The following is a 68,856-nucleotide window of genomic DNA, read 5'->3' as shown; positions in this document are numbered from 1 at the left end:
GATCCAAGTTCATAAGATTGTCCCATGTGGGGCTCACAGTCCTAATCCCCATTTTCCAGATGAGGTCACTGAGGCACAGGGAAGTCCAGTGACTTTCGTTTATTCATCCATCCATCCATTCGTTCATTCAATCATCATCATCATCATCATAATGATGATGGTATTTGCTAAGCCCTTACTATGTGCCAAGCCCTGTTCTAAGCACTGGGGTAGATACAGGGTCAGCAGGTTGTCCCACGTGGGGCTCACAGTCTTAATCCTCATTTTACAGATGAGGTAACTGAGACAAAGGGAAGTCAAGTGGCTTGCCCAATATCACCCAGCTGCCAAGTGGCAGAGCTGGGATTAGAACCCACGCCCTCTGACTCCCATGCTCTTGCCACTAAGCGACACTGCTGCTTATTAAGCGCTTACTGTGTGCAGAACACTGTGCTAAGCACTCGGGAAAGAACAATACAACAATAAACAGTGACAATCTCTGCCCACAACACGCTCACGGTCTAGAGGTGGGGAGATAGATGTCAAGACAAATAGATAAAATTACAAATATGGATATAAGTGCTGCGGGGCTGGGCGTGGGAGCAAGTCAGGGCAGTGCGGAAGGGAGTGCGTTGGGAAGGCCCCTTGGAGGCGTTGGGCTTTCAATAAAACTCTGAGTGGGGAGAGAAATCGTCCGGGATTTGAGGAGGGACGGCATTCCAGGCCAGAGGCAGAACGTGGGCCAGGGTTCGGCAGGAAGACAAGGCGAGCCGGAGGCACAGTGAGAAGGTCAGCACCACAGACACACGGCAGACAAGCGGTGGAGGAGAGATTAGCCGCTTGTCAGCTGTGTGACCTTGGGCAAGTCCCTTAACCTCTCTGGGCCTCAGTTACCTCATCTAGAAAATGGGGATTAAGACTGTGAGCCCCATGTGGGACAACCCGAGACCTTGTATCTATCTCAGTGCTTAGAATGGTGCTTGGCACACAGCATGTGCTTAACAAATACCGTCATTGTTATTATTATTATTATTACCCAGTCCCTTCCGACTCCCCTGCCCACGCTCTATCCCCTAGGCCGTGCTGCCTCTTCCACCTCCCTCCCAGGGACCCCCTCCATCCTGGGCCTCCAACTCGGCCCCTTGTGAGTAATAATAATAATAATGATAGCATTTATTAAGCACTTACTATGTGCAAAGCACTGTTCTAAGCGCTGGGGAGGTTACAAGGTGATCAGGTTGGCCCACGGGGGGCTCCCAGTCATCATCCCCATTTTACAGATGAGGTAACTGAGGCCCAGAGAAGTGAAGTGACTTGCCCAAAGTCACACAGCTGACAATTGGCGGAGCTGGGATTTGAACCCATGACCTCTGACTCCAAAGCCCATGCTCTTTCCACTGAGCCACGCTGCTTCTCTTACCCTTAACCCCCCCCCACATTAGGTTTTTCCCCATACTGTTTGCTCTCCCCCTGCGTAGCCTAGGCATTTGGGTTTGTACTCCCTTTTAAGCACTGTGATAGTCACTCCTGCCCCAGGGCCTGCAGCACTTATGTCCATCTCTTTATACTCCATTGCTTCCCCTATCTCTAATTTATTTTAATGTCTGTCTCTCCCACGAGGTGGTCAGACTACCGGGTTTATTGTATTCTACCAAGTGCTTAGTACAGCGCTCTGCCCACAGTAAACACTCGTAACCTTGGTCTTATCCTTGACTCCTCTCTCTCTCATTTAACCCACATATTCAACCCATCACTGAATCCTGTTGGTCCCACCGTCACAACATCGCTAAAATCCGCCCTGTCCTCTTCATCCAAACTGCTCCCACGTTAATACAATCACTCATCCTAACCTGCCTGGATTACTGCATCAGCCTCCTTTGCTGACCTCCCTGCCTCCTGTCTCTCCCCATTCCAGTCCATACTTTACTTGCTGCCCAGATCATTTTTCTACAAAAACACTCAGGACATGTCACCCCACTCCTCAAAAAATTCCAGTGGTTGCGCATCAAAGAAGTCCATCATCTTGCTCCCTCCTACCTCACCTCACTGTTCTCCTACTACAACTCAGCCCAAACACTTCACTCCTCTAATGTTAACCGTCTCACTGGACCTCAATCTCGCCTATTCCACCACCGACCCCTGGCCCACGTTTTGCTTCTGGCCTGGACCACCCTCCCTCATCATCATCATCATCAATCATATTTATTGAGCGCTTACTATGTGCAGAGCACTGTACTAAGCGCTTGGGAAGTACAAATCTGACAGATGACTACTCTTCCCCCACTTCATAGCCTAACTGAAGGCCCAACTCCTCCTGGAAGCCTTCCCTGACTAAGCCCTCCCCACCCCTCCTATTCTCCCACTCCCTTCTGCGTCACCCTGACTTTCTCCCTTTGTTCTTCCCCCCTCCCAGCCCCACATCACGTATGTATATATCTGTAATTTATTTATTCATAGTATCTGTCTCCCCCCATCTAGACTGTGAGCTCGTTGTGGGCAGGGAATGTGTCTGTTTTTGTTGTACTGTACTCTCCCAAGTGCTTAGTATAGTGCTCTGCACACAGTAAGTGCTCAATAAATACGACTGCACGAATAAATAAATGCCATGGATTGATTGATTGGGTGGGTGGGACTTGGAAGGGTTTGGATTCAGGACTTACTGGCTTGACCCCAGTGCCTCCCTTCTGTATGTTCTTCAAGCACCAGGTTCTAATCCCGGCTCCGCCACTAATTGGCTGTGTGACTTTGGGCAAGTTACTTAACTTCTCTGTACCTCAGTCACCTCACCTGTAAAATGGGGACTAAGACTGTGAGCCGCATGTGGGACAACCTCATTACCTTGTGTCTACCTCCTGCTTAGAACAGTCTTCTAGACGGTGAGCCCACTGTTGGGTAGGGAATGTCTCTATATGTTGCCAAATTGTACTTCCCAAGCGCTTAGTACAGTGCTCTGCACATAGTAAGTACTCAATAAATACGGTTGAATGAATGAATGAATGAATGAGCAGTGCTTGGCATATAGTAAGCACATATCAAATGCCATCATTATTAAGCACCCAGTACAATGCTCTGTACAAATCTAATGCAGCATTCTGCATATAGGAGGTGGCCAGTACAGCATTCTGCACATGGTAAGTCCCAGTATATAGCTGCACATGCAATAGACACTGAGTACAATGGTCTGCACATGGTAAGTGTCCAGTACAGCACTCTTCATAGAGTTATCCTCCAGTATATGGCTCTACATGCTAGTAAGCGGTCAGTACAGTGCTCTCGGCATGCAGTATTCATTCATTCATTCAATCGTATTTATTGAGCGCTTACTGTGTGCAGAGCACTGTTCTAAGCGCTTGGGAAGTACGAGTTGGCAACATATAAAGACGGTCCCTACACAACAGCGGGCTCACAGTCTAGAAGGGGGAGACAGAGAACAAAACCAAACATACTAACAAAATAAAATAAATAGAATAGATATGTACAAATAAAATACATAAATAAATAAATAGAGTAATAAATATGTACAAATAAAATAAAGTAGCATCCAGGACAGTGCTCTACAGGCAGTAGGTTCCCAATCCAGCCTTCTGCACTCAGTACAGTCTCAATAAATGCTTCATCTACTGATCCTAGGGTTCTGCCAACGGTCCTCATATCGTTGTCGGAGACGATCCGGCCCGAGATGGTGGGACTCACGGTCTTACGTGGGAATCCCTGTGTGTTCCTGGTGCCCCAGGGCTGCGATGGCTCTGGACTGGGAAGAGTTTGGAGGGTGGAGAACCCTCCCGCTTGCCCTTCTGCCCATCTGTTCCTTGGGAACAAATGTTCGGACCCCTGAGGGGAAAGCGGGAGGGACGACCCACAAACAGCTGTTCAGGGGCCCCCTGCTACCACCCCTTCCTGCCCCCTGCCTTCCTCGCGGGCATCTCCACCGGGAGGAGGAGGGAGGGCCCGGAGATCCGGGAAGGGGCATATGGAGAGGATGCCGGAAAGGACCACACAATTGCTGCTTTGGCTGGGAATTATTCATCATCATCATTGTGACTGTTTCTGGCATTGGTTAAGCGCTTGCTTTGTGCCAATCTCCGTGCCCAGGGCTGAGATTGGTGCAAAGACATCGGATCTGACCGCAGGGGACTCAGAGTCTAAAAGAGTGGGTGGCGGGTAGACACTCAGGGAGAGAAAGAACCGGGTAAATTCAGGCACATGCGACAATAACAACAACTAATCCAGCATCCCATCTCTGCCGGAGGGAATGGTCCTGGTCAGAACAGTTCATTCATTCATTCAATCGTATTTACTGAGCGCTTACTGTGTGCAGAGCACCGTAGTAAGTCCTTGGGAGAGTACGATACAACAATGAAAAGACACATTCCCTGCTCCCGATGAGCTTAGTCTGGGGCGGTGGGGGCAGGACACTTTGTGGTGCATGTGACTCAATCTAACCTAGGTCTTCAGCATTCCCCGGCGATGTTTATTCCAAAAGCCCCATCCCTTGACAACCAGAACAATGGCTTGGTTTCTGTTTCCCTGAGAGGGAACCTCCGTCTGTTTGTCGCTGTCTCTTGGTAGCCCAAGAATGAACGGCAAAACCGAACTGGGAGGCTTCTCTGGCCCTGCCCTCCCCTTCCTCCTCCCCCAGCTTTGTTTCTGTATTTCCTTGCGCTTTGTTGCTCTCCCATGTTGCAATCTTCACAACCTGAAAACAGGGCTTTTTCCCTGGGGGAGTGGCAGGGTGGGTGATTCTGACCTTGTGGTTCAAGGGACCCAGTGGGAAGCAGCATGGCCTAGTGGATAGACCACAGGCCTGGTTGTCAGAAAGTCACGGGTTCCCATCCTCACTCCGCCACTTGTCTGCTGTGTGACCTTGGGCAAGTCACTTCACTTCTCTGTACCTCAGTTCCCTCATAATAATAATAATGATAATGATGGCATCTATTAAGCGCTTACTATGTGCAAAGCACTGTTCTAAGAACTGGGGAGGTTACAAGGTGATCAGGTGGTCCCACAGGGGGCTCACAGTCTTCATCCCCATTTTACAGATGAGGGAACTGAGGCACAGAGAAGTGAAGTGACTTGCCCAAAGTCACACAGCTGACAATTGGTGGAGCCGGGATTTGAACCCATGACCTCTAACTCCAAAGCCCATGCTCTTTTCCACTGAGCCACGCTGCTCATCAGTAAAAGGGCGATTAGGACTGTGAGCCCTGTGTAGTACAGGGACTTTGCCCAACCCAGTTATCTTGTATCTACCCCAGTGCTTAGAAAAGTGCTTGGCATGTAATAATGTTGGTATTTGTTAAGCGCTTACTATCAATCAATCAATCGTATTTATTGAGCGCTTACTATGTGCAGAGCACTGTACTAAGCGCTTGGGAAGTACAAATTGGCATCACATAGAGACAGTCCCTACCCAACAGTGGGCTCACAGTCTAAAAGGGGGAGACAGAGAACAGAACCAAACATACCAACAAAATAAAATAAGTAGGATAGAAATGTACAAGTAAAATAAATAAATAAATAAATAAATAGAGTAATAAATATGTACAACCATATATACATATATACAGGTGCTGTGGGGAAGGGAAGGAGGTAAAACGGGGGGATGGAGAGGGGGACGAGGGGAGAGGAAAGAAGGGGCTCAGTCTGGGAAGGCCTCCTGGAGGAGGTGAGCTCTCAGCAGGGCCTTGAAGGGAGGAAGAGAGCTAGCTTGGCGGATGGGCAGAGGGAGGGCATTCCAGGCCCGGGGAATGTGCCAAGCACTGTTCTAAGCGCTGGGGTAGATACAAGGTAATCAGATTGTCCCACGTGGGGCTCGCAGTCTTCATCCCCATTTTACAAATGAGGGAACTGAGGCCCAGAGAAGTTAAGTGACTTGCCCAAGGTCACACAGCTGCCAAGTGGCGGAGCCAAAATTTGAACCCATGACCTCTGACTCCAAAGCCCTTGCTCTTTCCACTGAGCCACGCTGCTTCCCTGTAGTAAATGCTTAACAAATGCTATTATTATTATCAAAACAGATGAACCTTGGTGCGTAGTCTTCCCAACCGTCACCCCACATAGAGGAGAAAATGATGATGATAATAATAATAATGGTATTTGCTAAGCACTTACTATGTGCCAAGTACTGTTCTGAGCGCTGGGGTAGATACAAAGTTGTCAGGTTGTGCCACGTGGGGCTCACAGTCTCAATACCCATTTTACGGATGAGGTAACCGAGGCACAGGGAAGTTAAGTGACTTGCCCAAAGTCACACAGCTGTAAGTGCTCAATAAATACGACTGAATGAATGAGAAGTGGCGGAGCTGGGATTAGAACCCACGACCTCGGACTCCCAAGCCCGTGCTCTTTCCACTAAGCGCTGGTGCTTTATGTGGAGGAGTTGATACTAGCTCCAGTAGCTGGCACAGTGCCCTGTCTCATCTCTGCCCACTAAATTCCCGCTGGGGCACCACGACTGAGGATGTGGACGGGGGCACGGCACATGTGCAGTCTTCATCACCATCAGCCGGCTCTAGGAAGATCTGGGATTAGAACCCAGGCCTCCTGTTTCCCAGAGACGTGTTCTTACCCTTAGGCCCACTGAAGGGCTAATCAACAGAATAAACTGAGAGCTTAAAGTGTGCAGAGCACTGTAGTACTCTGGAGAGTCCAATACAGGTAAAAGACATTCATTCATTCATTAATTTGTATTTATTGAGCGCTTACTGTGTGCAGAGCACTGGACTAAGCGCTTAGGAAGTACAAGTTGGCAACATATAGAGATGCTCCTTACCCAACAGTGGGCTCACAGTCTAGAAGGGGGAGACAGACAACAAAACATGTGGACAGGTGTCAAGTCACCAGAATAAATAAAAATAAAGCTAGATGCACATCATTAACAAAATAAATAGAATAGTAAATAAGTACAAGTAAAATAGAGTAATACATTTGTACAAACATATATACAAGTGCTGTGGGGAGGGGAAGGAGGTAGGGCAGGGGGGATGGGGAGGGGGAGAGGAAAAAGGGGGCTCAGTCTGGGACAGTCATTTGTTCAATCATATTTATTGAGTGCTTACTGTGTGTAGAGCACTGCACTAAGCGCTTGGGAAGTACAAGTTGGCAACACATAGAGATGGTCCTTGTCCTCAAGGAGCTCCTCCTGCATATTATCTTGGGGCTTAGTCTCCTCCCTGGGACTAGGAAGCTGTGGACTGCCCATTTTCCTAACTGCCGGGGCCAACAAAGGCCAAAGAAGATATCAGCAAATCGCAAGTGTCCTCCTGAGGAGGAAGTGTGGCCTAGTGGGTAGCTCTTGGGGCTGGGAGCCAGAAGACTGCGACCGTATCCCCGGCTCTGCCCCGGACCTGTTGCTTGGCCTTAGGGAAGGCACGCACCCTCAGCCCCACAGCATTCACAAGCTGAATCTAATTTTAATGTCTGTCTCTCCCTCTAGACGGTAATCTCCTTGTGGGCAGGGAGTGTCTTCTAACTCTGTGAATTGAACTCTCCCAAGCACTTTAGAGAAGCAGCATGGCCTAGGGGAGAGAGACCGGAGGCCTGGGAGTCAGAGGACCTGAGTTCAATTCTTGACACCTGCTGTGTGACCTGGACAAGTAACTTCTCCATGCCTCAGTTCCTTCATCTGCAAAATGAGGATTCAATACCTGTTCTTCCCCCTGCTTAGACTGGGAGTCCCGTGTGGGACCTGATTATCTTCTAACTACCCAGTGTGGCTCAGTGGAAAAGAGCCCAGGCTTTGGAGTCAGTGGTCATGGGTTCAAATCCCGGCTCCGCCAATCGTCAGCTGTGTGACTTTGAATAAGTCACTTAACTTCTCTGTGCCTAAATTACCTCATCTGTAAAATGGGGATTGAGACTGTGAGCTCCCCGTCGGACAACCTGATCACTTTGTAACCTCCCCAGTGCTTAGAACAGTGCTTTGCACATAGTAAGTGCTTAATAAATGCCATCATAATTTATTATTATTACCCCAGCACTTAGTACATTACTTGACACCTAACCACAATTATTATTATTAGTATATATATATACAGTAGTATAATGCTCTGCATATGTTAAATGATCAACAAATACTGATTGATTTGGGCTTCAGGGTCCTCTTTGGTAGACATTATTCTATTTATTTCATTTATAATGTGTATATCTATAATTCTATTTATTTATATTGATGTTATTGATGCCTGTTTACTTGTTTTGAAGTCTGTCTCCTCCCCTGCAATCAGTCAATCAATCGTATTTATTGCGCTACTGTGTGCAGAGCACTGTACTAAGACTGTGAGCTCATTGTTGGTCAGGGATTGTCTCTATTTGTTGCTGAATTGTACTTCCCAAGCTCTTTGTGAAGTGCTCTGCACACAGTAAGCGCTCAATAAATATGATTGATTGAATGAATGAATGAATGAAAAGCAGGCACAGCTCTTTCACTGAGGTGAAAGTGCCTTTTTCCTTCTTTTTAAACAGTATTTTAAGGGCTTACTATATGCCAGGCACTCTACTAAGCGCTGGGGTAGATACAAGCTAATCAGTTTGGATGCAGTCCATATCCCCCATGGAGCTCACGGTTTTAATCCCCATTCTACAGATGAGGTAACTGAGGCCCAGAGAAGTAAAGTAACTTGCCCAAGGTCACACAGCAGACAAGTGGTGGAGCAGGGTTTAGAACCCAAGTCCTTCTTACTCCCAGGCCCGTTCTCTATCTAGCAGGCCATGCAGCTTCTCTCTACACTGTAAGCTAGTTGTGGGCAGGGAACGGGTCTGCTTAGTACAGTGCTCTGCACACAGTAAGCACTCGATAACTACGATTGATTTGACTGATTGATTCCTCGCCCAAATCTACCTCAATCAGAAGCAGCGTGGCTCAGTGGAAAGAGCACGGGCTTGGGAGTCAGAGGTCATGGGTTCAAATCCCGGCTCCGCCAATTGTCAGCTGTGTGACTTTGGGCAAGTCACTTCGCTTCTCTGGGCCTCGGTTACCTCATCTGGAAAAGGGGGATGAAGACTGTAAGCCCCACGTGGGACGATCTGATCACCTTGTATCCTCCCCGGCGCTTAGAACAGTGCTTTGCATATAGTAAGCGCTTGACAAACGCCATCATTATTATTACTATTATTATTATTTTTCTGCCCCTAGATTAGTTGAGGGGAGTGCCCCCCAAGGCCCAGGTCACCCCTAAACCACCCCAGAGAGCACCAGCAATCTCACCTCCACCCAAATGGCTGGTTTCTGTTGCCCCGTGGCCGAAAGTTTGGCAGGTGGGGCGGGTTGCCCCCGTTTTATCGGCTCAGTAGGTGGGGACTGGAGGGGTATCACCCCCTGCTCCTTTGCTCCTCTGACCTTGGTCTGGCAGAAGACTCCCAGGTTAAATGCCAAGAATTAAGGCACAACCAGACTGAGCCTGATTGACTGAAACTGAGTCCCCTTTTTCCTCTCCTCCTCCTCATCCCCCCGGCCCTAGTGTTTGTACAGATTTATTACTCTATTTATTATACTCGTACATATTTACTATTCTATTTATTTTGTTAATGAGGTGCACCTAGCTTTATTTCTATTTGTTCTGATGACTTGACACCTGTCCACATGTTTTGTTTTGTTGTCTGTCTCCCTCTTCTAGACTGTGAGCCCGTTGTTGGGTAGGGACCGTCTCTATATGTTTGCCAACTTGTACTTCCCAAGCGCTTAGTACAGTGCTCTGCACACAGTAATCGCTCAATAAATACGATTGAATGAATGAATGAACCAGCATCTCCACTAATTCCAGGCCTGTTTTCGCCACAAGTCATCTGAGCAGGCCCAAAGCCCCAAGGAGATGGGACAAAATGCAAGAGGCTGGCATGTTTCCCTCACCCGGCACCACATTCTTGCAAGAATCACTTCCCCAGAAAGTTTCCTTTTTTGGCCAGAGCGTGGCAACTGCTCTGGGCGAAAGGGGAAACAGAGCTAGAAATAAACAGCCTCAATTCTTGGGGGGTTGTGTATTCGTGGGTGTTCCATTCAAACCCGTTTAGCCCCCCTGAAAAGTTTAGCAGGCCCGAGGACTAGGGGAAATGTACCTGCTTTGTGTCAGAACAGTCTCAGGGTTAGGACTCCTAGAAAGACTGTGGACTGTAAACTCGTGGTGGGCAGGGAGCGTATCTACAGCGAGGCCACTCTCCTGCTAAAACCCAGCTTGCCCACTTCACTCCTGTAATGCCACCCTTCTCACTGGCCTCCTCCTCATCTATCTCGCTGCCAACCTCTTGCCCACGTCCTGCCTCTGGCCTGGAATGCCCTCCCCCTTCATATCTGACTGGAGATTACTCTCCCTTCCTTCAATTTTATTTTACTTGTACATATCTATTCTATTTATTTTATTTTGTTAGTATGTTTGGTTTTGTTCTCGGTCTCCCCCTTTTAGACTGTGAGCCCACTGTTGGGTAGGGACTGTCTCTATATGTTGCCAACTTGTACTTCCCAAGCGCTTAGTACAGTGCTTTGCACACAGTAAGCGCTCAATAAATACAATTGATTGATTGATTGAAGACACATCTCCTCCGAGAGGGCTTCCCTGACTAAGCCCTCCTTTCCTCTTCCCCTACTCCCTTCTGTGATGCTCTGACTTGCTGTCTTTATTCATCCCCCTCCCAGCTCCACAGCACTTTTGTCCACATCTGTCATTTATTTATTGATATTAATGTCTGTCTCCCCTTCTAGACTGTAAGCCTATTGTGGGCAGGGAATGTGTTAGTTATATTGTTATATTATGCTCTCACAAGCGCTTAGTACAGTGCTCTGCACACAGTAAGCCCTCAATAAATACCACTGACTGACTAGTCTGCAAACAGTAAGTGCTTAATAAAAATGATTGATAGATTGATAAACTCCTCTAGGACTGGACTCACCTTCAAGGAGAGGGAGGTAGGTGGAAGAGAAAGGGGAGATGGGAAAGGCTGGAGCAATGGAGAACCGGGAGAGAAATCCAGGGAGTGAGAGGAAAGAGTAGAAGGGAAGAGGATTGCTTGAAGACAGAGGAAAACGAGGCATTGGCAGAGAGGCCCAGCAGGAACACAAGAATCCTCAGGCCTTGCAAATCCCGGCCATGAAAATTCCCACCGGAGTGTCCAGCCACAAGAATTCCATCCTCTACCATTGACCTTTCATCTTTAAGCAGCATTCAAACCTGGCGTTGAGCCTCTGCATTTTGCCCAAGATGTTTTTGGAAATCCTCTGATTTGCTGAATGGAAAATCAGGGAAGCAGCATGGTGTAGTGGATGGAGCCCGGGCCTCGGAGTCAGAAGGTCTTGAGTTCTAATCCTGGCTCTGCCACTTGTCTGCTGTGTGGCTTTGACAAAGTCACTTCACTTCTCTGTGCCTCAGTTATCTCATCTGTAAAATGGGGATTGAGACTGTGAGCCCCACGTGGGACAGAGACTGTGTCCAACCAAATTTGCTTGTATCCACTCCAGTGCTTAGTAGAGTGCCTGGCACATAGTAAGCGATTAGCAAATACCATTATTATTATTATTATTAAATCGCATGGCCTGGAGCTCCAATTTAATGCACCTTTTGAAATGAATCCCCGCAAAGAACTAAGCATTATAGCGAGGCAGGCTGGCGGGGAGCTTGGAGGGACAGAACTGATGGGGTGAAGACTCAATGAAGCCTGTTCTCAGACGTCATGCCAGAGCAGCGGATAAGGGGAGACCCTGTGATGGACAGACCGGCTTGGTGGACAGAGGACTGGGGGGAGACCCAAGGGTGGGCTGACCAGCCTGGCGGACGGCACACCCCGGGGGGGAGGGAAACTCTCTGGTGGACAGTGGGGAGACCCCATGGTGGATAGACTGTCCTGGTGGACATGGACTAGGGGAAAACCCTGCAGTGGACAGATGGCCTGGTGGATGGTGGACCAGGGGATGAATCTGTGAGGGACAGACCAGCCTGGTGGACGGCAGACTGGGGGGATACTTTGTGGCCCTGTGGATGGAAGACCAGGGGGAGACCCTGTGGCAGACAGACCAGCCTGCCAGACAGTGGGGAGACCCCATGGTGGACAGAATGGTCTGGTGGACCTGGGGGAGACTCTGCAGTAGACAGCCCAGCCTGGAGGGTGGAGGATCGGCGGCGAGATCTCATGGACAGATTATGTTGGTGGAGGGTGGAGCAGGGGGAGACCCTGTGGTGGACAGACTGGCCTGGAGGACAGTAGGGAGATCTCAGAGCAGACAGACCTGCCTGGCAGACAGTGGCCTGGAAAGAGACCCCCGTGGCGGACAGATCAGGCTGGCAGACGGCCAGCGCGAGAGGGGCCGAATACCTCCAGCAGAGGCTTCATGAAGACTGGGGTGCCCCCAGCCAGCTGGAACTCAGGGAGAAGGACAAACCCATCCAGGGAGCAGAATCAAGCTTTCATCGCTCCTCACGCTTCAACCCCGGCAAGACGCTCACCCACTGCCCGCAGTAAGGATGACGGGGGGCGGGGGTGGCATCAGGTGGCAGAGTGACCCCCTGCTTCACTCGGGGCAAGTACCTCTTAGTGGAAAGAGCACGGGCTTGGGAGTCTGAGGACGTAGGTTCTAATCCCAGATCCACCCCTTTTCTGCTGTGTGACCTTGGGCAAGCCACGTAACTTCTCTGGGCCTCAGTTCCCTCATCTGTAAAATGGGGATGAAGACGGTGAGCCCCACGTGGGACAACCTGATTACCTTGGATCTACCCCAGCTCGTAGAGCAGTGCTTGGCACATAGTAAGCGCTTGAGTCCGTTGTTGGGAAGGGACCGTCTCTATATGTTGCCCATGTGTACTTACCAAGCGCTTAGTACAGTGCTCTGCACACAGTAAGCGCTCAATAAATACGATTGAATGAACAAATACCATTATTATTATTATTATTATTATTATTATTACCTCTCCCACCGCCCGCGGCAAGGAAGATGGATGGCCACCAGGGGGCAGAGCGGCTCCTCCCGCTTCACCCGGGAAAGCGCCTCGCCCACCGCAAGCACAACAGGTGGCCACCAGGGGGCAGAGGAGAGTCGCTTGATAATAACCAATACAGGGGAACCCCAGGATTCGGATAATAATAATAATAACGACGGCATTTGTTAAGCGCTTACAACGTGCCAAGCACTGTTCTAAGCGCTGGGGGGGGGATACAAGGCGATCAGGTTGTCCCCCATGGGGCTCACGGTCTTAATCCCCATTTTCCAGATGAGAGAACTGAGGCCCAGAGAAGTTGTGACTTGCCCAGGGTCACACAGCAGAAACGTGGCAGAGCCGGGATTAGAACCCATGACCTCTGACTCCAAAGACCGGGCTCTTTCCACTGAGCCACGCTACTTCCCGGATGTAACATGCTCCTGAAAAATAGGAGACTGTGAGCCCACTGTTGGGTAGGGACTGTCTCTATATGTTGCCAACTTGTACTTCCCAAGCGCTTAGTACAGTGCTCTGCACAAAGTAAGCGCTCAATAAATACGATTGACTGATTGATTGAGTGTATTGTGAACTCCCTAACTGTGGACCCCAGCCACCCCGGTACACTTTTGTTGTCTTCCTGGAAACCACCTGCCAACTGAACCCTACAGCTCATTAAAAATGGCACAATGGAACCCTCCCCCCCGACCTTCTTCCCTTAGCCCTTGATGATGATGATGGTATTTGTAGTACGTAGCACATAGTAAGTGCTTAACAAATACCATGGGCCAAGCACTACTCTAAGCACTGGGGTAGATACAAGGTAATCACGTGGGGCTCAAAAAATCCCCATTTTACAGATGAGGTCACTGAGGCACAGAGAAGTTAAGTGACTTGCCCAAAGCCACACAGCTGACGTGGCAGAGCCGGAATTAGAACCCACAACCTCTGACTCCCAAGCCCGGGCTCTTTCCACTAAGCCAAGCTGCTTCTTTATAGGAAGCCCTTTCCCTTCCATGGTTCCTAGGGACATTTCTGTCTCTGAGCAGCACAGTTTAATCTCTCTCCACCCGAGTCCTTCACCCTGCCGGGACTCCCCTCCGGGTGGTCGGACCCCTGGGTCCCAGCTCTGAGCTCCATTTGGGTTCACTGCTCTGTCCCTGGCTCTGCTATCCCCCAGCAACATCCCTGCCCCCCTCCCTCTCCTCCTTCCCACCAGAGGATGTGGGGATCAACTCCATCCCGTCTCCATGGTGACCGTGCTGGCTGTACCACAGGTTACAAATGGCAGGCATGTGAGATCTTAACGGCGCGGCTTGAGTAAAGCAACGTGTCCCTGGGTTTGAAAACGAAATGAGGGAGGTTTTGGGGAGGCAGGGCAGGGAGTCTGGCGTGGGTGGAAAGTGTTCAGAACAGGGCTGAGCGGGAACCGAACTGGGTGAAGGGAGGGGATGGAATTCTCTGCAATCCGGGGCCGGGCCCAGGGCCACACCAGAAATTAGTGCATGACGTAGTCCTGGATTTTTTCATACTAGGGTGGATGGGATCCTGTGTGTAGGGGAATTCGCCTGTCCAAGGATGGGAAAGGATGATTGGTTCCTAAAAATAACTCGCTTCGATTCTCCCAGAGGAGAAGGCAGCGGGTAGCCTCGTGGAATGTCAGACAGCCGACACCGGCTCCTGGCCCCAGCTCCACTCTTCGCGCCTGGGTCACCTTGGGCAAGCCACTTAACTGTTCTCTGCCTCAGTTTCCTCAACTGCAAAATGGGGATAAGATACCGGTTCCCAGATTCTGAACCCTACGAGGGTCAGGGCTGCCTGAGTCAGATCCGATGGTCTTGTATCTGCCCTGGTGCCCAGCATACTGCTTGGCACCTACTTGGCACCTACTCTCCCATCAGGATCCCCGGGAGATCCTCCGGCCTGAGATTTTGGGACCGAGACCCCTCGTGAAGGAGATGACGATGGCGCCGGTGGTTTGCCCTGTCGGGTTCCTGTCAGGGCACCAAGAGCGTGAGATGGTGGGTGGGCAGGGAGGGCAGGGCATCATGAAGGGCACATGGAGGGGGCTCAGGGATCTGTTCTGAGACAGAAAGGAGAAAAGAAACGTTAATGCTAAGTCAAGGTTTAAGGACTTTCTTTCTTTGTCCCAATTGCATCAATATTTAAAACAACATTCTTAAAAAAAAAAACCTACTGGGCGCCTACTGTGTGCAGAATGCCATATTGGACACCCACTATCTTCAGAGTGCTGTACTGGGCACCTCCTTAGTGCAGAGTTGCAGAGTACTAGACTGGGTACCTACTGCATGTGGGGCACTGTACTGAGTGCTTACTGTGTGCAGAGCTCCGTATTTGGCATCTACCTCTGTGCAGAGTGCCGTGCCGGGCAGCTGCTTTGTGCAGAGCACTGTGCTGGGCAGCTGGGTGCTTGCTGTGTGCAGAGCGTTGTGCTGGCTGCCTGTTGTGTGCAGAGCGCTGTACTGGGCACCTACTGCCTGCAGAACACTGTACTGAACTCCTGCTGTGAGTAGAGTGCTCTACTGGGTACCTACTGCCTGCAAAGCACTGTCCTGAGCAGCTACTGTGTGCAGAGCGCCGTGCTGGGCAGCGGGGTGCTTGTTGTGTGCAGAGCACTGTATTGGGTGCTTACTGTGTGCTGAGCGCTGGACTGGGCACCTACTAGCTGCCGAAGCAGCTGTTCTGAGCCCCTGCTGGGTGTAGAGTGCTGTTCTGGGTACCTACTGCCTGCAAAGCATTGTACTGAGCACCCTAATGTAGGCAGAGCACTGTATTGGGTACCTGTGTGTTCAGAGCACTGTACTGAGTGCTTAGGGATGTACGATAAAAGTTGAAGCCTCGACCCCTGCCCTCGAGGGGCTTCCAGTCTCACGTGGGGTGCAGACAGAAACAGCCCAAATCCAGACAAGGGGAACAAGAGAGAAAACATCACAACTGGTCACAGCAAAAGTCAACTGGACTTGAATAAACATCCGGACACATCTGTCCAGAGAGGCCTGGGGGTCAGGACAGTGGACGACCAGGCAGTTAAGTGCTCCCCCCTGAGCGGGTGGGTGTCTGTCCATCCATTCCCCGCAGGCGGGCTCCTGGGAGACCCCGGGACAGAACGGTTCACAAGCATGGGGGTGCAAAACCAAGATTAGAAATGGCTAAGGAGAGTCACGCTGGCCCAGTCATCTCCTGTGGGTGCTGGGCGGGGATGAGTCATGGTCGGCTTGCTCGGTGAGGAAAAGGCAGGTGGATCCCTGACCCTGGACGTGGGTCAGGAGGAGGGGGTGCAGGGGACTCCTGCATGCTCTGAGTTGGCTCAATTGTTCCCCATTAGAGCCGTGACCCCACCAGGGACTGGTTGCCCGCCCCGTCCCCTCTTCCTGCCTCAGAGTTGGACGGCAGGCCGGCCACTGTCCGCAGACAGAGGTGGACTCTGCCTCCCCCCCAGCTTCCCTAGGCCAGCCTCGTTTCTGACCGCAGCTCTGTGGGCAGGTGGGAAAATGTTGTGCCCTGCGTCCTACGCGACGTGGCTGAGGACACTACTCTGGGCCACTTTTGGGTCAAGAGCCGGTTGGCGGACAATGTTACCCCCTCTCGACTGCAAACTCATTGTGGGCAGGGAACGGGTCTGTTTATTATTCTATTGTACCTTGCCAAGTGCTTAGTGCAGTGCTCTGCACACAGTAAGCACTCCGCAAATATTACCGACTGACAAAACTTGGTTGGGGCAACTCAGCCAGGCCTTGTGGGAAGTGGAACTGGTGACTCAGGGCCAGGAGGAGCAGAAAGCCAATTGCTCTGATCTTTTCCTCACTAGTCTGTAAGCTCCTTGAGGGCAGGGATTGTGACTAATAACTCTACTGTTCTCTCCCAAGGCGTTCAGCACAGAGCTCTGCAAACGGTAGGTGCTCAGGATATACCGATTATCCATTGACCAAACTCCCAGGGTCCCAGGGTCCCAAAGGACTGTTTCTCCCAGAATCCTCTGGCAGATTATTATTTTGTTAGGAGAGAAGTTTGACCAGTACAAGTCTGGCCAACTGATCAATTGATCAATCAGTGGTAAGTACTCAACACCGACTGTGTGCAGAACACTACTGAGCGCTTAAGAGAGTACAGAAGTTAATAGACCCGATCCCTGTAGTCAAAGGTTTTACAATCCACTGGAGGAGACAAGCTCTACAATAAAATATGGGGAGGAGGAAGCAACTTAATGTAAATATGAGTATGTAAGTGCCACGGGGATGGGATCATCAGTACTCAAGTGATTAAGTGACAAGGAAAAGGTATTTGGTATGTATGTGTGTGGCAGGGGGGAGAGAATAGGCTGGGAAAATGAGAGAAAAATCAGGGAAGCCTTCCTGGAAGGAGGTGTGATTTCAGAAAGCCTTTGAAGAGGGGAAGAGCAGTGGTCTGTCAGATTGGAAGGGGGAGAGTAGCCGAGGCGGGAAGAAGAGTGTGAGCAAGATCATACATGTGAAAGAGGAGAACGAGCCAGCATGAGCAGGTTAGTTTGAGAGGAACGAAGCGTGGGAGCTGGGGTGTGGTGGGAAAGGAGTGAGGATGAATAGGTTGGAGAGCGCTTACTTAAAACCCACGTTCAGAAATTTCTGCTTGATGCAGAGAGGACTGGACGGCCGTTGGAAGCTTCTGAGGAGTGGGGAGGCGCTCATTGGGGATGTTGAAGAAAAATGATTTGGGCAGCAGAGTGAATTATGGGCCGGAGAGGGGAGAGGCTGGAGGCTGGGAGAGAGGAGGCTGAGGCGGCATTAGGATTAATTTCCCCTTCTTCCCAACACCTCTCTATTCCCTCCCTCTCCCACCCTCTGCGGCCCCTTCCCCACCCCGACTGCCTGCAGGAATTGTGATCTCCAGGGCCTGGGACCCAGGAACAGGGGGGTAGTTTAGCTATGGCAGTGCCCCCCTGCCCACCCTCTCTATTCCCAGGGATTGCAGCTATCTACTCCCCACCTGCCAGTCACCAAGGAGCCGGACCACCTCCCATCTGCTGGACACCAGGGAGCCGCCGCCCCACCCCCCCGGGCCTGCTGGACACTTGGGAGGCAGGCCACCCCCAACCGGCTAGACCCCAAGGAGCTGGGCTACCTCCCTTCTATGGGACACCAAGGAATCAGGCCACCCCCAACCTACTGGACACCAAGGAGCTGGTCCACCCCGCTGTGCTGCTGTTTATTACCATGACCGAAGGGTGTCTTAACACCGACCGGGGTCACAGGGGGTTCACGGGGTTCACAGGGCACGGGAGGCCCCGGAGCCTCTCCGCTGGCAGCCGGCTGGGGGGACAGAGACGCTGGTCCGGGCACGGCTGGGTACATGTGACGCCGGTCTGCTCGCCCGTCGACCCAGCCAGCAGCCGGGAACCAAGGACACCGGCTATCGGGAGAAGTTTACAAATGGTAAAAAGTGCGGGGCCGCTGGGAAGGGGGCAGGGCCCGAGGGAGGGAGAGTGGGGAGTGGGCGCCCAGCACTGGCTAGGAGCAGTTAAAAATGTGGAACGCAAATCCTGGGGCCTGGCACGGTGCCTACAGGCCTCACCGTTCTCCCCTACAGCCTGGCTGGTGTGAAGGGCTGGCACCGGGAGACCCCCTCCCGTTGCTTCCCTCCAGGTCCCCAGGAATTGACCCCGAGCTCCCGGGGCAGGAGGGCCTGCGGGGGCTGGGTGCCCTCTGGGGTAGGATCAGCAATCGGGCTGGCCAGAAGTGGGTACCTCAGGGCAGGCACCATGCCCGGAGCCTTGGCCACAGGCCAGCCCCACCGGCCGGTCCCCCGTGGGCTAATGTGGGTCGGCCTCACCTGGCTGCTGACCCTAGGCCGCGGGCACAGAGCAGTGGCCCTGGAGCAGGAGAGAAGCCCTTGGGCACAGAGCCTGGGGGATCCACGGGCCGATGCACTGGGGAGGCATAGAAAGCCCAGGCCAGGGTGCCAGGAGGCCTGGGCCACGGTGCCAGCGACTTGGTGGTGCTGCCGGGTGGGTCTTCGTTCTGGGGTCGTCGCAGAGGGGAGTAAGGTGGAGAAGGTGGCTGGAGGGCGGGGTCCCTATGCGGCTTCTGGGGGGAGGCACCCCTGCGGGCTCAGCCACGGCCAAGAAGTGAGGTGGACAGGGTGTGTGGGCAGCCCCCGCCCAGGCCCATGTTTCCAGCAGGGTCGGGGGGGTGCCCGCCAGGCACTGGGCAAGGCCATGTCCTGTGGCCCCACCCTCGCCGCAGGTTGACCCAGGCTCACGGCCAAGGGCGGACCCCGGCCCGGCCCCGCCACCCGGCCGCCGCTCCTGCCTGCCAGAGAGGGGTGCTAGCCGTCTTGCTTTCCTGCTTTCCCCTGGGTCTCGCCAGCGGGCTCCGTCGGGTTCCTCTGCGCATCGCCGTCCCCTTCTGCCAGAGAAAGCGACAAGGAGATGGTCAAAGCCGTGGGCACTGCCCCTCTATGTTTCATTATGGGCGGGGAATGTGTCTGTTAGATTGCCATATTGTTTTCTCCCAAGCACTCAGTACAGTGCTCTGCACACAGTAAGCGCTCAATAAATATAACTGATTGACAGTGCACTGCCGGCCCGGTCGGTCAGCCTGCTGGCCAGTGGTACCTCCTCAGCTCCTACTATGTAGAGACCTTCACGCTTGGGAGAGAACAGCACAAGCAAGAATGCATTCCCTGCCCTCGAGTAGAATCTCAGCTCGGCCTGGAGGAAAGAGCCCGGGCCTAGGAGTCAGAAGAGCTCGGTTCTAATCCCGGCTCTGCTGCTTCCTTTCTGTTTGACAATGGGCAGGTTACTTTACTTGGCCTCAGTTTCCTCCTCTAGAAAATGGAGATTAACTACCTGTCCTCCCTCCCCACTAGATTGAGCCCTATTGGGGACCACCTCACCTCGTTACTCTCCTCCTAGGGCCCAGACCGCACATTTTGCTCCTCTAACGCCAACCTTCTCTCTGTGCCACGATCTTGTCTAACTCATGGCCGACCTCTCGCCCACGCCCTGCCTCTGGTCTACAATGCCTTCCCCTTCATATCCAAGAGACTACCACTCTCTCCATCTTCAAAGACTTATCGAAGGCCCCTCTTCTCCAAGAGGCCTTCCCTAAGCCCTCCTTTCCTCTTCTCCCATGGCCTTCTGCGATGCACTGACTCTCTCTCTTTATTCATCCCCCCGGCGCCCAGCCCCACGGAACTTATATCCAGATCTGTAATTTATTTATTTCTATTCACGTCTGTCTCCCCCTCTAGACTGTAAACTCGTTGTGGGAGAGGACTGTGTCTGTTTTTTCTTTTATTGTACTCTCCCAAGCACTTAGCATAGTGCTCTGCACACAGTAAGCACTCAATAAATATGACTGACTGACTGACTGACTGACTGAAAGGGACTGTTGTCTCACCTGTTTCTCCTGTATCTCCCACAGTGCTTGGCGCATGGTGACTGTTGAACAACTGCTACCACCGTTATTACATAATAATAATTATTATTATCATGTGTTTACGATGTGCAAAGTGCTGTTCTAAGTGCTGGCATGTTTTGTTTTGTTGTCTGTCTCCTCCTTCTAGACTGTGAGCCCGTTGTTGGGTAGGAACAGTCTCTATATGTTGCCAACTTGTACTTCCCAAATACTTAGTAGAGTGCTCTGCACACAGTAAGCGCTCAATAAACACGATTGAATGAATGAATGACTATAATGATTATTATTGTCTCAAGCACGTAGGCCCAGTCCCCTGGTGCGTGGTGCCCGGTGGGTACTGCCCAGTGAGTTCCCTGTGGGTGCTCCGCCACATCCACTCACCGCCCTTGCTGATGTCCAGCTCGGCCAGCTTCAGGGATAGGTCGCTGGGGTTGCCGCTGGCCGCGGACACCAGGATGTCGTGGACGGCGTTTCTCCGGCCCGTCCGCCCCGACGCGATGAAATCTGCATATGTGGATTCCACATCAGTCATCGCTGACCGATAGCCACATGGCAGGGCCTGGTGGGGAGAGACGGGAGCTGGTGAGAACAGTGGTGGCGTGATTCTGGACTGGCAGGCCGGCAGGCAGGCAGGCAGGGAGAGAGGGAGGTGCAGAGGGATGAGGGGGGCGGAGAAGCAGGGAAGGAAGGTGAGAAGGAAGGGAGGGAAGCCAGGCAGGAAGGGAGGGAAGGAGGCAGGGAGGGTGGCAGAAAAGGGGGGACTGAAGATAGGCAGGGAGGGAGGGAGGCAGAGAGAGAGAGAGGGAAGGAGGCAGGAAAGGAGGGAGGGAAGAAGGGAAGGGAGGAAAGAAAGGAGGCAGAAAGGCAGGGAAAGAAGTGGGAACGGAAGGGGAAAGGCAGGAAAAGTGGGAGGAAGGGAAGGAAGCAGGGAGAGAGACAGGCAGGCAGACAGGACCGCCCCCTCTCCTCCACCACCATCCAGGCCCAGTCCAGAACCTCTTCCCTCCTCCCTCGGCTCCTGGCTCAGTCGGTTGAGCGCTGCTCTTTGAGGGCGGGACAGCTGCGTCTTCTCCTTCTAGTCCGTGCTCCCAAGTGGCCAGTACGGCGCTCCTCCCCCAGCGGCTGTCCAGTACAGCACCCGGCACCCTGCGGCCGCCCCTTCTCCCCTCCCCTACTCAAGGGCAGATGCTGAACTTCCAAGTCAACTCCGCACTGAAAGGGGGGGAATCTCCCCCGCTCCCTTCCCAGCCCCAAATAGACCCCGAAACCCTACCCGAGAGGGAGCGAGCCGGAGGAGCTGAACGTCGGGAAGCTGAGAGCCTCCTACGATTCCCTCCTGTTCCTATTTATAGGCGGGCGGGAGCCATCCTGGGTATGTCAAACTGAACCGTGGCGCCCTGCCCTCACTCACAGCCTTCCCGGACCCTGTCAGGCCCTGTCAATAACAACAATAATAATAATTATGGTATTAGTTAAGCGCTTACAATATGCCAAGCACCGTTCCAAGCGCTGGGGTAGATACAAGGTCATCAGGTTATCCCACAGGGGTCTTAATCTCCATTTTCCAGAGGAGGGAACTGAGGCATAGAGAAGTGAAGTGGCTTGCACAAGGTCATACAGCAGACAAGTGGCAGGGCCAGAATTAGAACCTACATCCTCTGACTCTCAAACCCATGTCAACATCCGTCCAGCCCAGTTCCCCCTCCCCTCCGTGACCCACCTGCCCCTCCCCCTCCATCTCTCCCCTGGGAGACCCCCCACCCCTGAGGTCTCCTCTCCCTCGACCCGCACCCTGGGGGCATTGACTGATTTATTCGGTCTTTATTGAGCGCTTACTGTACTAAGATCTCAGGAAAGGACAGCACAGCAATAAAGAGAGACAGTCCCCGCACACAACGAGATCTCATTTTGGCAGGGGGGTGGGGGAGAGCACATATCAAAACAGAGGTTAATATAAATAAACAGAACTACAGATAGGTTTGTAAGTGCTGTGGGGTGCCGAGAGCGGGGAAGAGCAAAGCGAGGAAGTCAGGGCGATGCCGAAGGGAGCGGGAGAAGAGGAAAAGTGGGGCTTAGTCTGGGAAGGCCTCTTGGAGGAGCTGGGCAGTCACTCATTCAATCGTATTTATTGAGCGCTTACTGTGTGCAGAACACCATACTAAGCCCTTGGAAAATACAATTCAGCAACAAATAGAGACAATTCCTGTCAAAAACGGGGTCACAAGCATTCAGTAAGGCAGATGGGTGCCAGGCGCCCGGACCAGGAGGGGCGGTGGGTCGCCGGGTCCTGAGGAGGGGGGCACTGGACCTCTGCTCTGCCCAGTGGGACCGTCAGGGCCTGGGGCAGTACCAGGGGCAGGTGGTTGACAAGCTGTTTGGGCTCTGGAAAAGGACATAGCTGTAGCGAGCCCGGCTTCCTGGGCAGGGGCCAAGCTGGCAATGCCAGCATGACCAGGCTCTGCCACTCCTAAAACAGCAGCCCCCAACTCATCTTGCTTCCCAGGACTAGGCAGAACCCTGCAGAGCACCAAAAGTTTTCCATTTTGGGTGCCAGCTCTACCCCGATGGGTCCATGCTACGTATTGAGTGCTTACTGGCGCTTGGGAGAGTACAATGCAATAGAGTTTGGAAGGCATGTTCTCCCTGCCCATGAGGAGTCTAGAGGGGGAGACAGACATGAATATAATATATATGAATATAATATAATATAATATATGTCTACTATAATATATACATATAATGTGAATATTTAGAGAAGCAGCATGGCGCCATTTATCTGCCGTGTGACCTCGGGCAGGTCACTTCACTTCTCTGGGCCTCAGTTACCTCATCTGTAAAATGGGAACTGAGAGTGTGAGCCCTCCGTGGGACAGGGATTGTGCCCAACCTGACAGTGTTCTGCCCAGAGAAAGTGCTCAATAAATACAATTGAATGATTTGCTTGTATCCATTCCAGCACTTAGTACAGTGCCTGGCACGTAGTAAGTGCTTAACAAAAACCACAATTATTATTATTATCATTATCACTAATCCCATTCCCAGCCTCATGTTCATCCTTATATCATTCTGGGAGGCAAGGAGGGGCAGGGTTACTATCCGTGCCCCCTACAGTGGAGGAAACTGAGGCCCAGAGTAGGAAACCACCTCACCCTCAGCCCCACAGTACTTATGGACAGATGCCTAATTTATTCTATAATATTCATGTAATACTTATAATTATGGTACTTGCTAAGTGCTTACTATGTGCCAAGTACTGATCTGAGCGCTAGGGTAAATACAAGTTAATCAGGTTGGACACAGTCCCTGTCCCACATTTTTCAGGTGAAGTGATTAAGTCCCAGAGAAGTGAAGTGACATGCCCAAGGTCACACAGCAGACAAGTGTTGGAGCCAAAATTAGAACTCAGGTGCTTCTGACTCTCAGGCTCATGCTCTATCCACTAAGCCACGCTGCTTCTGTCTCCCCCGCTAGAATGTAAGCTCCTTGAGGGGCTTCAGTGAAGCAGTGTGGCTCAGTGGAAAGAGCACGGGCTTTGGAGTCAGAGGTCATGGGTTTGAATCCCGGCTCTGCCACATGTCTGCTGTGTGACCTTGGGCAAGTCACTTAACTTCTCTGAGCCTCAGTTACCTCATTTGTAAAATGGGGATTAAGACTGTGAGCCCCATGTGGGACAACCTGATCACCTTGTATCCCCCCCAGTGCTTAGAACAGTGCTTTGCACATCATCATCAATCGTATTTATTGAGCACTTACTGTGTGCAGAGCACTGTACTAAGCGCTTGAAACTCTTAGTGCTAGGAAATGCTTAACAAATGCCATTATTATTATTATTATTATTATTGAGGGTAGGGAACATGCTTGCCAACTCTTGTTGTTTCGGACTCTCCCAAGTGCTTAGTGCTGTGTTCTGCCCACAGAAGTGCTCAATAATGTCACTGATGGGTTCACTGATTGACTGAAAGTGACTTGCCCAAGGTGGCCCAGTAGGTCAGGGGAAGAACCCAGGTCTCCAGACGCCCAGCCTCATGCTCTGAGCGTGGGCCACTGGTTGGTGGCTTTGCAGTGTGACTGGGCATGCCTCTTGGCCTCTAAATAGGTGGGACCCCAATTTGACCTAAATGGATCCAATAAGAGTCCAATAAGGACCCACACAAATACACAGGCTCCCCATGCCCCGACAAACTCCCATAAACAGGTACACACATGCACATAGGAATGAACACACACATTCAATCAATCAATCAATCGTATTTATTGAGCGCTTACTGTGTGCAGAGCACTGTACTAAGCGCTTGGGAAGTACAAGTTGGCAACATATAGAGACAGTCCCAACAGTGGGCTTACAGTCTAAAAGGGGGAGACAGAGAACAAAACCAAACATACTAACAAAATAAAATAAATAGAATAGATATGTACAAGTAAAATAAATAAATAGAGTAATAAATACATACAAACATAAATACATATATACAGGTGCTGTGGGGAAGGGAAGGAGGTAAGATGGGGGGGATTCAATCGTATTTATTGAGCACTTACTGTGTGTAGAGCACTGTACTTAGCACTTGGGAAGTAAAAGTTGGCAACATACAGAGACGGTCCCTACTCAACAGCGAGCTCATAGTCTAGAAGGGGGAGACAGACAACAAAACAAAACATGTACATACACACGCACAACCCCATAGAGTTGCAGAAGGGATGAGACCCACTCAATGAGTCCCCTAGATGTTTCCACGGATTTGCTCATCCCCAAATGACGTTCACCCCCAGCCGCTGGCAAAGCCCAGCCATGGCGGTCACCATGGGGAGCCAGGCCTCTCCGGTTGGCCCAACACTCTCCTCCTTCTCCTCCTCCTCCTTGTGCCCGGGGCCGGGCTCTGGACCGGCCACCCTGTCACTGGCCCCGTGTCCTCTCCCTGACCCCTGTGACCGACTCCGACTAATCTTGGTTTGGGGTGATGACTAAGCTCATTATGGGCAGTGAATGTATCTACCAACTCTGTTATAGTGGACTCTCCCAAGTGCCTTAGTACAGTGCTCTGTACATAGAACAGTGCTTTGCACATAATAAGTGCTTAATAAATGCCACCATTATTATTATAGTAAGCTGCACATAGTAAGTGCTTAATAAATGCCACCATTATTATTATAGTAAGCGTTTAATAAATACCACTGGTTAATTATTGACTCTCCCCACCAGTGAGAACAATGATGAGGCTCCAGTGTCAAGCTCTTTGCCCAAGTCTTCTCCCTGTCCAGGACTCCCTCTCCTCCCAAATTCATTCCATCGTATTTATTAAGTGCTTACTGTGTGCAAAGCACTGTGCTCAGTGCTTGGGAGAGTACAATATATCCAGCAAACTTCAGCTCTCCCCATCTTCAGAGCCTGCCTGAAATCCCACTTCCTCCAGGAGGCCTTTCCTCATCAGTCCCCACTCCCGCTGGTCAGTCAGCGGTATTTACTGAGCACCTACTCTGGGTGAAGCACTGTACTGAGTGTTGAGGAGAGGACAATAGTTAGTAGACATGATCCTTGCCCTCAGGGAACTTCGAGTCTGCTGTGTGTAGAGCACTTCACTAGGTGCTGGGAGAGTCCAATAGAGACAGCTGGTGGTGGGCAGGGATTGTGTTTACCCTCTCTGTTGTACTGTCCTCTCCCTAGCACTTACTATAGTGCTCTGCATGCAGGAAGTGCTCAATAAATACCACTGATGATGATGGTGGTGCCCTTGGGGAACATACAATGTAGTGGAGGAGTTAGACACTCAAATAAATTATAGGAAGAAGGAAGCGATTGAATGTAAAGGCCAGACAGTGGAGGGGCTGGAGGCAGGATGGTTGGGGAGGAGGGTGGGAAATGAGGCTGATTCTACATTTTCTGTTTCAGGCCTGTTGCCCCCTTTGTTCCAAAGTGTTTTTACTCTGAGGCTGCTGCTCGATTCTGTTGCTTAGCAACTGCACCGCCTCCCAGGGACTCGGCGAAGGTGCTCCATGATGGGGCCGGGGCCGGGGCGCAGGGGACGGGTTCTGGCAGAGCCCTTGGGGGCCCCTGGGGAGCCCCCCGCCCCAGCCCCGTGATACAGGGGACCACACAGGAGACCAGGGGAAAACAAAGAGCCACAATCTGAGCCCGGAGTCTTTCTGAGTGGGGAAACGTGGCTGCCGAGAAACGATGACTTTCCCTCCCTTCAAAGCCTTATCGAAGGCCCATCTCCTCAAGAGGCTTTCCCCGACTAAGCCCCCCTTTCCTCTTCTCCCTCTCCCTTCTGCGTCGCCCTGACTTGCTCCCTTTATTCACCCCCCGCTCCCAGCCCCACAGCACTTATGTCCAGATCTGTCATTTATTGACTTCTATTTATGTCTGTCTCCCCGTCTGGACTGCAAGCTCACTGTGGTCAGGGAATGTGTCCAAAGTGCTTAGTACAGTGCTCTGCACACAGTAAGCACTCAATAAATACGATTGAATGACTGAATGAATGAAAATGGGGAAAGTCTGCTCACCCACTCCTCCTTCCCTACCCCCTCCTCTTCTTCCAGCCTGCCTGGAGTCCACATGGCTTAGCGGGAAGAGGTTGGCCCAGGAGACAGGAATCTTGGGGTCTGGTCCCAGCTCTCCCCCTGTCCATTCTTGAGGGGGGGCTGGGCTCCAAGCTCTCCCAGGGGAATCAGAGAAGCAGAGTGGCCTAGTCGATAGATTATGAGCCTCGAAGTCAGAAGGACCTGGATTCTAATCCAGGCTCCATCACTTGTCCGCTATGTGACTTTGGGCAACTCACTTCACTTTCCTGGGCCTCAGTTTCCTCATCTGTAAAATGGGGATTAAGACTGAGAGCCCTATGTCATCATCATCATCATCATCATCAATCGTATTTATTGAGCGCTTACTGTGTGCTGAGCACTGTACTAAGCACTTGGGAAGTCCAAGTTGGCAACATATAGAGACAGTCCCTACCCAACAGTGGGTTCACAGTCTAAAAGGGGGAGACAGAGAACAAAACCAAACATACTAACAAAATAAAATAAATAGATCTGTACAAGTAAAATAAATAAATAAATAGAGTAATAAATATGTACAAACATATGTACATATATACAGGTGCTGTGGGGAAGGGAAGGAGGTAAGATGGGGGCGATGGAGGGGGGACAGGGACTATGTCCAACCCATCAACTTTAATTCATTCATTCCTTCAATTGTATTTGTTGAACGCTTACTGTGTGCACAGCACTGTACTAAGTGCTTGGGAAAGTACGATACAACAATAAACGGACACATTCCCTGCCCATAACAAGCTTACAGCCCCAGCGCTTAGTACAGTGCCTGGCACACAGTAAGCTCTTAACACATACTATTAAAAAACAAAACAGAACAAAGAACAGGGCACCTGGACGCTTGTACCAGTCCTCCCAGCAGAGAGGGTTTCTGACTGAACAACCATCTGGGGTATTTCGAGAGGTGGGTGGGGCCCGGCGAGAATCCCGGGAAACAATCAGCTTCCACGGGTGGCAAAGATGGCAGCAACCACTGAGGGGACCGTCCCCTGGGTCAAGGTCATGGGGCTGGCACTGTGCTGCGGTCACCACGGCTGGATGAGGGCCCTGCACAAAGAACGCCTCCACCGGGAGCTGTGCTCCTGTCTGTCTCCTCGCTTGTTGAAGGGACGGGAGGGCACGTGGGAGACGCCCAGACCACCAGCTCTGTCCCCGGGTCCTCCGGCCGGGGTTTGGGTCCCGGGGCCTCAGTGGGATCGAGTCTCCTCGGGGGATCCCGACGGGAGACTCCATTCATTATCAGGGAACCAATTAAAAGAGCTCCCGGGGAAGAGCAACAGTTAAAAATAAATCAGCACCCTGGGCCTGTCCTCTGTCGTGGCCCAGTTACGGCTGTGACAGTAATAATGATAGCATTTATTAAGCGCTTACTATGTGCAAAGCACTGTTCTAAGCGCTGACAGTCACCCTGGGGTGGAGGTCATATGCGTGGCGGGTGGGGTGGGAGCACGGCTACTGTCACAACGGCCCGACCACAGGGCAAGTCGCCAAGCTCTGCCCGGGGGTCACTGTGGAGGGGGCAGGGCCACTCGCAAGTCTACCAACTCTGAATAATTGTAATCATAATTGTAGTATTTGTTAAGTGCTTAAAACAACAACAACAACAACAACAACAACAATCGTATTTATTGAGCGCTTACTGTGTGCAGAACACTGTACTAAGCGCTTGGGAAGTGCAAGTTGGCAACATATAGAGACAGTCCCTACCCAACAGTGGGCTCACAGTCTAAAAGCTTACTAGAGAAGCTGCCTGGCATAGTAGACAGAGCACAGGACTGGGAGTCAGAAGGACCTGGGTTCTAATCCTGGCTCCGCCACTTGTCTGCTGTGTGGCTTTGGGCAAGTCACTTCACTTCTCTGGGCCTCCGTTACCTCATGTGTACAATGGGGATTGAGACTGTGAGTCCCACGTAGGACAGGGACAAGGTCCAAGCCGATTTGCTTGTATCCACCCCAGAGCTTAGTAAAGTGCCTGGCACATAGTAAGCACTTAACAAATACCATAATAATAATAATTACGAATAATAATGATTATTATTGTATTTACCCTGGAGCTTAGAACAGTGCCTGGTACATAATAATTATTATTAATAACAATTATTATTATTATTATTGTTATTATGTACCAGGCACTGTTCAAAGCACTGGGGTAGATACAAGACAATCGGGTTGGACGCAGTCCCTGTCCCACATAGGGCTCCCAGTCTTAATCCCCATTTTACAGATGAAGGCCCACCGAAGTGAAGTGACTTGCCCAAGGTCACCCAGCAGACAAGTGGAAGAGCCGGGATTAGAACCCAGGTCCTTCTGAGTCCCAGGCCTGGGCTCTAGCCACTAGGCCATGCTACTCTCCCAAGCACTAGTGCAGTGCTCTGCCCTCAGTAATTGCATGTGGGCCAGATGATGCAGCCTGGATTACCGCACGCCTGCCTCTTGGTTCTCGGCAAACAACGGGCTGCAGATGCAAGGAATGAAGGTAATGAGTCCCCGGGGGTCGGATTGGGAGCCCCAAGCCGGCGCCAGCCAGTGGCCATGGAGCAGCTGGCACGCCACGGGTACCGATCGCCGCTGCCTCTCCCTTTCCCCAGGGACCACCCTCCGGGAATCTTTCTGCCCGGGCCCCACCCAAGCGTTCTCCTCCATCACCATATCCCTGGCTCCCTCGACCCTTCCTGGAATTCCCACCACCTCTGGTCCCTCAGGAAGGCAGCGTGGCCTAGAGAAAAAAGCACGGGTCTGGGCACCTGGACACCTGGGTTCTAGACCCTAACCTAGTCTGCTTGTTTTACTTTGGACAAAGTCACAACCTCACAGGGCCTCAGTTTCCTCCATTGCTCTCCTTCCCCCTTTGCCTGGGAGCTTTGTGGGGGCAGGAGAATAGTCAGACAGTCAGTCATATCGATTGAGCGCTTACTGTGCGCAGAGAACTGTACTAAGAGCTTGGAAGAATGTGATACAACAATAATGGGAGGGGCGAAGAATGTAGATCATCTCAAGAGCAGCCTCTAAGAGGCCAATTCCCTTAGTGGAGTCCCGCACCAAATTCCCAATTCCCACCGCTAATTCTTGCACATTGCGTGGGGCCAGTTAGGAACAGCCAAGGTGGGTCCGGTTCAGATCAGCTTCAGTCCCAGAGGAAGGACCTACCCATTCTCTTCACTCTCTCGCCGCTCCCCAGGGGCTCTCCCGTGGAGAAGCAGCGTGGCCTAATGGATGGAGCCCAGGCCTAGGAGTCAGAAGGAGCTGGGTGCTCATCCCAGCTCCTGCACTTGTCTGCTGTGTGACCTTGGGCGAGTCACTTCACTTTTCTGGGCTTCAGTTACCGGAACTCGGAGCCCCATGTGGGACAGGGACTGTGTCCAACTTGATTAGCTTGTATCCGCCCCAGCGCCAAGTACAGTGCCTAGCACATAGTAAGTGCTTAACAAATATCACAATTATTATTATTATTAACCCTAGCCTGTAAGTCAACTCTGTTCTCGCGTCCCTCCCCAGCTGGCGCGCACATTCCTCCTCTCCCTGGGCCACGTTCTCACCTCCGACCCCCGGCCCGGGACTCCCTCCGCATTGCAATCCGCTAGACCCTGCTCTCCGGCCTCTTCCTCCGGCGGGCCCTCCGGGACACCTTCCCAGGTCTCCGCCCCGCGATGGCCACCTGGGGCCTAAGGACCACCGCCGTGGCACTAGCTCCATTTTCCTTTCCTTCTCCATTCCTGAGCTGCTCTCACTGGCAACCATTTCCTCTCTCGTTCCCACTGTAGCTCCACAACCTTCATGTGCCGCTGCCCTTCCTCCCCTGAGATAGTCTCCCCAAGGGCAGAGGCCCTCGCCCTCCCCCGAGCCCAGGGCCGGCTCACTGGGTCTGCCCCCTGGGTTCACGGGGGGCCGGAGCGACTCGAGGCGCTGCCAGAAACTGAAGCCTCGGCTATTTCTGGAAACTGGCAGAAGTCATCATCATTATCCTCATCCTCCTCATCCCCTCTGGCCCTGCCGCCCACCTCTGCCTGCTTTTGTGTCACCTGCTGCCTCCTTGACGACTTCTGCCACCGCTACGGCTCTGGACCTTCCTGCCTCATCATCGCCGTTGGCATATATTGGGCTCCCGCTGTGCTCAGGACACCCACTGTGAGCGGGGCTCTGTCCCGGGCACCTACGGAGGCTAGGGTGCTGACCTGGGCACCCGCTTTGGGCAGACCACTGATCTGGGCAACTTACGTGGGCAGGGTGCTGATCCAATTACCCTCTGTGGGCAGGGTACTGACCCCGAGTGCCTTGCTGTGAGCATGGCACTGACCAGAGACCTGCTTTGGGCAGGGCACTGAATCCCATTGGGTGGAAGGCGTATGTGATGGGTCAGAAATGGGCAAGTCCCAGGAGAAGAGCAGAGCAGATCATCTAAACCTCTTCCCAAGACCCCATGGGGCTTCGAAAGGGGAAACCTGCAACTCCGGGTGGTTGGAAGAGGCTGGAGCGGCTGTGGACCCCCAGGAGAAAGGATAGCCCACGGCTCACCCTTCGAATCTCCACTGTTCCACGCTCTCACAGGAAAACTGCATGAGAGTGTGGATGGTCAGTGAGAGCCCTCGCCACTGCCTCAAACACAACTCCAGGATGAGTCTGCTGGCAGTGGGACACACCTTTCCCATCTTCACCTCAGGCCCTGATTATCCGGGAACAAGGAAAGGGGGCTTACTGCCCCTCCAGGGAGACGGTGGGCAGGTGGGTGGCCCACCCATGGACACGACCTCACCGTCAGCAGCATCATCTTTGAACTAAGGACAACTTTCCGTCCAACAAGTCTTCGCTGTCACTTTCCCAAGTAGTAAAAACGGTATGTGCTGAGTGCCCAGTGGGTACAACACACTGACCTAAGCACTCGTGAACGTACAATAGACTTCATGGGACACGATCTCTGTCCTCAAAGAGATGGAAAGACAGATGTGGAAATTAATTACAGGAGGGGGTTTAATAGAGAATAAGAATATGTATCTAAGTGCCAACTGGGAGTGAGGATCGTGAACCCAATCCTGGAGAGTTTTCCCTCCAGGTTCTGACTTCTTATTTTCTGGGGGCCCAACTGGGTAGTTGACTTCACTGCATTCTTGAGGGAGTTGAGAGTAAGGGAGAAGCCCTTGCCAAGTCACCCCATTGTGGTTTTCCATTTTAAACCAATTCCCATTATTTCCTGCAGATAAAAGAAAATGTTTCTGTGCGACCTCAAAACTCTCACAGCTGCACGCCGTGCTGGCAGTGCTGAAGATCCTGGCGGCGGTGCCAGCGGGCGGTGGGAACAGTGGGATGACCGACAATGCCAATGGTGGAGCGAGCAGTCGGGCCAATGATGGGGCCAGTGGAAGTGGCAATGGCAGGCTGACTGGCGACGCCAGTGATGGAGCAAGCGGTTGTGCCAATGATGGAGCCAATGGCAGGGTGACTGGAAATGCCAATGAATCTGCCAAGGGCAGCGCTAATGGGAGGGCAAATGGAAATGCCAAGGTGGGGGCGAGCAGCAGGGCCAATGATGGTGCCAACGACAGAGCAAATGCTCCTCCATTCATTCATTTGATCATACTTATTGAGCGCTTACTGTGTGCAGAGAACTGTACTAAGCGCTCAGGAGACTACAATAGAAAAGTAAACGACAATTTCCCTGGCCACAGTGAGCTTACACCTGGGCTAAGTGGGGCTTCGGCGACGGGCCCAAGCCAGCTGACCTGTGACTGGTCAATATGGTCAACGAAGTCCCAAAGGGCATTTCCTGAGGACAGATGTGGTCACGCCGGAGATGGACCGTAAATTCCATCGCTGGGTTGGGCGTGCCACTGGCCATGGGTATGAAGGGGGCCTGCCCAGTGACCCCCTTCAGGCTGGTGACTGAGACCAGACGAGGTCCAGGTGGGCTCGTCTGTTCTATAGGAGGGGCCCGGATCTCAAGGAACAGTGGCTTCTCATGCAGCTGGGCCCCAAGAGGCAGTAAACACTGGCACTCTCCCCCTGTGGCCAGTGTCACTACTCGGGCTGTTGCCATGTTCAGGTTCTCAGCGGGGACCCTGTGCCCCGGGGAGGCTCCCTGGCAGCCAGGTGCTCCCTGAGCTTTCCACGTGCCCACAGGCCCTCACTTGCCCCATCCTCCCCCAGTGCAGAGTGTCCTGGGGCTTTCCTGCCTGGGCGCTGGCTTTCACACAGGCCTTCAGGAGCCAGTCAGGACCTCGTCCTCCTTTTTAGACTGTGAGCCCACTGCTGGGTAGGGACTGTCTCTATATGTTGCCAACTTGTACTTCCCAAGTGCTTAGTACAGTGCTCTGCACACAGTAAGCGCTCAATAAATACGATTGATGATGATGATGATGATGGCCCTTGCTGGCCCCCACGGCTCTGGGCAGCCCCCGTGTTACGGTGGGGCATGTGGGCACAAGCCATTTTTATTCCATCTGCCCGCCATCTGAGAGATCAAACTTCGGGCTGACCTGAGGCCACACCCTGGGGCAGACCCGAGTCCACCCCCTAGACAGATCCAACTCCCCAGACAGACCCAAGCCCACACACCAGGATAACCCGAGCCCACCCCTGGACCGACCTGAGCCCACCCTGGACAGATCTGAGAGCAACCCCAGGCCCACCCAAGCCTACCCCCGAGCAGACCCAAAGCCACATCCTGGGCTGACCCGAGCCCACATCCCAGACGGACCCGAGCCCATCCCTGGACAGCCCTGAGCCCATACCCCAGGCTGACCTGTACTTCCCAAGCGCTTAGTACAGTGCTCTGCACACAGTAAGCGCTCAATAAATACGATTGATTGATTGATTGACCGGAGAGGAAGCCCACTCCCTGAGCCGGCCCAAACCTAGCTCCGGACGGTCCTGAGCCCACACCTCGGGCCCACCCAAGCCTCGCCCCGAGCAGACCCAAAGCCATGGGCTGACCCGAGCCCATCACTGGACAGACCCGAGCCCACCGCGGGTTAGGGGGTATTGGGGAGGGGCGGGAAGACAAGAAAAGAGGCGAGGCCGGGGTGGGAGGACGACGAGGATGGGGAGGGGGCTCGCTCGGGTTTCAAGTTGGGAGAGGGGCGGGCAGGGGGAGAGACCCTCTGGGCAGCCCCTTCCCCTCCCCCGCCCCCCTGGGCCCCCGGCCCTTTGGCTCCGGGAGCTGGGAGGGTGGGCTGGGGAGGGGGGAGAGATGCCCACCCCGCCAGAGCTAGGAGCGCCTGCGGGACGGCCCCCTCCTGGCCCTGCCTCCCCCAACCCCCGGGGCCCCCCCCAATCCCGGGACCCCGACGGGAGACGGGGGCTGCCGCTCACCTTCCCGGAGTGACTGGGACCATCCCGCGGCGGCCGGGTCCTGGCAGGTGGGCCGGGGGGCCGGGGGGGGCCGGGGGGGCCGTGCGGCAGTGCAGCGCGCTTTCCCCTGGCCGGGCTGAGCCCCGCCCCCCTCCTCCCCGCAGCCCTCCGGCCTCCGCCCGGAGACACCACCCTCCCCTCCTCTCCCCTCCTCCCCTCCTCACAACGACCCGGAGGGGGCCCGGGGGGCGGGGCGAGGCCTAGGACCGCCCCATCCCCTCCCTTCAGTCCCCAACTCCCTCCCCTTTCTCATCCCCCTCCTCCTTCCCCCTCCCCATCCCCTTCCCCCTCCTCCTTCCCCCTCCCCATCCTCCTCCCTAATCCCCTCCTCTCTCCCCCTCTCCCCCTCCCCAATCCCCTCTCCATCCCTCTCCCCCACCCCATCCCCTTCCCCCTCCCCTCCTCTTTCCCCATCCCCTCCTCATCCTCCTCCCCATCCCCCTCCCCCTCCTCCTCCCTAATCCCCTCCTCTCCCCCTCTCCCCCTCCCCAATCCCCTCTCCATCCCTCTCCCCCACCCCATCCCCTTCCCCCTCCCCTCCTCCCTCCCCATCCCCTCCCCACCCCCTCCCTAATCCCCTCTCTCCCCGTCTCCTCCTCCCCAATCCTCATTCATTCATTCATTCATTCATTCATTCATTCATTCATTCATTCATCCATATTTATTGAGCGCTTACTGTGTGCAGAGCACTGTACAAAGCGCTTGGGAAGTACAAGTCGGCAACATCTAAAGACGGTCCCTACCCAACAGTGGGCTCAGTCTAGAAGGGGGAGACAGACAACAAAACAAAACACATTAACAAAATAAAATAAATGGAATAAATATGTACAAATAAAATAAATAAAGTAATTAATACGTATATACATATATCCAGGTGCTGTGGGGAGGGGAAGGAGGTAAGGCGGGGGGGGGGGGGGGGATGGGGAGGGGGAGGAGGGGAAGAGGAAGGAGGGGGCTCAGGCTGGGAGGAGGAGGCTCTCTCCATCTCTCTCCCCCACCCCCTTCCCTTCCCTCTCCCCCTCCCCATCCTCATTCATTCATTCATTCATTTATTCATTCATTCATTCATTCATTCATTCAATCAATCGTATTTATTGAGCGCTTACTGTGTGCAGAGCACTGGACTAAGCGCTTGGGAAGTACAAGCCGGCAACAACTAGAGACGGTCCCCTACCCAACAGTGGGCTCAGTCTAGAAGGGGGAGACAGACAACAAAACAAAACACATCAACAAAATAAAATAAATAGAATAAATATGTACAAATAAAATAAATAAGTAGAGTAATAAATACGTATATCCATATATCCAGGTGCTGTGGGGAGGGGAAGGAGGTAAGGTGGGGGGGATGGGGAGGGGGAGGAGGGGAAGAGGAAGGAGGGGGCTCAGGCTGGGAGGAGGAGGCTCTCACCATCCCTCTCCCCCCAACCCATCCCCTTCCCCCTCCCCTCCTCCCTCCCCCATCCCCCTCCCCAATCCCCTCCCCATCCCTCTCCCCCCCCCCAAAACCCCCCAACACCGGCGGGGATCCGCAAGTTACCTAGCGCTTAGAACAGTGCTTGGCACATAATAATAATAGTAATGATGGTACTTGTTAAGCGCTTACTATGTATCAATCAATCAATCAATCAATCAATCAATCATATTTATTGAGTGCTTACTGTGTGCAGAGCACTGTACTAAGCGCTTGGGAAGTCCAAGTTGGCAACATATAGAGACGGTCCCTACCCAACAGTGGGCTCACAGTCTAGAAGGTATCAAGCACTGTTCTAAGCGCTGGGGTAGATCCAAGGTGATCAGGTTGTCCCACGTGGGGCTCACAGTCTTAATCCCCATTTGACAGATGAGGTCACTGAGGGCACAGAGAATAATAATAATAATGATAATAATAATAATAACGGTATTTGTTAAGCGCTTACTATGTGCGAAGCACTGTTCTAAGTGCTGGGGTAAATACGAGGTTATCAGGTTGTCCCACGTGGGGCTCACAGTCTTAATCCCCATTTGACAGATGAGGTCACTGAGGGCACAGAGAATAATAATAATGATAATAATTAATCATAATAATAATGGTATTTGTTAAGCGCTTACTATGTGCCAAGCACTGCTCTAAACGCTAGGGTAATAATAATAATAATAATGTTGGTATTTGTTAAGCGCTTACTATGTGCCAAGCACTGTTCTAAGTGCTGGGGTAAATACGAGGTTATCAGGTTGTCCCACGTGGGGCTCACAGTCTTAATCCTCATTTGACAAATGAGGTAACTGAGGGCACAGAGAATAATAATAATAATAATAATAAAATAATAATAATAATAATAATAATAATAGTATTTGTTAAGCGCTTACTATGTGCCAAGCACTGTTCTAAACGCTAGGGTAATAATAATAATAATGTTGGTATTTGTTAAGCACTTACTATGTGCCAAGCACTGTTCTAAGTGCTGGGGGGGATACAAGGTAATCAAGGTTGTCCCACGTGGGGCTCACAGTCTTGGTCCCTATTTTACGGATAAGGAAACTGAGGCACAGAGAAGTTAAGTTTCTTGCCCAAAGTCACACAGCTGACAAGCAGCGGAGTCGGGATTAGAACCCATGACCTCTGACTCCCAAGTCCGTGCTCTTTCCACTGAGCCACGCTGCTTCTCTAGATCCAAGGTGATCAGGTTGTCCCACGTGGGGCTCACAGTCTTAATCCCCATTTGACAGATGAGGGAACTGAGGGCACAGAGAAGCTAAGTGACTTGCCCGCAGTCACACAGCTGCCAAGTGGTGGAGCCGGGATTAGAACCCACGACCTCTGACTCCCAAGCCCGTGCTCTTTCCACTAAACCACACTGCTTCTCACATAGTAAGCGCTTAACATATAGCATCGTTATTAAGTGGGCTTGACTGACTATGAACTGGACCCTGAACGTCCACTGCAGGGTGCTGATGGGGGGGGGGGGGCTGCCCTCGAATCCGTGCTATTTATTGAGCACCTCCTGTGCACACATCACTATACTAAGCACTTGAGAGAGTACAGTTCAAATCCCGGCTCCGCCACTTGTCATCTGTGTGACTTTGGGCAAGTCACTTAACTTCTCTGTGCCTCAGTTACCTCATCTGTAAAATGGGGATTAAGATTGTGAGCCCCACATGGGGCAACCTGGTCACCTTGTATCCTCCCCAGTGCTTAGAACAGTGCTTTGCACATAGTAAATGCTTTATAAATACCAAAATTATTATTATTATTATTATAGTAATTAGTAAGAATAATAATAATGGTCGCTAGGGGTTGGAGGAGACTCAGAAGCATAAAACAAGACAATTTGTTCTCTTTGCTCAGTTCCCTCATCTGTAAAACAAGGATTGAGTCTGTGAGCCCTATGTGGGACAGGGACTCCATCCAACCTGATTAGCTTCTATCTACCCCAGCGCTTAGAAAAGTGCTACACACATAGTAAGCGCTTAATAATCCCAACTCCGCCACTTGTCTGCTGTGTGACTTTGGGCAAGTCACTTCACTCCCCGTCTTACCTCCTTCCCTTCCCCACAGCACCTGTATATATGCATATATGTTTGTACACATTTATTACTCTTTATTTTACTTGTACATATCTATTCTATTTATTTTATTTTGTTAATATGTTTGGTTTTGTTCTCTGTCTCCCCCTTCTAGACTGTGAGCCCACTGTTAGGTAGGGACTGTCTCTATATGTTGCCAACTTGTACTTCCCAAGCGCTTAGTACAGTGCTCTGCACACAGTAAGTGCTCAATAAATACGATTGATTGATTGATTGATTCTCCGTGCCTCAGTTACCTCATCTGTAAAATGGGGATTAAGACTCTGAGCCCCACGTGGGACAACCTGATTATTTTGTATCCCCCCCAGTGCTTAGAACAGTGCTTGGCACAAAGTAAGTGCTTAACAAATGCCACCATTATTATTTTATTATTATTATTACTACTACTAATAATAAATATTAGAGAAGCAGCATGGCTCAGTGGAAAGAGCCTGGGAGTCAGAGGTATTGGGTTCTCATCCAGGCTCCCCCACATGTCTGCTGTGTGACTTTGGGCAAGTCACTTAACTTCTCTGAGCCTCAGTTACCTCATCTGGAAAGTGGGGATGAAGACTGTGAGCACCACGTGGCACAACGTGATCACCTTGTATCCTCCCCAGTGCTTAGAACAGTGCTTGGCACAAAGTAAGTGCTTAACAAATGCCACCATTATTATTTTATTATTATTATTATTAATAATAATAATAAATATTAGAGAAGCAGCATGGCTCAGTGGAAAGAGCCTGGGAGTCAGAGGTATTGGGTTCTCATCCAGGCTCCCCCACATGTCTGCTGTGTGACTTTGGGCAAGTCACTTAACCTCTCTGAGCCTCAGTTACCTCATCTGGAAAGTGGGGATGAAGACTGTGAGCCCCACGTGGGACAACGTGATCACCTTGTATCCCTCCCAGTGCTTAGAACAGTGCTTTGCACTGTTTAGTAATTGTTATTATTATCATAATTATTATTAGTTCCCGAAACTTTGTTCCCGTATGCCCTCTTCTGACTTTCTGCCACCAATCTGTAAGGGCAGGTGGAAACCACAGTGCTTTGCTCCTTCTTCTGGGGGCGCAGGTCCTGGCCGGATGCTCCTCGCCCCGCAATATGGTCCTGCCGGCTGTCCTGGCACCTGCCTCTGGGCCCCACGTGGCCCAGGGGGTGGCCTACCCTGATGGGAAGCTCCTGTCCGGGCAAGCCGAGACTCTCCCTCTGGGTGAAGGCCAGTCCGGAGGACTAAGGCGAGGGTTTCGGGTAAAGGTCAAGGCCCACATGCCAGGCCCCATGGAGAACTAGACACCCAACCGCCCAGCTGGAGCTGTCCATCTCTCCCGGACCAGCTGTCTCACTTCCTCCGTGGACCGGGGCCCAGCCGGGGCCGGACGGCCGCAGTGACTTTCTGTTCATGTTTCCGTGAGAAAATGGGGTCGGAAGCTTGATTTCGGTTCTCTCTCCCTTCCCTGACAATGTGCACATTGTCTGTCATCACAGGGCCTCCTCTCTGAGTGCCGCTCCACGATGGGAGGGGCGAGGGGGGGAGGGAAGATGACATGGAACTGGGGTTGGTGCTCCCGGCCTGACTCTGAATCGGGCTCCCTCCACCCTGGAAACCTCCTTGCAGATGCGAAGGTTAGGTGATAATAATAATAATAATAATGGCATTTGTTAAGCACTTACTACGTACGAAGCACTGTTCTAAGTGCTGGGGGAAACAAGGTGATCAGGTTGTCCCACGTGGGGCTCACAGTCTTAATCCCCATTTTACAGATGAGGTAACTGAGGCTCAGAGAAGTTAAGTGACTTGCCCAAGGTCACACAGCAGAAATGTGGCAGAGTTAGAATTAGGACTCATGACCTCTGACTCCCAAACCCATGCTCTTTCCACCGAGCCATGGATGGGGAAACTAGCTTTGTTGCCCAGGGGCTTTCTGGGAATTTGTACCTCCCAAGCGCTTAGTACAGTGCTCTGCACATAGTAAGCACTCAATAAATACGATTGATGATGATGGGAAGGGGCAGCGGCTTGGACGCAGATGGACTTCCCGGGTCACATCCTTTCTGCTGACCTGAAACCCTCCCGGGGGGACAGGTCACCACCTGGTCATCGAGGGCCTGACCCCGGCTGCGGCCTGGAGGGGCGGTGACCCCCGAAAGCACTGCCCCAGCGAACTCAACCTGGTTCCTCCAATGGTTCTTGAACCAGATAGACAATAAGTTTGTTGTGGTCAGAGAATTCATTCATTCAGTTGTATTTATTGAGCGCTTATTGTGTGCAGAGCATTGTACTAAGCCCTGGGGAAGTACAAGTCGGCAACATACAGAGATGGTCCCTACCCAACAACGGGCTCACAGTCTAGAATGCGTCTCTTATATTGTACTCCCCCAATCGCATAGTACAGTGCTCTGCCCACAATAAGCATTTTTTATTAAGAAGCAGCGTGGCTCAGTGGGAAAGAGCACGGGCTGTGGAGTCAGAGGTCATGGGTTCAAATCCCGGCTCCGCCAATTAGCTGTGTGACTTTGGGCAAGTCACTTAACTTCTCTGGGCCTCAGTTACCTCACCTGTAAAATGGGGATGAAGACTGTGAGCCCCCCCCGTGGGACAAGCTGATCATCTTGTAACCTCTTCAGCGCTTAGAACAGTGCTTTGCACATAGTAAGCACTTAATAAATGCCATTATTATAATAAGCGCTTAATAAATACAACTGACCAAGTAGGGCTGCGGCCTTTCCCACCCCACAGCATTTATGTCCATCTCTGCAATTAATTTATTTCTATTAATGTCGGTCTCCCCCTCTAGACTGTAAGCTTGTTGGGGCAGGTAATGTGTCTCATATTGTTCCATTGTACTCTCCCAAATGCTCAGTACAGTGCTCTGCACACAGTAAGCGCTCAATCAGTACAACTGACTGACTGAGATAAAACTGCCATTTCCCCACTCCCTCTGCCCTCCTGGATGTGGACACAGAGGGAGAAGGTACTTGTGGGCAGGACACATGTCACTTCTCTATTTGGTTCCCCCCAAGTGCTTAGTTCAGTGCTTGGAACCCAGTGGGCACTCAGTACATTCTATTCCTACTCCTCCTAGTCTAAGCTCTTCCCAATCACTCAGAATCGAGGCCCAGCAGTCCATTTTAGTGCCCAGGGAGAGGAAAAGAGCAAAGCAAAGGCTTGATCTGAACATCTACACTCTCCTAGGCGCACACAGTCTTCAATATGCACACCAACTACAAGGAGTGTGGCCTAGTGGATAGAGCACAGGCTTGGGAGTCAGGAGGACCTGTACTTCCCAAGCGCTCAGTACAGTGCTCTGCACACAGTAAGCATTCAATAAATATGATTGAATGAATAAATGAATGAGGACCTGGCTTCTAGAGAAGCAGCGCGGCTCAGTGGAAAGAGCACGGGCTTTGGAGTCAGAGGTCATGGGTTCAAATCCCACCTCTGCCACGTCAGCTGTGTGACTTTGGGCAAGTCACTTCACTTCTCTGGGCCTCAGTTCCCTCTTCTGTAAAATGGGGGTGAAGACTGTGAGCCCCACGGGGGACAACCTGATCACCCTGTAACCTCCCCGGTGCTTAGAACAGTGCTTGGCACATATTCATTCATTCATTCAATTGTATTTATTTAGCGCTTACTGTGTGCAGAGCACTGTACTAAGTGCTTGGGAAGTACAAGTTGGCAACCAACAGAGACGATCCCTACCCAACAGGGGGCTCACAGTCTAGAAGGGGGAGACAGAGAACAAAACAAAGCCTATTAACAAAATAAAATAAATAGAATAAATATGTACAAATAAAATAGAGTAATAAATATGTACAAACATAATACATATATACAGGTATATACAGTGATTACATAGTAATCACTTAATAAATGCCATTATTATTATTATTATTATTATTATTGTTATTATTACTATTAATCCCAGCTCTACCACTTGTCTGCTGTGTGACCATGAGCAACTCACTTCACTTTTCTGGGCTTTAGTTACCTGGAGAAGCATCGTGGCTTAGTGGCAAGAGCTTGGGCTTGGGAGTCAGAGGACCTGGGTTCTAGTCCCGATTCCGCCACTTATTAGCTGTGTGATCTTGGGCAAGTCACTTCACTTCTCTGTGCCTCACAGTTCCCTCATCTGTAAAATGGGGATTGAGACTGTAAGCCCCACGTGGGACAACATGATTACCTTGTATCTCCTCCAGTGCTTAGAACAGTGCTTGGCACATTGTAAGTGCTCAACAAATGCCATCATCATCATCATCATCATCTGGAAAATGAGGATTAAGACCATGAGCCGCACATGGGACATGGATGTGGGGCATGATTACCTTGTGTCTACTTCAGCGCTCCATACAGTGCGTGGCACATAGTAAGCATTCAATAAATACCACTGATTGATGGACTGATCGGTTGATCTACTGCATCAGGCAGGAAAACAGAGCCAGCCAGGACTCCTTTAGCTGAAGTTAGTCTCCCTCTGAGATTGCGGATGGGCACATACCCAGAGGATTCTGGAAAACGTCATTCCCAGAGAGCAGGCGCCTCAAGAGTAATCTTTCTACTCCCACTTCGGCCCTTGACCTCAGCTCCTCCTCTACCAGGGGTCTAGATCCAGACATAGTCAGATTCTGCCCACAGAGTCAGGTGGACTCCGGACCCCCGATCCCTAGGCTGGGGATGCCAACGGTGTCCAAGAGGGGCAGGTCCAGCAGCTGACTGTGACCTGCTGCCCTTTTTTTTCAGCCAGCCGGAGGCGAAGCCCTCTGAGGATTTATGCCCGCATGTGGCTTTCTTGGCTGGAAGACCAGTGGGTGAAGACCCGAAGGAGAAGGTGTGGGGAAGCTCGTCACCAAGGGCTCGGGAGGGCCTGGGCCGTGAAGGAGGAAATGCAACTGGAGGAGGCAGGATGGCTGGAGGGGGCGGTTGGATCGGGACCCTGCCCACGCCAGGGCCAGTGGGGACGGTGGCAGAAAAAACTTGGATCTAAGGTGATGGGTCTGACCAGAGACCCACCGCCCACCATCCCTGGCACGGACTGGGTGGGCCAGAGGGGCCATGCCCTGTTCCCCGGGCATGGAGTGGGGTGGGCCTTGGGCCTCCACGGGGAAATGCTGCCCACTGGCAGGCCTCCCTTCCCTATTGGGGAGCTGGAAACCAGAGCGGGTGAGAGAGGTTCAGACCTCCCCCACGACATACCCTCTACCCTTACCCCAAACCCCGCGGCGGCCGAGGGGCTCCCAGCCATAGCCCAGGCAACCGGCAGGGTTTCTCAGGTCAGGACAGGCCACGGGCGGGGATCCATGGGGACCCAAATCCCGGCTCCTCCAATTGTCAGCTGTGTGACTTTGGGCAAGTCACTTCACTTCTCTGTACCTCAGATCCCTCATCTGCAAAACGGGGATTAAGACTGTGAGCCCCACGTGGGACAACCTGATCACCTTGTATCCCTCCAGTGCTTAGAACAGTGCGTGGCACATAGTAAGCACTTAATAAATGCCATTATTATTATTATTATTATTATTATTAAGCCATGCTGCTTCTCTAGCAGACGCGTTCCCTGCTGTTAGTTTTCCAGGGGCCAGAGCTCTCCTTTATCTGCCCAGAGAGGACAGACTGCCCCCAGGCCACTCCATGGATGCAGGTCACTACTGGTCCACCCCTGGTAGGTCGTGTGGTGCCTCGGTTTCCCTGCTGGAGGGGAACCGTACAGTGCCGCAACTGCAAAAGCCTCATTCCCTGTTCATTATTCTCCTAGGAGCCAGGCCTGCCCACCCCCTTGGCCCCCGGCTTTGAGCCCCACGTGGGACAATCTGTTTACCCTGTATCTACTCCAGTGCTTAGAACAGTGCTTGGCACATAGTATGCACTTAACAAATAACATCATCATTATTACACTGAAGACCTCAGCTCCGTGGGGTCCCAAAGCCATACAGTTCTAAAGCTCTGTGTGTCTTAATCGTTCAACTCATCACGGCAACGTGTAATTACACCCCTCCTTTTGGGAAGGGGTGGGTGGGTGCCAGCTGTTTTGATGTAAAGTTGGGCGATATTTCATGAGGAGAATTGCGGCAAGGAAATGAGAGTGTTTCACTGACGGAAGGACACCTAGAAATCCACCCTGGTGCTTTCTTCCAACAGAAATAATTATTGCTTTATGTGGAAACACAACTTTGTGTTTGCCTCACGGCAATTAGGGAATCCTCCCAGACTGGTAGGAACAGGGCCATTATCAGGCCTGATTTCCCACTTAGACTGGAAGCCCAGCATGGGGGAGGAACGGTGTCTGAACTGATTATATGGTATTGACCATAGCACTTGGCACATAATAAGTGCTTAATAAATGTCTTTTTTTTTTAAAAAAAGGTATTTGTTAAGCACTTACTATATAACAGGCACTGTACTAAGTACCAGCGTAGATACAAGATAATCAAGTTGGAGACAGACTAGGTCCCACTTGGGGTTCACAGCTTCATCCCCATATTGCAGGTGAGGGAACTGAGGCACTGAGAAGTTAAGTGACTCGCCCAAGGTCACCCAAAGGACAAGCGGCGGACCTGGGATTAGAAACCAGGTCCTCTGATTCCCAGGCCTGTGCTTTTTCCACAAAATCACGGGGCTTCAAATACTGTTATTATTATTAGTACAGTGGCTAACGCTCAGGAGGTGGTCAGAAGCAATGTGACCTGTTGACAAGAGCCCCGGCCTGGGAGTCAAAGGACCTGGGTTCTAATCCTGGCTCCGCCACTTGCCTGCTGTGTGACCTTGGGTCAGTTACTTAACTTCTCTGAGCTTCAGTTTCCTCACCTGTAAAATGGCGATTAGGTACCTGTTCTCCCTCCCCACTAGATTGTGAGCCTCGGGTGGGACAGGGACTGTGTTCGATCTGATGATTTTATATCTACCCCAGCGTTTAGTAAAGTGTTGGTGCATAGTAAGTGCTTAACAGATGCCACCATTATTATAAATAGGGACACAGGACAGAGGTGACAAGGGAAGCAGCATGGCCCAATGGTTAGAGCACGGGCTGGGAGTCAGAAGTACCTGGGTCTTAATCCAGTTCTGCCATGTGTCTGCTGTGACCTTGGGAAAGTCACTTCTCTTTTCTGTGCCTCAGTTACCTCATCTGTAAAATGGGCATGAAGACTGGGATCCTCATCTGAGGCACTTACGTTCATAGCTGCAATTTATTTATTTCTATTAATGTCTGTCTCCCCCTCTAGACTTCAAGCTTGTAGTGGGCAGGGAATGTGCATTCTTTTTGTTGTATAATAATAATAGTAATAGTAATAGTAATAATAATAATAATGATAATAATAAAAATGATGGCATTTGCTAAGCGCTTACAGTGTGCCCAGCCCTGTACATCGCGGGAGGGAGGAGGAAGTACATCAGGGGTGGGGGGAGGGAGAACAGGTACCTAATCCCCATTTTACAGGTGAGGAAACTGAAGCTCAGAGAAGTTAAGTAACTTACCCGAGATCAGACAGCTGGGGTAGATACAAGGCTACCAGGTTGTCCCACGTGGGGCTCACAGTCTTCATCCCATTTTACAGATGAGTTAACTGAGGCACAGAGAAGTTAAGTGACTTCAAAGTTACACAGTTGACAAGTGGCGGAGCCGGGATTAGAACCCACCTTCCCTGACTCCCAAGCCCGTGCTCTTTCCATTAGGCCACGATTATACTCTCCCAAGTGCTTAGTATAGTGCTCCGCACACAGTAAGCGCTCAATAAATATGACTGACTGACTGAATGAATGACGGGGACTGTGTCCAACCTACCTTGTATCTACCAAACGTTTAGTACAGAGCCTGGCACATAAGTAAGCGCTAAACAAATACCATTTTTTTAAAAAGTGAGAATCTTTTACCTCTGTCTGACGACGTCTCTGGATGACTATCCCCTTCACTCACAGGACCATCTAGGAGATGAAGCCTTTTCTTGACCAAGGCTGTGTTGCCCTTTCTGATTTTCGCAAAGAGGGTGGGGTCCGGGCCAGGGGATGGAGAGGATTTCTCTCAGGTTTTGCACTGCAAGCAGGCTGTCATTCCAAACTTTCATCTCCGTGCAGAGGATCGCAAGGCCCGCTAAGCCATTAGCAGGACACTCCGGCTATGGAAGAAGAATTTCTAGGAAACGCCGCGTCTGATTGAATAAAGTTCCTTGCTCTGGAAATTACAAAAACAAAACCAAAGAAAAAGCCGAAAAATAAAAGATTGCTGTCCTCTTGTGGCATCTCCTGCCAACTGCACATTTCACATATTTCTAGATGCACCAGCCACCTGAAAACTGTCACCATCCGAAAAATAATAATAATAATGATGGCATTTTTAAGCACTTACTATGTGCAAAGCACTGTTCTAAGTGCCGGGGAAGTTACAAGGTGATCAGGTTGTCCCACGTGGGGCTCACAGTCTTCATCCCCATTTTACAGATGAGATAACTGAGGCACAGAGAAGTGAAGTGACTTGCCCGAAGTCACACAGCTGACAAGTGGCCGAGCCGGGATTTGAACCCACGACCTCTGACTCCAAAGCCCGGGTTCTTTCCACTGAGCCACACTGCTTCTCTGTGATTGTGGTATTTGTTAAGCGCTTACTATATGCCAAACACTGTACTAAGTGCTGGGGTAGTTACGAGACCATCAGGTTCTACCCGGGGTTCACAGTCTAAGTAGGAGAGAGAACAGGGATTGAATCCCCATTTTGTAGATGGGGGGGCTGAGGCACAGAGAAGTGAAGTGACTTGGTCAAGGTCACCCAGCAGACAAGTGGAGGAGGCAGGATTAGAACTCAGATCTTCCAACTCCCAGGTCTGTGCTTTTTCCACTAGGCCACGCTGCTTCCCAGGCAATGAAGATAACCAGCAATGAACTTCGGAGACATAGCCGTTCATCTTAACACAGCTCCTCTAGGTAATAATAATGACAAGCACAATAATAATAACAACAACAACAAAAATAATAGTTGGGGTACTTACTATGTGCCAAGTACTGCACCTGCTGACTTGTACTTCCCAAGTGCTTAATACAATGCTCTGCACACAGTAAGCGCTCAATAAATACGATTGAATGAATAAGCACTGGGCTAGATGCAAGATAAAGCAAGATAAAGCAAGAGAAGCAGCGTGGCTCAGTGGAAAGAGCATGGGCTTTGGAGTCAGAGGTCGTGGATTCAAATACCGGCTCTGCCAATTGTCAGCTGTGTGACTTTGGGCAAGTCACTTAACTTCTCTGGGCCTCAGTTCCCTCATCTGTAAAATGGGGGCTAAAACTGTGAGCCCCCCGTGGGACACCTGATCACCTTGTAACCTCCCCAGTCCTTAGAACAGTACTTTGCACATAGTAAGCGCTTAACAAATACCATCATTATTATTATTACTGATGATGATGATGATGAGGACATTTGTTAAGTGCTTACTATGTGCAAAACACTGTTCTAAGTGCTTGGGGGATACAAGGTGATCAGGTTGTCCCACGTGGGGCTCACAGTCTTAATCCCCATTTTACAGATGACGTATCTGAGGCACAGAGAAGTTAAGTGACTTGCCCAAAGCCACACAGCTGACAAGTGGCAGAGTCATTCATTCATTCAATCGTATTTATTGAGCACTTACTTTGTGCAGAGCACTGTACTAAGCACTTGGAAAGTACAATTCGGCAACAGATAGGGACAATCCCTACCCAACAATGGGCTCACAGTCTAGAAGGGGGAGACAGATAACTAAACAAAATAAGTAGACAGGAGTCAATACTATCAAAATAAATAGAATTATAGATATAAATACATTAATAAAATAGAGTAATAAATACGTACAAATATACACAAGTGCTGTGGGGAGGGGAAGGGCAGAGGGAAGGAGGAACAGAGGAAAAGGGTGGCGGGGGGGATGACTGAAATTACCGAACTGTGACTGGGTGTTCCTGGAGGACTATCACTACTACAAATATTACAGATGAATAAATAAACAGGAGGAAAAATAATAGGGTCCACTGCTTTAAGTTCAGAAGAGAGGAAATATTACTACAGGTTCTTGAGGTCTTTGCTGTACACAAAACCTACTATATCTCATATTGATGAATAGGGAATACCAGTTTAACTGCTATATATTTGCATTTAGCTCAGGTCAGGTTCTCAAATATGGAAATCTGGTGAGATGATCACTCTCCAAGTACTCTATGGTACTCGAATTTTGCCTCCAACCTGAAATGGCCCTTGAAACTTGAGAAACAGCATTCTTTCTTTCCTGTAGAAAGACATATGCAGAAATAATAATACAATTCTTTGGAAAAGATTAGAACCCATGACCTCTGACTCCCAAGCCTGGGCTCTTTCCACTGAGCCATGCTGCTTCTCCTACTGCCCTCAAGGAGCAGAAACTGCCCACTGAAGTTGCCCAGTACAGAGCTCTGCACATAGTAGGCACCTAGCAGAGTTCCCCACACATAGTAGGTGCCCAGTACAGTCCTCCTTCTGTCAGGAGAACAGACTTCTTCTAGACTGTGAGCCTGTTGTTGGGTAGGGACCGTCTCTATAGGTTGCCGACTTGTACTTCCCAAGCGCTTAATACAGTGCTCTGCACACAGTAAGCACTCAATAAATGCGATTGAATGAATCAAAGGAGAAGCCATGAGGCCTAGTGGATAGAGCCGGGGCCCGGGAATCAGAAGGACCTGGGTTCCAATCCTGGATCTGCCACTTGTCTGCTGTGTGATATTGGGAAAAGCTACTTCAATTCTCTGTGCCTCAGTTGCCTCATAATAATAATAATGACGTTTGTTAAGTGCTTACTATGTACCAGGGTCTGTACTAAGCGCTGGGGTGGATACAAGCAAATAGGTTGGATGCAGTCCCTGTCCCACATGGGGCTCACAGCCTCAATCCCCATTTTACACATGGGGTAACTGAGGCCCAGAGATATGAAGTGACTTGCCCAAGATCACACAGCAGACAAGTGGCAGAGTCAGGATTAGAACCCAGTTCCCAGGGCTGGGTTCTACCCACTGCACCATGCTGCTGCCCATCTACGAAATGGGGATCAAGACTGTGAGCCCATAATTAGAACTGGACTGTGTCTGACCTGATTAGGTTGTATGGCCCCAGAGTTTAGTTCAATGCCTTCTTCATAGTAAGCACTTACAAATATGGTTCAAAAATAAAAAAAGAAGCCGTGTGGTGTTGTGGATAGGCCCTGGGGCTGGGAGTCAGAAGGATCTGGGTTCAAATCCTAGCTCCACCATCTGTCTGCCGTGTGACCTTGGGCACGTCGCTTCAGTTCTCTCATCCTCAGTTACCTCACCTGTACAATGGGGATTAAGACCATGAGCTCCACGTGGGACATGGATCGTGTCCAATCTAATTAGCTTTTATCCACCACCCCAGCGCTTATTCATTCATCCATCCAATCGTATTTATTGAGCGCTTACTGTGTGCAGAGCACTGGACTAAGCGCTTGGGAAGTACAAGTTGGCAACATCTAGAGACGGTCCCTACCCAATAACGGGCTCACACTCTAGAAGGGGGAGACAGAGAACAAAACAAAACATGGGGACAGGTGTCAAGTCATCAGAATAAATAGAAATAAAGCTAGATGCACATCATAAGCATACTATGCTTAGTACGGTGCCTGGCACACAGTAAGTGCTTAATGAATACCATGGGAAAAAACAAGGGTAGGCCAAAGTTACCCATCGCCACACTCCGCCTTTGTCTCCATGGGCAGTTTGGCGATTGTGGGTCCTGAGGTGTGTGGACCAGAGTCTGGGGATTCCCAGGCACCACGCTTTTTCACCTGACCTGAAGTATCACTGGGCCCACTGTGGAGAATACAAAACCGAGGCCCGAGGCGTTCGTCCCTGAGGGCCCGCCCATGGTGGACAGATGGGAGCTGGATTCCCAGGAATTGGGGACGGGGGTGGAGAAAGGCGGGAAGGGGGTGTGGGGACAGACCTGACCCCTCGGGAGCTTCTAGCTGACGACGAGGCTCCCGTTGCGGTCCCACATAACCCCCGCCCTGGCCTGAGGAAGGGTCACTCGGGTCAGGAGACAGGCAAGGGATTCTGGAAAAGCCTGGTGGGCTGTCCCCCCCGAGATTAATTTTGAAATATAAACCAATCGAAGACATCACCAAACTTTGCCAAAGAGAGGCGGCTAATTCTTCAGTAATTCAAGCCATATGGAAATGTGTGATAAATAATTGGTGTGTATGAATTATGGAAAAAATGTGCAATTCTCAGGAAACAGCACTCGTAACTCATGAGATGAGAACTGGCCAGAGCTGCAGTGCCCTCAGAAGGGAAAGAGAAATTCTGGGAATCGATAAATGAAGTATTTTCTCGGTTTAAGATACAGAAAGCAGTGGAGCAGCAGGGCCTGTGGATAGAGCACAGGCTTGGGAGTCAGAAAGACCTGGGTTCTAATCCCAGCTCCACCACTTCCCTGCTGCATGACCCTGGACAAGTCACTTCACTTCTCTGTACCTCACTTACAACATTTGTAAAATGGGGATTAAGACTGTGAGGCCCATCAGTCAATCAATTGTGTTTACTGAACACTTACTGTGTGTAGAACACTTATTGTGTGTACAGCACTGTACTAAGTGCTTGAGAGTGTACAATATAACAGATATAACAATATAACAGCCCCATCTGGGACATGGACTATAACCAACCTGCTAAGCTTATATCTACCCCAGTGCTTAGTACAGTGCCTGGCACATAGTCAGCCCTTAACAAAAACCATAAGAAAAAAAAAGAAAGCAAATAAGACAAAACAGTGTTTTGCACATAGTAAGCGCTTAATAAATGCCATCATTATTAAAACACCTGGAGGAGCCAGCATGCTATGGCTGACATTAGCTTGTGGGCAGAGAATGTGTGTGTTTATTGTTATATTGTATTCTTCCACGCGTTTAGCACAGTGCTTTACACACAGCAAGCGCTCAACAAATATGATTGAATGAACGAGTTTACCTAAGTTCTTCCGATTTTGTAGAGAGGATCCTTTTCTGCAGAAAATCAAAAACCCACGATCCAAACATCTTACTTGGTAAACAGGCTGGGAAGTGCGTCAGCAGGGTGAGGGGTGGGGGAAGACCCAGAGATCCCGCCAGCCAGAGATGACTTGATATGTTGGAAGATCACCCTTATGGAGATGAATCAAAGGCATGGGGATTTCTGGATCGCATTTCCAAGTGACTCTGACGTAGAGTCATTGATGTAGAGTTCAGTCAGGGGTTTGGGATGGTCTGGCTGGTTCACTGGGGGAGAGCCGGGGCGTTGCTTGGTCTGGGATGGATTGCTGGAGGAGAGTGAGGAGTGTCACTTGGTTCTCACTAGGTCACTGGGGGACAGCAAGGGGCATTGGATGGTTTGGACTTGCAGGGTGGCTTAGCGGAAAGAGCTCGGGCTTGGGAGTCAGAGTTCATGGGTTCTAATCCTGGCCCTGCCACTTACCAGCTGCGTGACTTTGGGCAAGTCATTTCACTTCTCTGTGCCTCAGTTACCTCATCTGCAAAATGGGGATTAAGATTGTGAGCTCCACATGGGACAACCGCATTACCTTGTATCTACCCCAGCGCTTAGACCAGTGCTTGGCACATAGTAAGCGCTTAACAGATACTATTATTATTATTATTGTGTTGGAGAGCCGGGATTAGAACCCATTTGCTCCAACTCCCAGGCCCAGGCTCTTGTCACTAGGCCATGCAGCTTCTTGGTGCTCCTGTCCATCTTAGGTTTGAGCATTCCTTGCGGAAGTCCAATCAGAGGGCTCTGCACACAGTGGCCATCCAGTACAGTTCTCTGCCCTCAGGACAAAGTTCATGAATGCTTTTACTGCTGATCACATAATTCTTCAGAGGCCCATAATGGACTATTCAACATTCAGGACTCCCCCTCCATCCTTGACTCTGTCCCAGTGACCCAGCACAGACCACCCAACACCCCTTTGCTGTCCCCCAGCAATCCAGCCCGGACCATCCGACACCTCAGCTCTCCCCCAGGGACTCATCCGGACCATCGTTGCCTCCCAGTGACCCAGCCGATTGTGCAGAGCACTGTGCTAAGCACTTAAGAAAGTACACTACAACAGATATAACAATATAACAGCCCCATGTGGGACATGGACTGTATCCAACCTGCTTAGCTTGTATCTACCCCAGTGCTTAGTACGATGCCTGGCACTGGGAATCAAAACCCCAGCTCTCCCTCCCAGCAATCTCCATGTCTTTGATTCATCTCCATGAGGGTGATCTTCCAACGTGTCAACTCATCTCTGGCTGGCAGTCTCTATGGAGTTTGTCCTAAACCTCCTAGTCTCAAAATCATGGAGACCTTTTAGAAAAGGGCTCTAAAGAATTTTGAGAGCTTCTGACTGATTTCCCCGTACATCCTGCCAAACCTCCTCGGTGGAAATCTCAGTGTCCACTGGGTGCTGGGGACAACTTCACTGTGTGCATGCATGCGTGTGGGTGTGCACTTTGTGGGGAGAAGGGAAGGGCAGGGGGAAGTTGTCCATGCACGCTCATGCTTGTGTTCATGATAGATATCTACCACTGTGCTTGTTTGACACATAGTAAATGCTCAATAAATAAAATGAAAAAAAACAAAAACAAAAAAAGAGAACTGAATGAAGACTCTCGGCCATGCAGAGGACTGAGCAGGTTTGGGGGTGCTGATGGAGCCACCGGCACTTTTGGGGGTGTCAGTTCCCCCTGAGTACACCCTAACGGGGTTTCTGTTGGTTGGGCACGGGCAGATTCCCTAGAGGCCACGGGGGCGGGTCAGCAGAGGTCTTAGGGGGACCCAGATGCACGACTCTTCCACTGCCCCCCAACAGCCCACTTGTGTGCTCTGCCAGCTCCTCTCTGGGCCACCAAGGCTGTTGTAGTATACTCTCCCAAGTGCTTAGTACTGTGCTCCCCCCCTTCAAAGTCTAATAGAAGGCATATCTCCTCAAGGAAGCCTTCCCTGATTAAGCCCTCCGGTCCTCTTCTCCCACTCCCTTCTGTGTCACCCTGACTTTCTCTCTTTATTCATCCCCCCGCCCCAGCCCTGCTGTACTTCTATCCAGATCTGTTATTTATTTATGAATATCATTGTCCGTCTCCACCCTCACCCCAAGCTGTAAACTCGTTGTGCCCAGGGAATGTGTCTGTTTATTGTTCTGTTGTCCTCTCCCAAACACTTAGTACAGTGCTCCACACACAGTAAGCACTCAATATGATGGAATGAATGAACAAATGAATGAAAGTGCTCTGCACATAGTCAGTGCTCAATAAATACCACTGATTGATTGATTGAATGGCTGAGGGGTCGGGGACAGGGGTTTTCTGTCTAGAGGACAGAGCCCAGGGAGGGTGCAGCTGGGCTCCGCCGTGATCGGTTGAGGGATGATAAGATGGGTGTGCCCAAGGTGGCCCCGCAAGCATGCCCAGAGCCACCCCCTGCCACTGATATGGTGGTAGCAAGATGATCGGAACCTCGGGGAGTCAATCGATCAATCAATCAATCACTCCTATTCATTGGGCACTTACTGGGTTCAGAGTACTTTAGTGTTTGGGAGAGGTCTGTACAATGATATAACAGAGATGGTAGGTAGGTTCCCTGTCCACAACGAGCTTCCAGTTGAGAGGGGTGTGTATAAGCTCGCTGTGGGCAGGGAATGAATGTTTTTTGTTCTATTATTCTTCCCAAGAGCTTAGTACAGTGCTCTGCACGCACTAAGTGCTCAATAAATACAATTGACTGACGGATTGATTGACAGAGGCAGACCAAAGCGATCTTCCCCCATGAGGCTGGTGGGAGCCAGACCCCCTCCCCTATGGAAGAGAAACAAAGATAATTGGGGTCTGTCCTGATGGCTAGTCAAATAGGAAAAGGAGCCAGTGATTAGCTAAAGTGGAAATTTGCAGTTAAATAAGAGCACCCAGGGACTCTGGAGGAAGGGGGAGTTAAGAAGCTGTGGGCACACAAAGACCTGGAAGGACTAAGGATAAAAAGGATAATGAGCAGATCATAATGATAATTTTGGTATTTGTTAAGTGCTTACTATGTTTCAGACACTGCACTAAGCACTGGGGTGAATAAAAGCAGATCAGGTTGGACACAGTCCCTGTTCCATGTGGGGCTCACAGTCTCAATCCCCATTTTCCAGATGAGGTAACTGAGGCCCAGAGAAGGGAAGTGACTTGCCTGAGGTCCCACTGCAGACACGTAGGGGAGTAGGGATTGGAAGCCGTGACCTTCTGACTCTATCCACTACACGATGCTTCTTCACAAGCAGCAGAAGCAGATGACCCTCTCCAAGGCCTAAATTGAAATTCCAGGTCCCTTCCCCTCAGTCCACCCAGCAGCCGACCAATCACGGTTGGTTTTCACTCTCCACCAACTGGCAGCACAATCGCTGTTCTTGGTTTAACGGAGCCCTGCAAATAGGACCCAAAGTTACCAGCCTGAGCGGGTGGTTGGCTGGTAGGCCTGTTCTCTGCAGAGTGGCTTAGGCGAGAGAGAGGATCAAAATCAGAATTCACTTCTACTTCCCCGGCGGGAATTCCTCCTGGCCTTTGGCAATGGCTATTGTCTAGGCTGGTTTTATTTCCCTAGTGGGGGCAGCCAGGTGGAATTTCTGCTTCTCATCCATCTATTGTACTTTTCCAAGCTCTTAGTACAGTACTCTGCACACAGTAAGCACGTAATAAATACAACTGAATGAATGAATGAAGGGGGTGGAGAAAGGCAGATGAAGAAAGGGGAGAGGCTAGACTGTGTGCAATTTGATCAGCTTGTATCCACCCAGTGCATAGCACATTGCTTGGTACATAGAAAGAACACAATAAAAAGCTCACCTCTAGTCTGTAAGCTTGTTGTGGGCCGGGAATGTGTCTGCTTATTGCTGTGTTGTACTTTTCCAAGCGAATAGTGCAGTGCTCTGTACACAGTAAGCACTGAATAAATACAACCGAATGAAAACACCATCATCATCATCATCAAACCCACCAGTTAGGGGGGGAGGATAGAGGACCTATGGATCTCAGGGACTTGCTGAGCCCTCCTCAGCTGCTGGTTTTTATATAGTATTTGGTAAGTGCTTACTATGTGCCAGGCTCTGTACTAATCACAGGGGAGGCTACAAACTAATCAGGTTGGACGCAGTCCCTGTCCCACATGGGGCTCACAGTCTTAATTCTGACTCTGTAGATGAGGAGCCTCTCCCCCTGCCTGGCATTTGATCGACTTGATCAATCATTGATTGGTTAATTATTGAGCCACTACTGAGGGTGGGCACTGAGCTAAGTGCTTGGGAAACTGTACAGCAGCAAGAAACATTTTCTAATCCTAGAGGAACTTGAATCAATCAATCAATTGATCGTATTTATTAAGCACTTAGTGTGTGCAGAGCACTGTACTAAATGTACAGTGAGGGCTGTACATTTTTGTATTGTATTCTCCCAAATGCTTTGGAGAATACAATAAAACAGGGTTGGTAGACACATTTCCCGCCCAAAATGAGTTTACAGTCTAGAGGGGGATTCAGACATGAATATAAATAAATCAATAAATTGCAGATATGCACGTAACTGCTGTGGGGCTAAGGGAGGGATGAATAAAGGGTGAAATCCACACACAAGGGCAAGAATCCCAGTAGGGGAAGGAGACTGAGAGAAATTGGAGTTGGGGAGAATGAAAAGCAAGAATTAGGAAACGGTGAGAAGTGGTACAAGTTTGTCAGGAATGAAGTGCTGAATCAATAATCGAACATATGGTTAAGTGTCTAAATAACAAATGAGAGAGTGGGAAAGGCAGAGAGCGAAAAAGAAAGAGAGAGGGAGAGAGAGAGGGAAGTGGGGAGAGGGAGAAAAAGCAAGAGAGGAGAGAGGGAAAGAGAAGAGAAAGAGGAAGTAGAGGGAAAAATGGGAGAAGAGGAAAGAGAGAAAGGGAGGGAAGGTGAGAGGGAGGGACCAGGGGAGGAAGAGGAGAGAGTACGAGAGGGAGAGTGGGATGGCAAAGAGTGGGTAAGAGAATGAATGTGAATAATTATGATGTCAGCTCCCGGAGAGGATCTTGACACTGTTTTAAAATTCAAAATATGACATGAAATAATATGAAAACCTTTTTTATTTCCAGGCAATGGAATACCCATAGGGACTTTAGTAGCATTAAGTAGGAAAAAAAAATTCCAATTTCTGGGCTGGGATTTTAATACAGCTGACAGAGAAATGTATTAAGTTTGGTGACTTTACTGAGAAAATCCCATTTCATTGGGTTTGTAATGCAATATCTAATCAGCCTCTTCCAGGCAAGAAGGGAGCTGGAGTGACAGGATCTGTATGGGTGACGCTATGGTGGGGTCTCTCCAGGGGCTGTAGAGAAAGAGACAGAGAGAGAGAGAGAGAGGGAGAAAGAGAAAGAGAGAGAGAGAGACAGAGAGACAGAGAGACACACAGAGCGAGATAATGTGTGTATGTGGAGAGGGGGCTTGGTGGACATGCGTGGGGAGAATGTTTTTAAATTGAGAGGGGCAGGAAAGAAAGGGGTTCTGGTTGGGAGGCCAGGAGAGATGGGGGAGTTTTTGGTGGGGGTTTGATTAGGGGGTGTTTTTTTTTGGCTCTGCCAATTATCAGCTGTGTGACTTTGGGCAAGTCACTTCACTTCTCTGGTCCTCAGTTACCTCATCTGCAAAATGGGGATTAAGATTGTGAGCCCCACATGGGACAACCTGATCGCCTTGTATCGAACAGTGCTTTGCACATAGTAAGTGCTTAACAAATACCATTATTATTATTATTATTATTATTATTTTGGGTGGTAGTAGGAAAGAGGGGGAGGAATTTTTTGAGGGTGAGCTGGGAAACATAGGTCAGGTGGAAGTGTTTATGGTGGGAGCCAGAGGAGAAAGGGAGTTTTCATTGGGAGCCAAGAGAGATGGGAGGGAAGTTTGGTTGGGGGGTGGGGGGCAGGAGAGAGTGGGGGTCCTGATGAGGGATTCTAACTGGGGGGGGCAGGAAAGAGTGGGGGTTCTAGTGGAAAGCGGGGTGGTTGGGGAAACCTCTTGTGGGGGGCCAAAGGAGATGGCCAGGAGATTCTGGGGGAGGGCTGGGGGAGGTGGGAGTCGCTGATGGGAGTTGGAGGAGGGGGCTGGGAGAGTGTTGGGGACCAGCTTTGGTGGCCAGGAGTGACAGCAGCGCTTCATACATTGCTCCACACACAGTAAGCCCTCAGTAAATACCACTGTCTCATTGGCAAAGAGCCAATGGTTCAGAATGACCTGATTTGGCTCTTCTTTCTAATAATAATAATAATAATAATAATGACAGCACTTATTAAGCACTTACTATGTACAAAGCACTGTTTTAAGCACTGGGGAGGTTACAAGGTGATCAGGTTGTCCCACGGGGGGCTCACAGTCTTAATCCTCATTTTTCAGATGAGGGAACTGAGGCCCAGAGAAGTGAAGTGACTTGCCCAAAGTCACACAGCTGACAAGTGGCGGAGTCGGAATTTGAACCCATGACCTCTGACTCCAAAGCCCGGGCTCTTTCCCACTGAGCCACACTGCTTCCAAAATTCTGAAAGTATGTAATGAAATGTTGAGAGAATATTTGTTATTGATCCTCATTCAACATGATATCTTGGACATTAGACCTCAAGTCATAAATTACAGCTCTAAATAATTAGTTACAGAGTGGGACACGTATTATTCATGTAAAATAGATAAACTCATTTGACGGGCTTATTTTATTATATCATTTAAATGCTGCTATAGGTTAATCTAATATCAAAGTTTTTATTTATTTATTACCAAATTGATTACTATTACTTAATAGCTCTTGCCCTGTTTATCTCTTGGAGATGTTTGAGAAACAGTCACCGGTAATTTAAAAATCAATTATCGGAGCAGAGTAGAGAAGCCCTGCCCTTTCCCTATCCAGATAATTAAGTCGGCAGACGGGTGACGGTTTATCGTGTTTTGGAATTAAAATCTATTCCAAGAAGAGTGGTGGTGGGTCACACACACTGGTGCAGAACAGATGGGGACAACGAGCAGCGTGGTTCAGTGTAAAGAGCCCGGGCTTTGGAGTCAGAGGTCATGGGTTCAAATCCCGGCTCCGCCACTTGTCAGCTGTGTGACTTTGGGCAAGTCACTTCACTTCTCTGGGCCTCAGTTCCCTCATCTGTAAAATGGGGATGAAGACTATAAGCCCCCTGTGGGACAATCTGTTCGGCTTGTAACCTCCCCAGCGTTTAGAACAGTGCTTTGCACATAGTAAGCACTTAATAAATGCCATTATTATTATTATTATTACCTTGGGACCTTGGGGAGGGGCAGGATGGTGGCCCAGTGGTCGGGAGTTGGAAGATGTGGGTTCTGATACCGCATTGGCAACCTGTGTGATGTGCAACCTTGGCTGAGTCATTTCACTACTCTGAACTTAAGTTTCCTCATCTGTTAAATGGGGATTTGATACTTGTTCTCACTTCCCAGTACTCTGAGAGTCCTATGTGGGATGGGGACTGTGTTCCTGTCCGATTAGTACGGTGCTTGGCATATACTAAGTATTTAAAAAATACCCAAGTATTATTATTATCATTAATAATAACAACAGCAATAATAACAATAATGATTATAACAATTCATTCAGTCGTATTTATTAAGTGCTTACTGTGTGCAGAGCCCTGTACTTAGTGCTGGGGAAAGTACAATACAACGAACAGTGACAATCCCAGCCCTCAACAAGCTCACAGTCCAGAGACATAATAAAGGGGCGGTGAAACCACTGAAATTGAAGAGCAAACCCCACCTACTCTGCTGGTCTCCTGGGTCCCTTGCTGTCTGAACATTGTTTATTGGTGTGTTGACAGTGGGCACTGGGGGATCTTGGAGCAATCAATCAATCATTCAATCAGTCAATAAGTCAGTCGGTCAGTCGGTCAATCAATCAATCAGTCAGTCAATCAATCAATTGACAAGTTGGTCAGCCCACCAACGGCTTTGATTGAAAGCCTACTTTGTGTCCAGCCTTGTTCTGAGAGCTGGAGAAAGTATTTCATTCATTCAATCATACTTATTGAGCACTTACTGTGTGCAGAGCACTGTACTAAGCGCTTGGGAAGTACAAGTTGGCAACGTATAGAGACGGTCCCTACCCAACAGCGGGCTCACAGTCTAGAAGAGTATGAAAGTATAATAAAAGGGTTTTTTTAATGATATTTGTTAAGTGCTTACTGTATGTCAAGCACCGTTCTAAGTGCTGGGTAAATTCAAGTTAATCAGGCCAGATACAGTCCCTGTCCCTCATGGGGCTCACTTGCCAGCAGGCAAGTGGCAGAGCAGGGTTTAGAACCAAAGTCCTCTGGCTCCTTGGCCTGGGGTCTAACCACTAGATCACGCTGCTGTAAAAAACAAGATTACGGCCCTCATGAGTTTACAGACCACTGTAGGCCGAGCACTGTACTGAGAGGACAATAAAGTTAGCAGACACAATCTCAATCCTCAAGGAGCCTCCAGTCTACTGTGTACAGATTGCTGATGCTGAGTGCTCAGAGAGGACATCAGAGTTGGTAAACAAGATCTCTGCCCTCAAGGAGTTTACAATCTAGCAGGGGAGATAGAGAAGAAGCGTGGTTCAGTGGAAAGAGCACGGGCTTTGGAGTCAGAGGTCAGGGGTTCAAATCCCAGCTCTGCCGCTTGTCTGCTGTGTGACTTTGGGCAAGTCACTTAACTTCTCTGGGCCTCAGTTCCTCACCTGGAAAATGGGGATTAAAACTGTGAGTTCCAAGTGGGACAACCTGATCACCTTGTAACCTCTCCAGTGCTTAGAACAGTGCTTTGCACATAGTAAGCACTTAATAAATGCCATTATTATTATTATTGTTATTATATTAAATAATTCACAGAGAGGGGAAAGAAGGAAGGTGGCCATGTTAGGCTTAAATTAAAATAAGCCGTATGTAAAAGTTCTCTAAGTGAAAGCATCTTGACCTAGTGGCTGGAGCACAGGCCTGGGAATCAGAAGGACCTGGGTTCTCTTGTCTGCTGCGTGACTTGGGCAAGTCGCTTAACTTCTCTATACCTCAGTTCCCTCATGTGTAAAATGGGAATGAAGACTGTGAGCCCCATGTGGAAAAGAGACAGTGCCCAACTTGATTAGCTTGTATCTGCCCCAGGGCTTAGTACAGTGCCTGGCACTTAGTAAGTGCTTCTAGACTGTGAGAGTGTTTAGGACTAGCTTTGGTGGCCAGGGTTGACAGCAGCACTTCATACATTGCTCCACACACAGTAAGCCCTCAGTAAATACCACTGTCTCATTGGCAAAGAGCCAATGGTTCAGAATGACCTAATCTTGATTACCAGCTCTATCGTATTGTACTTCCCCAAGTGCTCAGTACAGTTCTCCACGCACACCAAGTGCTCAATAAATATCATCGATTGGTTGGCATGCACGGGAGATGTGTGGGCCCCTGCTTTTCCCTGTCCAACCCATCCCGGGGGTCCACAGGAGAGCCAGCCAATTCCCCCCCGCCCTTCCCAGCTCTTTACCTCCGGTCCCTGTGGACATCTTCTCATTTGAGCACAAACTACAGTTTTACTCAAAAATTTGTGTGATTAATGCATTGATTTAACTTTCCAGTGCGGATTGCTGCCAGCCAGATTCTGATATTATTTATTTTTATTAGTTTATAATACGTCAATTTTTCTTGCTTATCTGTCAACTCCCACAAAAATACATAAATCAAAACTGTAGCAATGTGGACACTAACAAGGCATAATTATTGTAAGGTCTGTCTCCCTTTAAAGGGAAAACACAATTACCTACTAGAATGTTGCAGGGATTAGGTCAGCATTTGCATAACACTGACTCATATTTTCTTAACAAATTTAACATCAGACAATAGGTTTGGGAATCTATAATGCCCTCCCGCTTTCCAGTTTTTATTTTTTCAGCTCGGAATAGTTCAGTCAAAACAAACTGATTATTTCTGTCTGGGCTCACAGGATGGGGATGGGTTTACCGGGCCAGGCAAGACGCTGACCACGCTTTTTTCTTTTTTGGGTGGGGGAGAGGGGGTGTCTTCTGTTCTGCGGGGCGGGTTAAGATAACCGAGCAGTTTGCCCTTCCGGGCTGTGATTTATCGCAGTTAAATGCATTAGTTTTCCTGCAGATAAATATTTAATGGAGAACGCCTCCCTTGCTGCGGAGATGTGGGGAGGATTTTTCCACCGAGCTCGGGGGCCCGGGACGGGATGGGGTGATCGGCTCTGGGGGTCGGAGTGGGGTAGAGTCCATGCCTCGGGGGAGGAGGTGGTGTTGTGATCCGATAGTGGGGCTGATGCCCACCGGGGTGAAGGCCCAGGGGCCTGTGGAGGCGGAAAAGGCAGGGCCCATCGCCAACAGGGCCCGAGCGGGCCTGGGCTGCGGGGTCACAGGCCTGTGATCTATTAGCGGAGGCCCAGGGGTCACCGTAAAATCAAGCGGCTGGATAGTAAAGAAGTCATTGGGGAAGAGAGGGCAGGGATTTAGGGGGAGAGAGATCGTAAATTTCCTGGATGCCCATGGCCCACGGTGCCAGAGGGGGTGGGGGATGGCGGGGAGGGGGAAGGCCTCTTGACCGTTTCCGGGCTGCGGCCTTCACTATCCTTGCACGTCGAGATGCCGTCTTGGGGCCCTGGGGGAGAGTGGGGAGGAGGATGGTGAAGAAATGCCATTTTGGATCAGGGTGATTTAGTCATTTAATCACCTCCCGAGCCCAGTCCGGGCCAGCCGAGTGCGAGAGGGAGTGTGCGTGTGTGTATGTGTGGCAGGTGGGGGGATTGTGGTGAGGATTTAATTGTCCCACTAAATTTCACTAGATTCTCCCCATCATGTGACCAATAAACCGATACCGTGGGTGGTTCCTTCACCGTTTCTTCCAATTCCTTCCTCCACCTGCATCTCTTTCTCTTTCATTTCTTCCTTCTCCTCCATTCCCTTCTCCTGGCCTAGTGGCAAGACTCACTCACTGCCACTCGCTCATTCACGGGCTTGGGAGTCAGAGGTCGTGGGTTCTAATCCCGGCTCCGCCACTTGTCTGCTGTGTGGCCTTGGGCAAGTCACTTTCCTTCTTTGGGCCTCTGTTCCCCCAGCTGTAAAATAATAATAACAATAATAATAATAATAATGGCATTTATTAAGCACTTACTATGTACAAAGCACCGTTCTAAGTGCTGGGGGGATACAAGGTGATCAGGTTGTCCCACGTGGGGGGCACAGTCTTCATCCCCATTTTACAGATGAGAGAACTGAGGCCCAGAGAAGTTAAGTGACTTGCCCAAAGTCACACAGCTGACAAGTGGCGGAGCCGGGATTTGAACCCATGACCTCAGGCTCCAAAGCCCGTGCTCTTTTTCACTGAGCCACGCTGCTGTAAAATGGGGATTGAGACTGTGAGCCCCATGTAGGACAGGGGCTGTGTCCAACCTGATTTACTTGTCTCCACCCCAGCGCTTAGTACAGTGCCTGGCACATAGTAAGGGCTTAACAAATAACATTATTATTTGCCCAAGGGGCTGAGCGGGGACAAGGGACGGTGGCCCCCTGCCCTGTGCCCCCTGCCGTGAGCTGTGAGGGTGGGTACTGGAGAAGCCTGCTCATCAGGCAAAAACTCCTCACCCTCGGCTTCAAGGCTGTCTATCACCTCGCTCCCTCCTACCTCACCTCCCTTCTCTCCTTCTCCAGCGCAGTCCGCACCCTCCGCTCCTCTGCTGCTAATCTCCTCACTGGGCCTCGTTCCCACCTATCCCTCCGTCGACCCCTGGCCCACGTCCTCCCCCTGGCCTGGAATGCCCTCCCTCCACACATCTGCCAAGCTAGCTCTTTTCCTCCCTTCAAAGCCCTACTGAGAGCTCACCTCCTCCAGGAGGCCTTCCCATACTGAGCCCCCTCCTCCCCCTCCCCATCCCCCCGCCTTACCTCCTTCCCCTCCCCACAGCATATGTATATATGTATATGTTTCCTTACCTCCTTCCCCTCCCCACAGCACCTGTATATATATTTGTACGTATTTATTACTCTATTTATTTTACTTGTACATATTTATTCTATTTATTTTATTTTGTTAATATGTTTTGTTTTGTTGTCTGTCTCCCCCTTCTAGACTGTGAGCCCGCTGTTGGGTAGGGACCGTCTCTATATGTTGCCAACTTGTGCGTCCCAAGCGCTTAGTACAGTGCTCTGCACACAGTAAGCGCTCAATAAACACGATTGAATGAATGAATGAATGGAGTGACCCCAGAAGCTCGGCCTCGCCAGACTCCCGCCGTTCTCGCCGCTGCCCGCCAGGGAGCGCTGCGGGATAGGGAAACCCAATGGCCCGCCCGCCCGGCCCTCCCTGATCCTCCCGCCAGGGGGCGCTGTGGGACAGGGAAACCCGAGGGTCCGCCAGGAGGCGCTGTGGGACAGGGAAACCAGCAGGCCCGTCCGGCCCCGCCCGCCAGGGGGCGCCGGGGGCCGCGGTCCGGCCCAGGCAGATTCATTCATTCATTCATTCATTCAATCGTATTTATTGAGCGCTTACTGTGTGCAGAGCACTGTACTAAGCGCTTGGGAAGTCCAAGTTGGCAACATCTAGAGACGGTCCCTACCCAACAGCGGGCTCACAGTCTAGAAGAGGGAGACGGACAACAAAACAAAACATATTAACAAAATAAAATAGAGTAAATATGTACAAGTAAAATAAATAGAGTAATAAATAGGTACAAACATACATACATATATACAGGTGCTGTGGGGAGGTAGGTGGGGGGGATGGGGAGGGGGAGGAGGGGGAGAGGAAGGAGCTGGCTCAGTGTGGGAAGGCCTCCTGGAGGAGGTGAGCTCTCAGTAGGGCTTTGAAGGGAGGAAGAGAGCCAGCTTGGCGGATGTGTGGAGGGAGGGCAAGGAGGGGGCTCAGTGTGGGAAGGCCTCCTGGAGGAGGTGAGCTTTCAGTAGGGCTTTGAAGGGAGGAAGAGAGCTAGCTTGGCGGGTGTGCGGAGGGAGGGCATTCCGGGTCAGGGGGAGGATGTGGATCAGGGGTCGACGGCGGGACAGGTGAGAACGAGGCCCAGTGAGGAGGTTAGTGGCGGCAGAGGAGCAGAGCGTGCAGGCTGGGCTGGAGAAGGACAGAAGGGAGGGGAGGTAGGAGGGGGCCAGGGGATGGACAGCCTTGAAGCCGAGAGTGAGGAGTTTTTGCCTGATGCGTAGGTTGATTGGTAGCCACTGGAGATTTTTGAGGAGGGGAGTAGCATGCCCAGATGGCCACGGGCCCAGGGAGCTGGCCACGGGCCCAGGCCGGTGGCCACGGGGCCTGGGCTGGACCGCGCCACCGGCTTCCCCGGCCGCACCTTCTCCTTGCCTCTGCCACATCCAAACCTCCAGCAGGGACACCCTTTCCACCTCAGGGGCAATTGTTTTGGCCTCTTCAAAGGGGTGTCAGCTTCCTCCCCAGCCTCCTTCTCTTTCTCTTCCTCCTCCTCCTCCTCCTCCTCTTTTTAATCCCAGTTCTGCCACTTGTCAGCTGTGTGACTTTGGGCAAGTCGCTTAACTTCTCTGGGCCTCAGTTACCTCATCTGGAAAATGGGGACTAATAATAATGATGGCATTTATTAAGCGCTTACTACGTGCAAGGCACTGTTCTAAGCGCTGGGGAGTTTACGAGGTGATCAGGTTGTCCCATGTAGGGCTCACAGTCTTAATCCCCATTTTACAGAGGAGGTCACTGAGGCCCAGAGAAGTTGAGTGACTTGCCCAAAGTCACACAGCTGATAAGTGGCGGAGTCAGGATTTGAATCCATGACCTCTGACTCCAAAGCCCGGGCTTTTGCCACTGAGCCACGCTGTTTCTCTAAGACTGTGATTAAGACTGTGAGCCCCCTGTGGCACAACCTGATCACCTTGTAACCTCCCCAGCGCTTAGAACAGTGCTTTGAACATAGTAAGCGCTAAATGCCATAAAAATAATGATAATGATGATAATAATAGTAATAGTACTTGTTAAGAGCTTACTATGTGCCAAGCATGGTTCTAACCACTGAAGTAGATACAGGTTAATCAGGTTGTACTCAGTCCCTGTCCCACACGGGGCTCACAGATTTCATCCCCATTTTACAGATGAGGGAACTGAGGCTCAGAGAAGTTAAGTGACTTGTCCAAGGTCACACAGCAGACATGTGGCAGAGCCGGGATTAGAACCCATGACCTCTGACTCCCAAACCTGCTTAGAACAGTGCTTGCTGCATAGTAAGTGCTTAACAAATACCATTAATTAAAAAAAATAACACAGTTCGAGATGAAGAGGAAGAACGCAAAGTCACTCCTTGAAACAAAAATAGTGTCTGCCGTGAGCGAGACAGAGGAAAACCTGATCATCATCAACATCATCAAAACTGCTTATTGAGTACTTACTGTGTGCAGAGCACTATACTAAGTGCTTGGGAAAGTGTAACAGAGTTGATAGACATGTATCCTGCCCACAGTGAGCTTACAATCGAGAGGTTTATAAATTGTGTATGTTCATTCATTCAATTTTATTTACTGAGTGCTTACTGTTTGCAGAGCACTATACTTAGCACTTGGGAGAGTACAATATAACAATAAACAGACACATTCCCTGCCCAAAGTGAGCTCACAGACTAGAGGGGGAGACAGACATTAAGAGAAATAAATCAATGACAGATGTGGACATAAGTGCTGCGGGGCTGGGAGGGGGGAAGAGCAAAAGGGGGCAAGACAGGATGATGCAGAAGGGAGCGGGAGAAAAGGAAAGTGGGGCTTTTTGTCTGGGAAGGCCTTTTGGAGGAGATGGGCCTTCAGTAAGGCTTTGAAGCGGGGGAGAGCAATTACCTGTCTGATTTTAGGAGGGACTGTATTCCAGGACAGAAGCAGGATGGGGGTGAGTGGTCGGCGGCGAGATAGACAACGTGGAGGCCCAGTGAGAAGTTTGGAATTACAGGAGCAAACTGTGCGGGCTGGGTTGGAGTAGGAGAGAAACAAAGTGAGGTAGGAGGGCTTTGATGTATAAGTGCTTTCTATGTGCCAAGCACTGTACTAAGCCCTGGGGAGAAACAAGGTCATCGGGTTGGACACAGTCCCCTCCCCACCTCGCCCTAGGTAGGAGGGAGGCTTTGAATCAATCAATCAATTGTCTTTATTGAGCGCTTACTCTGTGCAGAGCACTGTGAATCCCCATTTACAGATGAGCGACCTGAGGTACAACACATTCAACAAAATATATACACACACAAACAACTGTATGCAGACACACCAACATGTTCAACAAAATATATACACCCAGAGGCACGCCAGAGCAAAACACACCTAAAATATAGAGTAAAACATACAGCCATACAAGAGCAATGCACATAGACACACAACCATAGCCACTTCCCCCACAACAAACTGCCTGTAAACGGGTCTTTAACAATTTAAAATGCTTGATTACAACAACTTGGCCTCCAATGGGAGGGAAGGTAATAATAATAATAATTATAATGATGGTATTTGTTAAGTGCTTACTATGTGCAATGCTGGGGGACATACAAGGTGATCAGGTTGTCCCACGTGGGGCTCACAGTCTTCATCCCCATTTTACAGATGAGGTAACTGAGGCACAGAGAAGTTAAGTGGCTTGCCCAAGGTCACACAGTGGACAGGTGGTGGAGCCGGGATTCAAACCCATGACCTCTGACTCCCAAGCCTGTGCCCTTTCCACTGTGCCATACTGCTTCTCAAAATATATACACAATATAATATATACTATATACAATATATAATATAATATAAAATATAATAATAATGATGACATTTATTAAGCTCTTACTATGTGCAAAGCACTGTTCTAAGCACGGGGGAGGTTACAAGGTGATCAGGTTGTCCCTTGGGGGGGCTCACAGTCTTAATCCTCATTTTACAGATGAGGTAGCTGAGGCACAGAGAAGTTAAGTGACTTTCCCAAAGTCACCCAGCTGAGAAGTGGCGGAGCTGGGATTTGAACCCATGACCTCTGACTCCAAAGCCCGTGCTCTTTCCACTGAGCCATGCTGCTTCTCGATATACACACAATACAATATATATTGTATTGTATACGATACGTACAAGATGGTAGGTAGTTGGCACGGTAGAAGTGAACTTTGACAGTAGCGCATCCCCAGGGCAAACTAAAACCATCTCTACCCAGCCTTTAAAAGCAGGCACGGAGGTGATGAGGAAACGAGAAGGAGAAAGGAGAAGTTGACGCCTTTGCCACCAAGACGTTCGTTCGCTTTTAAACCTTCGCCGTGCAAGGCTTCATGAATAAGTGATTGTGTTTGACAGAGGAGCGACAAGGAAAAATGAGGCCGCATCTTTAATTGATCAGCTTCTGGGAGATTCGGGCAGTGGCCCGAAGATACGGGATGGCGATTTCTCTGCTCCTAGTACATGGGCCCAAGAGCCACATCCTCCTGGAATTGCCGCTCCGCTCCTCCCATCCCTGCTCCGTTCGATGGGAGAAGAAGCTACTTGGGAGCCCACGGGCTTCGGGTGGAGGGGATTCTCCGACACACCCCAGGTCCCAAACCTCTCTCTGCCCAACCTCTGGTTGCTGGACTCTAAATCAGTGCCTGGCACATAGTTAAGTGCTTAACAAATACCATTATTATTATTATTATTATTATTATTATTATTATATTATCAATAAATCCCTCAGGGGAAGGGGCCAGGTCTCCCATCTCCATCGTGCTCTTTTAAGTGCTCCTGGTAGGTATTTGGTGCAGTGAGGGTAATAATAATCATAATAATGATGGTATTAGTTAAGCGCTTACTATGTGCCAGGCACTGTACTAAGCACTGGTGTGGATATAAGCAAATCAGGTTGGACACAGTCCCTGTCCCACATGGGGCTCACAGTCTCGATCCCCATTTGACAGATGAGGTGACTGAGGCAGGGAGAAGCGAAGTGAGTTGCCCAAAGTCACACAGCGGACAAGTGGCAGAGCGGGAATTAGAACCCATGACCTTTCGACTCCCAGGCCCGTGCTCTATCCACTATGCCATGTTCATTCATTCATTCAATCGTATTTACTGAGCGTTTACTGTGTGTAGAGCACTGTACTAAGCGCTTGGGAAGTACAAGTTGGCAACATATAGAGACGGTCCCTACCCAACAGCTGGCTCACAGTCTAGAAGGGGGAGACAGAGAACAAAACAAAACATATTAACAAAATAAAATAAATAGAATAAATATGTACAAATAAAATCAATAAATGTTGTTTTCCTTGGTGCAGCGTGGGTACTCGGTGCAGTGCGGGGGCTTTGTGCAGTGCAGGGGCTGGGTGCAGTGAGCTTATTCTCCCTTCTGGGTCATCTGTGCACTTGGCTCTGTGACCTCTGGACAGTTGATATTCATCCCACCCCCAACCCCATGGCACTTACATACCTATCTTTAAATTACCTATTATAAATTACTTATTCATATTAATGTCTGTCCTCCACCACTAGACTGCCAGCTCGTTATGGGCAGGGAACATATCCGCTATATTGTTAGAGAAGCAGTGTGGCTCAGTGGAAAGAGCCCGGGCTTTGGAGTCAGAGGTCATGGGTTCAAATCCCGGCTCCGCCACTTGTCAGCTGTGTGACTTTGGGCAAGTCACTTCACTTCTCTGGCCTTCAGTTACCTCATCTGCAAAATGGGGATGAAGACTGTGAGCCCCACGTGGGACAACCTGATTACCTTGTATCTACCCCAGCGCTTAGAACAGTGCTTGGTACATAGTAAGCGCTTAACAAATACCAACACTATTATTATTACTACACTGTCCACACTGTTCAAGGCCCTACTGAGAGCTCACCTCTTCCAGGAGGCCTTCCCAGACTGAGCCCCCTCCTTCCTCTCCCCCCACCTCCATCCCCCCGCCTTACCTCCTTCCCTTCCCCACAGCACCTGTATATATGTTTGTTCGTATTTATTACTCTATTTATTTATTTATTTTACTTCTACATATCTATTCTATTTATTTTATTTTGTTAATATGTTTTGTTTTGTTCTCTGTCTCCCCCTTCCAGACTGGGAGCCCACTGTTGGGTAGGGACCGTCTCTATATGTTGCCAACTTGGACTTCCCAAGTGCTTAGTACAGTGCTCTGCACACA

At 50.4% G+C, this 68,856-nt stretch overlaps 1 protein-coding gene across 2 annotated transcripts; it reads right to left on the bottom strand.

Annotated features, from left to right (window-relative positions):
- Positions 1 to 17,715: 17,715 nt before the first annotated feature.
- On the bottom strand, positions 17,716 to 45,810 carry PKIA (cAMP-dependent protein kinase inhibitor alpha). 2 transcript variants are annotated; one of them, XM_038766658.1, is made up of 3 exons: positions 45,588 to 45,810; positions 20,672 to 20,849; positions 17,716 to 19,276 (listed from the first exon to the last, which is right to left on the bottom strand). In XM_038766658.1, exons 2-3 carry the CDS (start codon positions 20,820 to 20,822, stop codon positions 19,197 to 19,199), a joined length of 231 nt encoding a protein of 76 aa, XP_038622586.1. In that variant the 5' UTR covers positions 20,823 to 20,849; positions 45,588 to 45,810; the 3' UTR covers positions 17,716 to 19,196. The 2 variants fall into 2 exon arrangements, with proteins under 2 accessions (XP_038622586.1, XP_038622585.1); XM_038766657.1 differs by lacking the exon at positions 45,588 to 45,810 and adding an exon at positions 34,139 to 34,161.
- Positions 45,811 to 68,856: the final 23,046 nt, after the last annotated feature.

This window comes from Tachyglossus aculeatus, chromosome 25 (assembly GCF_015852505.1).
Source record: "Tachyglossus aculeatus isolate mTacAcu1 chromosome 25, mTacAcu1.pri, whole genome shotgun sequence".
Classification (NCBI taxonomy): Eukaryota; Metazoa; Chordata; class Mammalia; order Monotremata; family Tachyglossidae; genus Tachyglossus; species Tachyglossus aculeatus.
The sequence above is the reverse complement of the archived record's forward strand: the minus strand, read 5'-3'. Positions and strand labels throughout refer to the sequence as shown.

What these genes read in the sequence shown, in the direction of transcription:
- PKIA (XM_038766658.1), bottom strand. Translation starts at nt 20,822, where the DNA reads ATGACTGATGTGGAATCCACATATGCAGATTTCATCGCGTCGGGGCGG. An exon ending in GCTGGACATCAGCAAGGGCG is followed by an intron (nt 19,277 to 20,671) that starts GTGAGTGGATGT and finishes TTTCTCTGGCAG; the next exon opens with AAGGGGACGGCGATGCGCAG.